The 72,089-nt window shown below is 31.0% G+C and overlaps 3 protein-coding genes and 2 long non-coding RNA genes across 16 annotated transcripts in view; 2 read left to right on the top strand and 3 right to left on the bottom strand.

Annotated features, from left to right (window-relative positions):
• The first annotated feature begins 18,325 nt into the window (after positions 1-18,325).
• On the top strand, positions 18,326-26,916 carry LOC112283236 (uncharacterized). 5 transcript variants are annotated; one of them, XM_073534513.2, is made up of 11 exons: positions 18,326-19,302; positions 19,948-20,473; positions 20,661-21,266; positions 21,591-21,707; positions 21,948-22,148; positions 22,326-22,526; positions 22,923-23,009; positions 23,470-23,586; positions 23,742-23,828; positions 23,978-24,473; positions 24,614-26,916. In XM_073534513.2, the coding sequence occupies exons 2-11, from the start codon at positions 19,970-19,972 to the stop codon at positions 24,988-24,990; spliced, it is 2,793 nt and encodes a 930-aa protein (XP_073390614.1). In that variant the 5' UTR covers positions 18,326-19,302; positions 19,948-19,969; the 3' UTR covers positions 24,991-26,916. The 5 variants fall into 5 exon arrangements, with proteins under 5 accessions (XP_073390614.1, XP_024377467.1, XP_090107228.1 ...); XM_024521699.3 differs by having other exon boundaries at positions 20,661-21,314; XM_090251102.1 differs by having other exon boundaries at positions 19,846-20,473.
• On the bottom strand, positions 20,479-24,709 carry LOC112283237 (uncharacterized). Of its 2 annotated transcripts, none has more exons than XR_002970054.3 (3): positions 24,568-24,709; positions 22,389-24,445; positions 20,479-21,767 (listed from the first exon to the last, which is right to left on the bottom strand). It is a non-coding gene; the product is annotated as an uncharacterized LOC112283237 (long non-coding RNA). The 2 variants fall into 2 exon arrangements; XR_016503265.1 differs by having other exon boundaries at positions 20,479-21,584.
• A 31,976-nt stretch (positions 26,917-58,892) lies between the features above and the next one.
• LOC112283086 (uncharacterized) lies at positions 58,893-61,835 on the bottom strand. Of its 2 annotated transcripts, none has more exons than XM_024521383.3 (3): positions 60,706-61,797; positions 59,911-60,148; positions 58,893-59,608 (listed from the first exon to the last, which is right to left on the bottom strand). In XM_024521383.3, exons 1-3 carry the CDS (start codon positions 60,811-60,813, stop codon positions 59,421-59,423), a joined length of 534 nt encoding a protein of 177 aa, XP_024377151.1. In that variant the 5' UTR covers positions 60,814-61,797; the 3' UTR covers positions 58,893-59,420. The 2 variants fall into 2 exon arrangements, with proteins under 2 accessions (XP_024377151.1, XP_024377150.1); XM_024521382.3 differs by having other exon boundaries at positions 58,934-59,608; positions 60,547-61,835.
• A 1,491-nt stretch (positions 61,836-63,326) lies between these two features.
• On the bottom strand, positions 63,327-70,812 carry LOC112283369 (putative sulfur deprivation response regulator). 6 transcript variants are annotated; one of them, XM_090251100.1, is made up of 13 exons: positions 70,585-70,812; positions 69,477-70,009; positions 69,060-69,277; positions 68,575-68,837; positions 67,995-68,238; positions 67,680-67,849; positions 67,242-67,353; positions 66,820-66,984; positions 66,160-66,285; positions 65,442-65,705; positions 64,996-65,109; positions 64,083-64,767; positions 63,327-63,923 (listed from the first exon to the last, which is right to left on the bottom strand). In XM_090251100.1, exons 2-13 carry the CDS (start codon positions 69,763-69,765, stop codon positions 63,778-63,780), a joined length of 2,796 nt encoding a protein of 931 aa, XP_090107226.1. In that variant the 5' UTR covers positions 69,766-70,009; positions 70,585-70,812; the 3' UTR covers positions 63,327-63,777. The 6 variants fall into 6 exon arrangements, with proteins under 6 accessions (XP_090107226.1, XP_024377734.1, XP_024377736.1 ...); XM_024521966.3 differs by lacking the exon at positions 70,585-70,812 and adding an exon at positions 70,092-70,558 and having other exon boundaries at positions 69,477-69,879; XM_024521968.3 differs by lacking the exon at positions 70,585-70,812 and having other exon boundaries at positions 63,327-63,863; positions 69,477-70,559.
• Positions 67,560-72,089, top strand: part of LOC149989136 (uncharacterized) — a 6,163-nt gene continuing 1,633 nt past the window's right edge. The window contains exon 1 of the long non-coding RNA XR_016503264.1: positions 67,560-67,606. This is a non-coding gene — a long non-coding RNA (uncharacterized LOC149989136). The remainder of the gene's footprint in view (positions 67,607-72,089) is intronic.

Genomic DNA, 72,089 nt, shown 5'->3' with positions numbered 1-72,089 from the left:
GCTCCCAATATTTGAGGTAACTGAATATTAATAAAATTCCCCTTTCTTTTTATTTTCACTGTATACTCGTGTTTCAACACGACAGCGGTCACCCACCGATTGTGAAAGCATTGATTAAAGCTTGTAATGGGAAAGTTAAAGAGTGGCCACGACTTTTGTCATTTACATTATGGACTGATCGAACAACACATAGTTCGGTGACAGGATATATGCCAGTAGAACTTATGACAGGTCAAAAACCAATTATGCCGATTGAAAAAAAGGTACTTACTTGGAGTATGCTACCATGGGAAGATGGATTTACAAGAGAAGAACTTCTGGCTATTAAGATTCAACAATTGGAGCAAAGAACGGAAGATGTCCAGATAGCATTGGGAAGGTTAAAAAGAGCAAGGTTACAAAACAAGGCGCGATTCGATAAGCAACATCGATTGAGACCAAAAGCAATCGAGGAAGGTGACTGGGTACTTGTTTATGACAATAGTCTGGATAATCAACATAGTACTTTGCGGAAATTTTTAAAATGTTGGTTTGGGCCATATGTGGTAACAACAGTTCATGATAATGCGACTTACTCGTTACGGGAGTTAGATGGTACAAAATTTAAAATACCAATTGCAGGGAAGCGAGTAAAAATATTTAAACGAAGACACGCAGAGATGAATATGGAAGACCATAATGAAGGTATAGAAATTCAGCAGCAAGAAGATGAAAGTGATTTGGATAATGAAGGTGACAAAGACGAACAAGACAAAGACGTAGAGGATATATTCTGAATCAAACCGCAATTGGGTAAATTGGCGCATACCGGAGGATGCACAGGTTTAGAGGGGTAGATGTCGTGTTGTAACACGAGTATACAATGAAAATAAAAAGAAAGGAGAATTTTATTAATGATCAGTTACCTCGAATATTGGGAGCAACGACCAACTCCAATGCAAATACTGAGTGGCCAGGTTCAGTCACCCCGTTACAGTCAGCCGGGGCATACTGAAATGATCCGTTCGATTCCAATAACGAGAGTCAGCAGGAAGGGAAAGGACCAATTCACGCGACGGGTGAGCCTGGTTCGAAGAGCCAATTGGATCTAATTTCGAGAATCCAATCCGGGTCCTCTTACCCAATATGAGACTTGTATTGATCGGGCGACTCAATGCAATCTAATTACGGGAAAATCCATGTCTTACTTCGGGTCCTCTTATCCAATATGAGACCTATATTGGTCGGGCAATCCAATGCAGTCTGATTACGGGAAAATCCTGGTCATACTACTAGACTCTTATCCAATATGAGACCTGAATTGGTCGAGCGACTCAATGTGTTCCCGATTATGGGGTTCGATTCTGTTTCAGGTTGTCCTATTCTCTGTTTCAGGGAACGTTGTTTTCAGTAAATAGATCTCTTAAAGGTAAAAATGGAGAAGAAAGCTTTGATGGCGAGAGCCAATTTCGGATCTAAGCTCTGACAGCGGGAGCTAATTCCGGATCCAAGACAGAAGATTAAAGAAATTCATAGGATAAGGTTAGGGGGGGAATAAGTTTTTAGGAATTTTCTTTTTTTTTTAGATCAGAGAGGAGGGGGGGTTTTTTTTTTTTTTGGGATCAGGGAAGAGCTAGCTTCAAGCTCTTAGGAAGGTTACGAGTTTTTTTTCATTGGAGGTTTTTAAAGATCAAGGGGATTGGAGAGGAGCTTCATTCTTCGGGTTAGGGAAGAAAAGACGGAGAATTGGATTTTTCTTCTTCATAGAGTTTTGAGAAGACTGAGGCAATCGTTGCTGAAGTCAGTGTTGTAATGGTGAATCGGGATTTTTAATGAAGTGGATGTGATCACTCCTGACAGTTTTGTGAAATCGAATTACGTCTGTGATTGAAGGATTAAAAGGGTGTCTATAGGATTGAGTATGTGGAGTGAATGAAATTTATTGGGTTAATCTAACAAGACAGTCAGTGGATACAAGATTGTAAGTACAAAGCGGTATCAGAGATTAGAAGATTGGGTTGTTCGGGGTTCTCTGTAACGTCTAGAGACCTACCGGCTGGGGCAAAAGGGACTTCGACAAGCAGTCGAAGGGCATCCGTATAGATTTACGGTGTATTCTTGCAGTCGTTTATATTCCAGTAGTCAAAAACTGATAGACTGCTTGATTATTGGCAAATCTCCATACTACTTTCTACAGCCAGATGCCCAGCGCGTTCTCGAGCAGAAAAGCACATAATACGACAACGGACATACTCATGTAAGCCAGTAATTATATAATATAAATAGGTAGAAGTAAGTAAAAATAAATAAAAGTAAGTTAATTCTATAGTATTTGGTATGAAAGCTTTCTAGAAGCTTTATAGATACTGCTTTGACTTTATAGATGTCTTTAATTGACTTTTTGGATTATAAACGTGGTCAATAAGTTAGCCATGTGCCACACATGTTGTTAGCTTGAAGACCAAGCTAACTATGTGGCCAACACATAGAAAAACTTGCCTTGTAAGTCAAGGCATGTGTCCTACAAAGTCAACACATATTAGAGGTTTATAGAACGTTGCCACATAGCTCCTAGTTAGATAGTATATATAGAGACAAGAATGAAGCCTTCTTCACTCTTGTCAACTCCTTTCTTGCTTCCAGTCTAGTTTCAAGGGTCTCTAGTTTTCTTGGCTTTTGGCAATAGCCATTCTAGTTTCTTTCTTAATATATATATGAAGTTATTTCTATTTTTTCATCTTTTTTTGAGAGAAGTCTCACTTGTTTATTTTTCTTTATCATGTTCTTGTCCTTGACATTTTGTTGTAAGGTCAATCTACTTGCTTCTTTTAATTGCACAACTTCTTCACATAGATTTTGAACTTCTTTCATAAATGTAGGATTAATATTTTTATAATTGATAGTAGTGATGAATGAAATTTCTACTCTAAAAATATTGATAAGTTCATAAAGATGTACAATAATTATAAATCTATTCTTATTTCTACCAAGTATAGCATCCATAATTTTTTCATTTATTTCAAATAACTTAATAAATTCACAAGTCAAATTAGAGGAAGATTATCTCCAACCTTTAATATTAAATAAAAATTTCTACAAAGAAGAATAATTTTCTTTTTTTAAGAAACAATTGATGTTAAAAAATTCAACAATTTTTTAAAAAATGGATAATTAGCAACCTTTAAAATACAACAATAGAAGTATAATAATCTACTTACTTCTAAAATAAGATAAGAACAATAAGTTAGCATTTTTATCAAATTATCAAGGATATGAACTTCAAAGAATTAAAATACTAATACACTCTTGTGTCACTTAAAAAGATTAGAAAATCACTCAAAAATAATATAATATTAAACTAAAATGGCTATTTCCAAAGACAAGAAGATTAGAAAGTCTTGAAATAAGACTAAAGACTAAAAAGGCATTGATAAGAGTGAAAAAGGCTTCACTCTTACCTCCATATATACTCTTAATTATGAGTTATATGGTGATATCTTATAAGACCTCCAAAACATGTTGACTTTACAAGACACGTATCTTAACTTGCAATGAAAGTTTTTTATATGTATGTAATATAATTAGCTTTTTCTATAAGTTATTAATATATGGTTAACTTATTGATCAAGTTTCTATCCTAGCAATCAACTACAAACACATGTAAAATCAAAACAATGTCTATGAAGCTTCTAAAAAACTTCTTGAAAAAATATTATGAAATAAATCTATTTCTACTTACTTCTATTTAATTATATAGGTAAATATCATAATAAATATGTATGTCCGTAATAGAGCCTACACCTATTTTATAGACAAAGACTTTGTCAAAAAATAAAAAATGTCTTTAGTCAAGAAAACTAAATCCATACATGAAGAAGTCATAGATGATTGTTTGTTGTCTTCTAGAGATATTATTCATGAGACTGTTCCTTTAGATATAACAATTAATGATCATATTAGTATAGTAATATTTAATGTCATAAGATCTCCCTCCAATATAATTATTTTAGGATTATAATGGTTAAAAAAATATAATGCATAGATATATTAGATTTTTTATAATTTTAATTTTTCTTATAGTTTAATCTAAAATTTTAATAGTGAAATAGAATCAAATAAGCTTAATACATCCAAATCCTTATTAATAGGTGCAAGAGCTCTTATACATGAGATAAAAGAAGGGCCATCTTTTGCTATATATGCCACATTCATCTCTGATAAAAGAAAGATGACAAGTGGTATTCTTAGCCAATATCAAGTTTTTCAAGATGTTTTTGAAAAAAAAATATAGATATTTTTTTAGAGCATTGATTTTATGATTGTACAATTGATCTACAAAAAAGAGCTCAACCACTATTTGGACCAATCTATAACTTAATGTAAAATGATTTGGCTGTATTAAAAAAGTATGTAGATGAAAACTTGGCTAAGAACTTCATACACCTTTCAAAAACTCTAGTATGAGCTCCTATCTTATTTGTGACGAAAAAAAATGGATCTCTACAGATGTACATAGACTATCAAGGACTTAATAAGATTACTATCAAAAATAGATATTTCCTACTTTTGATTTTAGAACTTTTTGATCAACTCAATCAAGCAAAGATCTATACAAAAATAGATCTGCAAGGAGTATACAACTTGATCTCTATTAAAGAAAGAGATGAATAGAAGATTGTTTTCCAAACTAGGTATGGACATTTAAAATATAATATCATACTTTTTGGACTCACAAATGTACTAGTTGTTTTTCAACATTTCATGAAAATATCTTTTATGATTTTTTTGATGATTTTATTGTGTGTTATTTAGACGATATTTTAATCTACTCTAAAAATATAAAACAACATGAACTTTATGTTCATCATGTGTTACAAAAACTTTAAAATACAAGATTATATGGCAAAATAGAAAAATATGTATTCTACACAATTCAAGGTGAATTTTTAGGATACATCATCTTCAAAAAAAGAGTAATGATGGATCAAAAAAAGACCAAATTATCATGGATTGGAAGATCTCAAAACCAGTTAGAAATGTACAATATTTTTTGAGATTTTTCAATTATTATTAAATCTTCATCAAGATTTTTTTTTAAATTGTGGATTTTTTATATGCTTGACATGTAAAGATAAACTTAAATGGAATAAAGAAATTGAAGCATCTTTTCAAGTTTTAAAGATAACATTTATTTTTGCTCTAATTTTATATCTTTTTGATTTTTTTAAGGTATTTTTCATAGAAACAATTGCATCCAACTTTGTAATAGGTATCATTTTGTTACAAATGAAAGTAGATAATAAGTTCTATTTAGTAGTTTTTTATTCCAAGAAATTTTCAGTAGTTAAAATTTATTATAAATTCTACAACAAAAAACTTCTTATAATTATGGATTCATTTTAAGAATGGTGTCATTATCTAGAAAGAGTTTCTAATCCAATTATTATATGTACAGATCATAAGAATTACAAATACTTCATATTAGTATGTATTTTGAATCATTGCCAAATCCATTGAAATATGTCTTTATTAAGATTTGAATTCAAGTTTACCTAAAAACCTAAAAAATAGCAAGGTTTATTAGATGTTGTTTTTAGACATTCTTATCTTATACCAAAATAAAGAAATGTAGCTTTTGATCAACAAAGAAAAATTCTCTTAAAGTTGGAGCATTTTCATCTTTGAATAATAAAATCAACATCGATTGTTGATTCAACCTTCATCAAGCAAATTTAATTAAATATGTCTTTTAATCTTTTTCTTTAAAATATTAAGAATAATTCTTCTATGTCTCGTGATACTTCTAATTTCAAATTTAAGAACAATCTACTCTACTTTGAGAAGCAATTATATATTCTAAAAGATAAAGTACAATTACGTGTTCTTCAAGCTCATCATGACTTTTTAATAACTAAATATTTTGGATAAAAGAAGACTTTGGAGCTAATATCTAGAGATTTTTGGTAGCCTCAAATGTAGAAGGCAATCAAAAAATTTGTATAATCATGTAATATTTGTTCAAGATCCAAAACTCCTTGTTATTGACCTTATAGACTTCTTCAACCATTACTTATTCTAGAACAACCATGGTCTTTTATTTCTATGGATTTTATCATAGATCTTTTAAGCTCAGGTCTATATGGTTATAGATTTGTAAAAGTAGATTTTTTTATCAAGATAGCATATTGTGTACCATGTATAAGATCAATAACAAATGAAGAAATGGCTTAATTTTTTCTTGACAACATCTATCGCTACTATGGATTGCCTAAGAATATTATATCAAATATGGAAACTCAATTTATATCAAGATTTAAAAAAAATCTTTTTCAAGATATTAAATGTGGATATAAAGCTCTCTTTAAATTTTTATCTTCAAATTAATGGACAAATAGAATAGATGAATGAAATTTTGTAGCGATATTTGAGATGTACCATTAATTATTATGAAGATGATTGGACAACTTTTTTGCTATTATCAAATTTTGCATACAATAATTCAATATATTTTTCTAATCAAAAAATATTATTTTTTATTAATTATGGTTATCATCCATAATTTGATACTTTTGACTTTTTAAAAATTAATAATCATGCGATAGAAGATTTCATAAATCATTTGTCAAAACTACTATGAGTTCTTATGCATGAGACAAATGAAGGGCCATCTTTTGCTATATATACTATGCCCATTGTTGATAGTGAGAAGATATCAAGTGGTATTCTTAGCCAATATCAAGATTTTTAAGATGTTTTTGAGAAGAAAAATACAGATATTCTTTTGGAGCATCGTTCTTATGATTGTACCATCAATCTTCAAGAAGGAAGTTAACCACCATTTGGACCAATCTATAGCCTATCACAAATTAAGTTGGTTGCATTCAAAGAGTATATTGATGAGAATTTCGCTAAGAACTTTATAGGCCATTTTAAATCTTCAGCCAATGCTTCTATCCTATTTGTGAAGAAAAAAGATGGATCTCTATAGATGTATATGGATTATTGAGGACTTTACAAGATCACCATGAAGAATAAGTATCCTCTACTTTTGATTTTAGGACTTTTTGATTAACTAAATGAGCAAAGATCTATACAAAAATAGTTCTATGAGGAGCATATAACCTATTCTCCATTAAAGAAGGAGATGAATGGAAGACTACTTTTTGAACTAGATATGGAAATTTTGAATATAATGTCATGGCTTTTCGGCTTATAAATGTACCAGTTACTTTCCAACATCTAATAAATAATATCTTTTATAAATTTTTTGATGATTTTATTATTTATTATTTGAACAATATTTTAATCTATTTTAAGAATATAGAAGAACATAAAGTTTATATTCATTGAATATTACAAAAATTAAAAGATACAAGATTATATGCAAAGATGGAAAAGTGTGTATTCTACACTACTCAAGTTGACTTTTTGAAATACATCATTTCTAATGAAGGCCTTATGATGGATCTAAAGAAGATCCAAACTATCATAGATTAAAAGATTTCAAGAATAGTGAGAGATATGCAATGCTTTTTGGACTTTTTCAATTATTATCAAATCTTTATCAAAAACTTTTTTCAAGTTGTAGCTCTACTTACATATTTAATTTGTAAAGACAAACTTAAGTGGAATAAAGAAACTGAAGCATTGTTTATTGCTTTAAAGAAGGAATTTAGTTACGCACCAATTTTGTATTGTATTGACTTTTTTAAGACATTCTTTATAGAAATAAATACATCAAACTTTGCCTTGGATGCAATATTATCACAAATGGAAACAGATGACAAACTTCATCTAGTAGCTTTTTATTCTATAAAATTTTTAGCAGCCAAGATTAACTATAAGATCCATGACAAAGAATTTTTTGTAATTATGGATTTATTTAAAGAATGACATCATTATCTAAAAGATACTTCAAGTCTAATCATTATATATATATATATATATATATCACAAGAATCTCAAATTTTTTATGTCGGTACATGTTTTGAATTATTACCAAGCCCATTGGACCATGTCATTATTAAGATTTGATTTCAAGATCACATATCAACATGGAAATTTGATGCATTTATTTCTATAAAGAATGTCTTAAAAAAGTCAACACAATATTATCAACTTTTGAAAAGTCAAAAGCATTAAATCGTAGATCATAATCATAATTGGTAAAGAAAGATATTTTTGAATAGAAAAATATATCAAATTATTGTATACAAACTTTGCTAATGGAAAAAGAATTGTTCAATCATCTTGATGATAGTTGATGGTACACCTCAAATACTACTCTAAGACTTAATTCACCTATTCCGTTTGTCCATCAATTTGAGGATGAAAAGCTAAAGAAAGTATTATATCTACCTTTAAAATATTGAATAGGGTTCTCCAAAATCTTCATACAAATTGAGTCTCCCTATTTAATATACTATCTTTTGACAATCCATGATAGCGATAGATATTATCAATGAAAAGCTTAGTTATTTTTTCACCTCAAATAGATTTTATACATAGTATAAAATGTGCTATTTTTGTGAATAGTTCTACAATTACAAATATAGAGTCATATAAACTTGAACTTAAAAGATCCATAATAAAATCCATAGAAATGGAAGATTATGGTTGTTTAGGTATAGGCAATGTTTGGAGAGGTCCATAGGATCAATAACAAGGAATTTTTGATCTTAAACAAATGTCACATGATTGTACAAAGTTATTTACTGCTTTTTGCATTTGCAGCCACAAAAAATCTTTGAATATAAGCTCTAAAGTCTTGTTGTATTCAAAATGTCTTGTTGCTAGAAAGTCATGATGTGCTTAAAAAATACATAAACTTATTTTTCTTTTTGGAACATATAGGCATCTTTTAAAATAGAAAAAGTTGTTTTTGAATTCAAAACTTGAAATATCATAAAACTTAAAAAAAAGATTCATAATATCATGAATAAGAGGATCAGAGGACATACTTGATTGAATTTTTTTGAAAAAGATCAAATCAATAATCAATGTTGATTTTATTGCTTGAAAATAAAAATACTCTAGCTTCAAGAAGATTGTTCTTTGTTAATCAAAAGATATGTTTTTTTTTCTTTTGGTGTAAAATAAGAGCATCTTTATAGTTTAATATTACATCACCTTTTAGGTGACTTTTTAGTTTTCTTTAGTGACACAAGAGTGTATTAAAGATTTTTTTTCTTCAAGATTCATGTCCTTGACATCAACACATGATGACTACTCCATGTGGAACTTATCTCTAGGAAGGGAGATAATGTCATGGATATACTTCTTTACTCTAATATTTATTTATATGATTAAATAAAAGTAAATAAAGTAAATTTATTTTATAATATTTTTTAGAAAAGCTTCATAAAAGCTTCATAGTCATTACTTTGACTTTATATATATTTATAGTTGATTGATAGGTTAGAAACTTAATTAAAAAATTAATCACTTATGGATAGCTTGTAGAACAAGTTAACTATGTAGTGCACATATAAGAAACTTGTCTTTCAAGTTGAGATATATATCTTACAAAGTCAACATGTTTTGGAGATCCTATAGAACACTGCCACATAGTTCTTAGTTAGATAGTATATATAGATGCAAGTGTAAAGCCTTCTTCTCTCTTCTCAATACTTTTTTAGTTGTTAGTCTTATTTCAAGACTTTTTAATCTTCTTAGCTTTGGCAATAGCCATTCTAATTCAATATATTGCCATCTTTGAATAATTTTTTAGTTTTTTTAAGTGATACAAGGATTTATTGCTATTTTAGTTATTTAAGATTTATATCTTTGATACTATGATAGTGATAGATGTTGCCAAAAAAAAGCTTAGCCATTTCTTCAAAAGTGATAGATTTTATACATGATATGAAATGTGCTATCTTGATAAAATGATCTATTATTATGAATATAGAATTATATGAATCTAAGACTAGAAGATTTGTAATAAAATCCATAAAAATAAAAGACCATGGTTGTTCCAAAATAAGTAATGGCTGAAGAAATTTATAAGATTGATAATAAGGAATTTTTTGATTTTAAATAAATATCACATGATTGTACAAATTCATTAATTTCTTTCTATATTTGAAGCAATCAAAAATAACTTAATATTAGCTCCAAAGTCTTGTTATATCCAAAAATATCTAGTTGTTGGAAAGTCATGACGAGCTTAAAGAATATGTAATTATACTTTGTCTTCTAAAATATATAATTATCTTTAAAAATAGAATATATTATTCTTAAATTCAAATTTAAAAGTATCAAGAGACTTAAAAGATTTATTCTTGATATCATAAATAAGAAGATCAAAGACATATTTGATTGAATTTCCTTAATAAAAGTTGATTTTATTACTCAAAGATGAAGATACTCTACCTTCAAGAGGATTGTTTTTTTTAATCAAAAGTTGTATCTTCTTCTTTTGGTACAAGATAAGAAAATTTTAAAAGGACATCTAATAAATCTTGATGTTTTTCAACTCTATAAATAATCTTAAAATCAAATCTTGATAAACACATTCTCCAACGGGCTTTGCAACAACTCAAAATATGTGCTTACATGAAGTACTTGAGGTTCTTCTGATCCATATACATAATAACTAAACTAGAAGAGACTTCTAAATAATGATACCATTCTTGAAATGAATCCACAATTATAAGTTGCTCTTTATTGTCGATTTTGTAGTTAATTTCAACTGATAAAAATTTCATAAAATAAAAAGCTACTAAATAGAGCTTGTCATCTACTTCTATTTGTGACAAAATGAGACCTATTGTTAAGTTTGATGTAATTATTTCCATGAAGAATACCTTAAAAAAATCAACAAAAAATATAAAATTGGTGTAGAAATAAATGTTATCTTTAAGGCTTCAAAAGATGCTTCAGCTTCTTTCTCCCACTTAAGTTTATCTTTACATATCAAGCATATAAAAAGAGTCACAATTTGATAAAATTTCTTAATAAAGATTTGATAATAATTAATAAATCTCAAAAAACATTATACATTTTTAACTATTTTTGAAATTTTCTAATCCATGATAATTTGGTTTTTTTTTTTTTTTTTTAATCCATCATTAGTCTTTTGTTGAAGATACTATGTCCTAAGAAGTCAATTTGAGTAGTGTGAAATATACATTTTTCTATCTTATCATATAATCTTGTATCTCCAAATGTTTATAATACACGACAAATATAAAGTTCATATTTTTTTATATTCTTAGAGTAGATTAGAATGTTGTTTAAATAACAAATAATAAAAGCATTAAGAAATTCACAAAAAATATCATTTATGAAATATTAAAAAGCAGCTAATAGAATTATGAGTCCAAAAGGCATGACATTATAATCAAAATATTCATACTTAGTTTGAAAAAGTAATCTTCTATTTATCTCCTTCATTGATGCGGACCACATTATACATTCTTTGTAGATTTATCTTTATGCAAATCTTGGCTTGATTGAGTTGGTCAAGAAGTCTTGAAATCAAAGATAGGAGATAATCATTTTTTAATAGCAATCTTCTTAAGTCATTGATAGTTTATGTACATCTGTAGAGATCCATCTTTTTTCTTCACAAATATAATAGGAATTCTTATTGGAGATTTTAAATGGCATATGAAGTTTTTAACCAAGTTCTCATTAATATACTCTTTTAGTACAACCAACTCATTCTATAATAAGTTGTAGATTGATTCAAATACTAGTTGAGCTTTGTCTTGAAGATCAATTGAATAATCATAAGGTCGATACTTTGGAAGAATATCCGTATTCTTTTTTTCAAAAAAATCTTAGAAATCTTGTTATTGGCTTAGAATATTATTTGACATCTTTCCACCATTAGAAATAGATATGGTATATATAGCAAAAGATGGTCATTCTTTTGTGGCATGCATAAAAGCTCTCATATTTACTAGTAAGGATTTATCTATTTGACTAATGGAATTTTGGATTAAACAACTTGAAAAATTAAGTTTATGAAAAATTTAATTTATTTCAAAATTATATATTTTTTTAACTACAATAATCTTAAAATAATTAAATTAGAAAAAAATATTAATACATTAAATAATATTATGCTATTATAATCTTTAATTATTATATTTAAAAAAAATATTTTATAAATAATATCTCTAAAAAATAACAAATGGCCATCTTTGATTTTTATACATACAGATTTAGTTTTCTTAATTAAAGGTATTTCTTAATTTTTGATAAAATCTTTATTTATAAAATAGATTAAAGCTCTTAAATTTAATTATACAAAGACTTTGTAATTTTTAGATTTTAAACATATATCTATTATAAAATAAGATAAGGGATTTGAAAAGAAAATAGAACTTTATTAGGTATTATACATGATTTCAACTGTACAATTCCTATTATAGTTGGAAATTTTATTTTTTGACACATTATCTTCTTTGAAAATCATGCTCCTTATTTTGTGATTGCATTACTTCTTTAAACAATATTGAGTAATATGCTTAGCTTTTCCTTAATATAACCTAATACTTAGCTTTTCCTTAATATAAACCTTCTTGACAATGTCAAATCTTTTTCTACTCTATAAGGATTTAAAACATACCATACTAATTTATATTGATTTTGATTTTGATTTTGATGAATAAGTTTTTAAAAACTTAGGATTTGTTATCATTAATTGACTTATTCTTCTTCAACCAAGTCTTTGCACTTAACATCTTTTAAATAATTAATTATTACATATAATAGCTTAAGTAATAGGTTATTCCAAAGATTTTATTTTTAATATTGTCAACAACAAATCTTTGACGTTATCTTTCAATCCATATTGAAATTAATTGATAAGGACTTTGTTATTCCAATCCATGATGCAAGCAAGGTTTTGGAATTTAGCAACATATATAATGGCTGATTGTAAAGGTAAGAGCTTAGTGTTTGCTACTCTTTCTCAATTATTTTCTCTGAATATGGCCATAAATACTTCTAAGAATGAATTTAAATCATAAGAGAATTATAAAATCTTTTTTCATCAAAAGTAAAAAACAAAAGAGAATACTTCCTAATAGAAATGCACCTATGAATCCAACTTGAGTAAATCATCAAGATATTAAAAAAGATGCAACTCAAGATAGAGCTTGATTTGTTGTAAAAATCCTCAAAATTATGATCTTGTTCCATCATACTTCTTAGGCATATTTATCCTTATCTCCATCGTACTTATAGAAGTAGATTTTTTTGGATTTAATTGCCAAATTGATCTACTTGCTTCCTTTAACAATACAACTTCTTAACATAGACTCTAAACTTCTTATATAGGTGTAGGATTAGTGTTTCCATAGTTGGCACTGGTAATGCATAAAATTTCTACCTTTAAAATATTGACAAGTTTTTGAAGATATGCAAAAGTTACAAATCTATTCTCATTTTTGCTAAGTACACCACCTGTGATTTTTTCTTCTGTTTTAAATAACTTAAAAAATATAAAAATTAAACTAGAAGAAGGTAATGTGAAATCTCTAATATCAAATAAAAATTCCATAAAGAGGGATAATTTTCTCTCTTTAAGGAAAAAATCAATATTAAAAAACTAAATAATTTGTTTAAAAGAGGGTAATCTGTAACCTTCAAAATATAATAATAGAAGGCAAAGAATTCTTTCATTTCTAAAATATGACAAGAATGATAAATTAGGACTCTTGTCAAACTATCAAGGACATGAATTTCAAACAAGGAAATCCTCAATACACTCTTGTGTCACTCAAACGAACTAAAAAATCACTCAAAGATGATATAATATTAAACTAGAATGGCTATTACCAAATACAAAAAGACTTGAAAGTCTTGAAACAAGTCTAAAGACTAAAAAGGTATTGATAAGAGTGAAGTAGGCTCCACTTTTGCTTCCATATATACTATCTAACTAAGAACTATGTAGTGATATTTTATAAGACCTCCAAAACGTATTGATTTTATAAAATATATATATATATCTTGACTTAAAAGGTAAGTTTTTTATATAAGCATTGCATAGTTAGCTTATTTTGCAAGCTAATAATATATGATTAACTTATTGACTAATTTTCTAATCTATCAATGAAATATAAACACATGTAGAGTCAAAACAACATCTATGAACTTTTAAGAAGCTTTTGTAGAAAATATTATAAAATTAATTTACTTTTATCTATTTTTACTTAATCATATAAATAACTATTAAAATAAATATATATGTTTGTGATAACATATAATATTATTTTTTGCAAGGGTATATATGCAAGGAGATATCTCCATAATAAAAATAAAGCAACCATCTAGATATTTTGTAAATCACTAAATCAATTGATTAGTTTTTTTAGAAAAAAATGATGTATTTAGAGTGCTTAAAGCCACAATATATGGTAAATAATATAGAAATATTTAGACAAATAGAAAATTAAAATTTTAATTATGGAAATGGAGTCTATAAGTCTTGGAGATAATTATTTTACTTAATTTAGTATTTTTTACTTATTATTGAGTATAAAAATTTATTTATTAAGGTCAATATTTATATTGGCCTTCTATCTATATATATTACTTATTAAAAAAACTATAAATTTTAGTTAGTAGCTAGAAGAAGCATGAGAAAGAATTTCATATCTTTTTAGTTATTTATATACATAGTAGGATTTATAATAGATTTAAATTAATATTATTACTATAAAAAATAAATAAGATAAGAAATTATAGCTTTAAATTAATATTAGAATTATCGAAATATTAAAATAATTTTTTAGAATTTACTTAAAATTTATTTAGAATATTTTAGGAATTTTTAGAGCAATTTCTAAGACTTTGGTAAAAATAAGTTTTATCACTTCAGGAGCCATTATGAAGAAATGGAGCAAGATTTGAAAGCCACACAAGATTCTTAGGCTATTTTTGTATTTTTAATCACCATGAAGAAGTCAAAAATAAAAAAATATTGATTTTACTAATAGAAAATACGATGACCAGCAGCTAATTTAGTCCTTGTAAGAAAGGAGATGCACAAGTCACATATGGGTAGTAGCACCTTGAAAGTAGTTAGAAAGATAAGACTAAGGCCTCATGGCTGCTTTTAGACATCCATATACACTAATTGTGAGCCTTGGTGAAGCTCAAAATCTTTATCTCTTAATCGAGTTATCTTTGAGGTAAAACTTATTAACTTAATTTTTTTATTTATTTACTTATTATTTTTAAACCTTCATAACTTATTTATAGTAACTCGGATTTATATTTTTCTTATATCATTGAAAAAATAAAAATTTATCTTTCTAAAAATATATTTTTTACTTTTATTTTTATTTTTTACTGAATGAAAACTCAATGAACAAACTGTGATTAGCTTTGTAATTTATAATTGCTTAATTGCACTTGTTTCACTTATTTTTTTGTTGTGTTGTGTTGTTTTGTGTTTTTCTTTTTTTTTCTTTTTTTTTTTTTTTCTTATTCTTGCTACTTTCACTTCACACCACTAATTACAAGTAGCTCTTAATTGACACCATCTTGTAATTTGGCTTGAAGAATGAATTTTATACTCACATATTTTCTAAATTTATTGTTTTCATTTGAATTTTTATTTTATTTTATTCAAAGATTTATATAATAGTCATGCAAAATCATATTATGTAGAATGTACTATCAACTCATATACAACACATATATTATAGTTTGATACATAAACCTTTTAGATTTTTAAATCATTTTTTTTAATATCCAAATTTTTAATTTTAATTTACAAAGGTACATAAAAAATGTTAAAATATGTATTTTCTAAGTTTAAAGATTGTAAATACTTATACAATCTAATAGTAATTAAAAATATTAAAAACTCTATTTTAATAATAAATTCTAATTATTGGTGAAGTAATTTGAATAATTTATCTATACTTTAGTATTTAAATTTTCTTATTAATATTTTATTAATCTTAGAAACTAAACATGCATATATAATATTTTATTAATACAATTATATATGATAATAGAAATTAAAGAATATATTTTTTTTTTCAATAATAATCTCAGCCAAATTGTATAGGTTTGTATGCCAATATGATACATATATTGCCTACAACACCAACAATCTACAAAAGTCTCTAATACTATTAAAAATTTTATAATAGTAAATTATTCTATTAAATTTGATTACATTATAAGTTATTTTTTTATAGGTAGAATTGAAACTATAATATAATGTATAAAAAAGATTAAATAGTTTTATGATTTATTATTAAAAAATATTACTTTGTTATTTTTAAATGTAAATAATATTTTTTAAAATTTTAATTTTATCTTATATTTTCAACATATCTATGGTTATTTTTAAAAAATAAGATAGTTTTTAAAAGTTTCTAAATATTTATAAAAGATTTTTAAAACATCGTTATTTTATATTTTTTTAATTTTTTCTATATTTAAAATCAAATATTGATAATAAAACATCAGTTTTAGAAGGTAAATTCTTGGTACAATATGCCTTATCTAAAATATAAATAGGTACAAGTAGATTACATTTGCTACTTTGTGTTTAGTATTTGTAATTTTTATATTCTCAAGAAACTAAACTTTATCCTTTGATATAACTATGTAGTCATTTTTTTGTATATTATTATCACACATTTTTTTTCATATGAAGTATAATAATGAGATATTTATATAAATCATTTTATATTTTATAATAATATCATATTAATAAACTTTAAAAAATATAAATAATAAAAAGATAACAATGATAAAAATAAAAATCTATTTTAGTGGTATAAAATTTTGATGTTAAAAAATTTATTTAAAAATTACAATATTTTTAATATTAGAAATTTTTATCTAAAAAATATATGATTTTTTTAATATTTTATGAATATAAAAATGTAATCTCAAACTAAAAAGAAAAGAAATAAAATAAATCATAAGTATTAGTAGTGTTTTAAACATATTATAGTGTTATATGAAAGTTTAAATTATATATATATATATATATATATATATATATATATATATATATATATATATATATATATATATGTGTGTGTGTGTGTGTGTGTGTATAAATTATTCAAATATTAAATACAACCACATCATATATATGTAAAGAGTAAAGTGAAGAAAATAAAATAATATTTATATATAAATAATAGAATTTCATGGCAAAAAATTCAAAAATTAGAAGCACTTATGTTATAAAAATTCCACACTTTTTTAATTTATTTTTAAATAATACTTTTAGAAGCTAGATTTAATGTACAAATATGCATATACAATATAATTTTTTATTTTAATGATGAAAGATGGAATATTTGAAAACTATCATAATAAGCTAATGTAACTTGTTATTACTTTAGATGATTAAAACCATGAAAGTTGAAAAAAACTATAATTAATGCTTAAAACTTAAAATTTGATTTAATTATTTTTTATTTTTTATTTTTTTATAATCTTTAAAAAATTATATTATACTAGAATACAATTTTTAAAAAATTGAGGCATAATTTCTTATGTATATTTAACTTTAGAAAGTAATGCTACTTTTATCTAATACAAATTCTTATAAGCCCAAAATAGATTAATCAAAACATAATCAACATAGATTTATTATAAAATTCAACCTAAAAAATAACCAAAAAGATTAGATCTTAAAGCAAGACACAATACTACAAAAAAATTAGTAGTTAACTACAACCTTCAAGAATTGCCAAAAGATTTAGTGCCAAAGCTAAAATCCAAACGTACAAGAATTAAATTTTAAAAATAGGCCACAAAACAATGTTATTGCTTCTCAAATAATAACATTGAAGGCATACTTATAGAATAAATACCTCAATTCCAACATCTATAAAAACAACAAAAATGTTCATTTAAAAAAACAACCTATAATATGTCATAGATGCCTTTGTATATGGTGTGATTAAAAGTCTAATTATAAAAAATATATTAATTTCCAATATTTAGTAATAGAATACAAATATTAGTCTATTGTTATACAAAAAAACACCTCTATTGAATATAAATTATCTCCATTGAATATAGAGTACACACCCTATACTTTCCAACACCTCTATTGAATATAGATTATCACCATCGAATGTATACACACCCCATACTTTCCAAGTCCAAAAAAAAAAAAGAAAAAAAAAAAAAAAAAAAAAAAAAAAGGAAAGTGAGAAAAAAATTAAAATTAAAATAACTCTATTCGTTGAAAAATTGCACAGAGCATCGTTGTTGGAGCGTTTAATCCACATTCATCCATTAAGCATTCTTTTCTTCACGTCTTCCTCTCACTCCCACAATTGTTCCAATAAAAACCCGCGTGGAGGGGGGTGCGTCTATTCCATTCCATTTCGAGGGGGTAATGTTGTGGGATTTGCAGGCCTCGTTGCAGATTGGAGGAGGGCGATGGATGAATCGATGAGACTGGCCCTGAATAATAGCACTGCACCCCCTTTTTTAATGTCATCTTCCTTTTTCTTCTTCATTGCAGTTGACCCATTTTGATTCCTGCTTGCCATTCTTGTGATGCCGGCCGTTGCGAGGCTTCCCATCTCTCGGTATGGTGCCCACCGGGCACATGAAGATCCTCGTTGTGACCACCACCTGAGCCAATCTCCCTCCTGCTCATTCACTCAATCATCCTCCCGTTGGCTGCTTTCCATCTGGCCGGATTGTCACTGCCTCTCCGTTGTCCTCGATGCAGTAACTGCCCTCGGGTGGACCCCCCGGATGGTGAGCTTCAACAGCCCAATGTTAGAAGTCCCCGCAGTCCGAAATCCGAGGGCGTTATGAAATGCGCACCTGCTCAGGGCACAGCCCGGAAATCACAGGTTACTGCCGACGATGTTGGATGGATAAGAACCCACTTGCCATTTGAATTTCATCGCGTTTCTGCCTTCGTTGGCAGTAGTTCATCTCTGAGTGTGATTGATCTTGTTGGCGTGCTCTGAAGAGTAGAAGTGGCCTCGTCGTGGACTTGGCAGATGTTTTTTTTGCGTAGGAATGCATGAAGCTTTTGTTGATTGAATGCAGTTTGTGATGAGTGCAAGTGGAGCTGCGCCATGGTGTTAATTGTGGGTGGAATCGCTTCGGAGTTGGTGGCTTCCGAAGTCGAGCGATTTGTAGCTGGCGCAGTTGCAGATTTCAGCTTACTTCCGCTTTGCTCACTCGCTGGGTGTGGGAGCACAGCTTCGGACTTGCGGGAAATGAAGTCGTGGTAGTCGAGCAAGGGCTACGATGATGAAAATCTGAAATCGATGAGCGCCTGGGCGGGCGTGCATCCCATTGCTCCACTTCTTGCTTCAAACACTTCAACTCCACGTGGTCTGAGCGTAACAGGTGAGAGAATCGTCTCCGAAACTGGTGAACTACCAGATCGTCTAATTCCTTGGTTGGTGAATTTCTGGTTTTGAATCCTATGCTCGGCCCAGTCTTCATGCATGCCAAACCACGCTTGCAATTCGATTTCAAGCTAGCTCCACAGTTTCCCATAGTAAGGAAGGAGGGGAATGCCTCAACATTTCTGAAGCTTGAATGGCGCATAAGTGGCATATTTGTAGAAGGATATTAGCTGATGTCAATATCCGGTCTGTGGAATTGGATTACAGAGAGCGTTGTGTAATGTGAGGCTGGGTTGGAAAACGTAGAAATCCAATCCCCAACAACTGTCAGTTATCAGATAAACAATCAACGGGGTTGCTTATATTTGTTTTCAACTCAGTAAGAATCTCTACTTTTTAGAAGCTCTTGATTCCAGTGGTGCAGAAATTGGGCTAGTTCAAGTCTAAGGGATAAAATCGAAAGTTTTTCACCAAAGTAGTCTAAGTTGGATGCGATGAGTGCAGGATTAACCTTAACATGGGGAATTGTTTTGTATTTTAGCCATTCTTCAAGCACCCACAACGTGCATACGTTAGACTGTAGGATATTAGAATCGGGCGGCAGAATGGCAGCATAAGTTAATATCACAACTGGGAGATACAGGTGCTTTGGGGAAGCAGCATCGATGTTACGACGTAAGGAATCCGTAGACAACGCACCGCGGATGAAGATGATGCACTTAATGGTCAATCGAAGGCAGGTGCTGAACAAGAAGACCAGCTTGGTTAAAGAGACCCTCAACGATGGTCTCGTAACGTTTGGTCTCGACAGCCAGGAATCTGACTCCTCGAAATCTAGACACCGACCACGTAGAAACTGCAAATATGCGACGTCAGAGAGTCACTCCTCGTCAAGATTCCATGGCAACGAGGCGGCGAAAGTCACAGCCGATGACCCCACCGGAAAGTTTGCTTACGTATCCCTGGATGGGCGCCTCATTAATGCGGAGCTGGCAACCAGCATATCGAGCATCGGCGGTAAGCTCGGCGACCAGGAAGCGCAAGCCTGGGAAGATTTTGCACCAATACAGCGTGTTTTGATTGTCGCGCTCTCCGCTGCCGCTGCTGCAGAGGCGAAGCATAGGAACAGAGAAGAAATTGATTTGCTATTCAAGGCTGTTGAGAAACGGGTTCGTTCTCTCTGAATATATCTCAATTTCTTCGAATGCTTCCAATCATCTTTTCAAAGTTTCTGGGACCTGTCACTCGACTTATGGACACTTCAAATTGTATTCGCTTCTAGGCCAAGCATCTGTTTGACCTTTACATCTTAATGTTGCAATCTAAGAAGATATTGTGATTGGTTCGTGCTCACAGGAAAACGAGCTTATATTACTCCGGCAACAATTCAGTCTGCTTTGCAAGCAAAATCACACTGATACCCTCCAGATTCACCCTGAACCACTTCTGTTACCTGAGAATTTGGTGGTAAGTAGTCCTATATCACCTGCTCGGAGGGGATTACAGACGGTACGGCGCAGCCTCAATGGGGACAACATAAACTTGAGTCTTGACTTGAAGGAGGATTGGATCTCAACAGAGGTTGCAATGATGACGCCCTGCGTGGTGGGTTCTGAGTTTAGAGGTTGTGAGGATGATGCTCGCCGGCTGTCTCGAGACAATCTTGTAAATAAGGACGTAGTGTTCGTTGAGAGCACACCTTGTAAAGGAAAAGCATCCACTCGTTTCTCAGTGGGCGATGAAGCGTGGGCCGAGGAGGAAGCTAAATGGTACGTTAATCCCATGGTGGAAACCACCCATGACTTCTACAACATTTCCACGCCTGAGCGGTGCAATTCCATGTACTCCATCTGCAATCCGGCGAGGCAAGGGTCCTTCGAGTGGAAGGTTTTGAGGTCATCGTTTGCAAGCAGGGGGACGGAAATTGCAAATCGGAGTAACCCGCTCGTGAATTCCCCAAAGGCATGTATGCACGCTATGGCACCAAGATTTGTTTCGCATCTGCTCACGGTATTGTCAATTGGGAATAATTAGTTAGCTTGATCCCTCAGTTTGGTAGAACAGGCTTGATACCAGAGGTTTTAAACTTAACAATGGTCTTTGTAAAAGGTTGACTCGCGATTTCCATCACCAACCCATGTGTTCAGCTATCTTTCAACAAATATGGTGTCGAGAATGCGTGGGTTGGGTGGGTTTGATTGGTGTTGATAAGTGACCTTGTGCATCAATACAGACATTCGCCTATTGCATGTGTTGTTTAACTTAATTATTTTGTGGTATCTGCAGATGAAATTTAGCAACTCAAGTAATCAACCGAGAGCACAATTAGCCAAGGATGGGGCTGTGGTCAAGGATCACAAAGCAATGCTTGCAGTTTGCGCTGCAGTCGTCATTGATCTCAGGGTAAGGCCGATAAAATAACTCCCTTAAAATCTCAAAATCTGATCATGTGAAGTTTGAACCCTGTACAAGGCTGGAAGTTATTTTGTAACCTTTGATCTTCCGCAATCGTCAATCAACGATCCAGTTAATCGTAGTTGTCAAAATGGCCAGCAAAGTTTTAGTATCACATGATCTTTGAAACTCGGATTCCTTCTCAAGCAGCCTGTTTCACGAACACAATCCTGTACCAATCCTATGCAGAAGCAAATGCTAAAAATTCTAGATGAGGAGACTTCAATGGTCATCGATGCACTGGATCAAAGCGTGGAAGACGCGAAAACTCGTGTTGCATCAATGCATGTAACGTTAAAGAGTTGTTTGAATGCTTCGGTTCCAAAGGCACTAGCAGGGATCAACCTTTCTCCTTCCGAGTTCGACAGCTCTATATTCAGCGAAACTCAGGTACAAACATACTTACGGCTGTGTTTATTCGTGCTTTTGACATTCGTAGATGTTTTAACTACCTATTCTCTTTTCAGAACACTGGCTGCCTAATCCATCTTATGCATCTTTTACCACTCGACAAACCTTCAACTTACGCTTGACCATTGTACGCCATATCGTGTTGATGTTACGCAGGGTGCTTGTAACTGGAATGGCGCATCAAAAACTCAAGAAAGTATTCTAGCTTGGAACGCGTACCTTGGGACAAATTGTGGGCCTGAAATGCCTTCTGCTTATGAAGTAGAGAAGATCCAAAAGAATTCCGCCGAGTACTTGGAAGAGCAATTGTTGAGAGAACTGGACAAAACGGCAGTTGAAGTACATCTCGAGGACCAGGTCATAACAAACTCTTCGCTTGAAAGTTAAGTTGGAAGCTTAATTAAGTGCAACTAGGCTCTGCAGAATGCCGAAATTTTTTGCCGGTAAACTTGTGGAAAGTGTGGACATTGTAATCAAAACGGACCAATGTCCTTGAAATGTTGAAGATAGCTACTTCTTGCGCTCTTGCAACCACTCTGAACATCATTGTTGAGTTATTCGAAACTTGAAGATTATCACAGCCACGAAGGCTCAGAAAATTATTGCATCTCCTTCTTCGACGCTTTCACTTGTGAAAGTGTCATTGAAGATCTAAGCGGTTACATATGTTGGTCTAATTGAACTCGGGAAAAAAATCTATGCCAGATAGGAAGGTACGAGGGGGAGTAAATGTGGTTGCAAATGAACTGACAGGTCAAAAGTCGCGAGGATATTGCCGAGTTGGCAAGGCAGCTCCAGTCGAAGGAGGGGGAAGTTGCAGATCTGAAGAGATGCCAACAGGTTAGCATTATTTCAGCTTATTAGTGCTTTGCAGCCGGCCAGCTATTTGTAACGTATTTTGCCTCGCTCCTTTAGACCAAATTTATGAGCATGACGCGGATACTTCTAGCACAAAAGCTTAGTGTAACAAGTAAGATGGACCAAGAGAATGTTTTATGTCCTATGACAGCTCGAAAGGTTCCTGGATTGTATTCAGAGAGAGAGCAGCAGGCCAAAAGAGTAAAGAAACTTTACTCCGAAGGAAGCGAATCTAAAACCAGAAGTAAGAGTGCGATGGGTAATGAACAAAAGGTACTTTACGACATTTAATAGATGAATGCAACTGTGTGCACCATGCAGGAATCGAGTATGGTTTGGATCATCGGAGTCAATAAGTCTAACGTAAACACAAGTCCAAGTTAGTCAGAGATGATGTTCCAAGCAATTACGGAGTCTTATTTCTTACAAATACTTGTGACAGGCTTTGTTAGGTATCAAAAACAAGGAAATTGAGGAACTGAAAGAGGATAAGGAATGTGGTGCCGAACTTGACAAACAATGTGCGGCTGTCAAATCCGCCAAAGCCGCAAGTGTTGATGTGAGTCAACCGTCATGTTCTCAAGTTCAAAGTCTCCCATGTGTAATCCAGTTTCAGTTTGGATTTGTTTAAGTGGAACCCTGTAACAGCTACACTTGGATTAGGAATGGAGATTTAGCTTCAATGAGCTGAGTTTGTGGGTGTGACATTCCCAGAGGTCGGCTATGCTGGAGGAACTCTGTAGGCAAAAGGACACCTCACTAACTAATCTGAAGCAGGGTATTCTATCCCTAGAGTCAAAGGTAAAATTCTGATTATACAGTCCTGATTACGTTGTACATATGCATCCATAGGAATGTTATTGGACACCTCTGTGTTATGCTTCGGAGACAAAGCTCTGTTAGTGGTATTTTATCTTGGAATCTCACAACACCTTGTTTGGTAACTCCAGGTGCAGAAGTCTCAAGCATATCAACCACCAGCTGTGCCTCGATCTCGACAAAATTCTACACCTTCCACCCCCTCAAACAGTGGATATGGGGCACCTCGGAAAGAAAGACCCACTGCGAACTATGCTTCTTCACCTCCTGGAAGTGACCCTATCCTCGTGCACATAGGAAAATCCATGAGAGAGGTATCAAACTCTGATAGCCTCCACAGAAACCCACCTCACATAGACACTCAAAGACAAGAGGAAATCACAGACGACGCAAGGTCGGAGCAGGAAACCTCTCAGGAATACTCATCTGCACCAGGGTCAACAACCATAGATAATTTCTCCGTTAACTCACTTGCCTCGTCAGAAAATGAGGTTGAGAGCCAAATAGGAAGCGAATACTGCAGCTCGGGTGACTATTCGCGGCACCACAACTCCGAGGATAGGCACTTTACCACGGGAGCTTCTTCTCACAACCGGACGCTTCAATTCAAGAAATTCGCCTCATCAGGTAATTGCACTGACATGTAAAAAAATGCACAGTGGGGATGGGGATAAGGAACGAATTCATTTTAGGGTTGTACTATCGTAAGATGTCAACTTACAGTTGCACAGTCTTCTCATCTTTGCCCTGTTCACGAATGGCACCAGGATTGCGAAGATCAGCTGCAACATCCACCGCGAGTAGTGTTCGTGGCCTCAAACGAGTGCAACCCAGCAGGATTTTCTCATCTGTAACATCAAGATCCCAGCTAGCCTCAGGAAGGATGCACTCCACCATACCTTTGAGCAGAACTCTTTCTTACAAGCCTAAGAAGGCGATGAAAGGCCGTAACAGCCCACAGATTAAGAACTCAAAGACCTTAAGACCAAAGTCTGCAAATATGGCTACGAACTACCGTAGCTCGTCGTCTATAGACATGAGCTTCAAAGCAAACGTTAGTCCTGGTCACATAACTCTTGGATCCTCTGCAGGATCAGTAGACAGCCTAGACAGACTTGCAATCAAACGGAAGCGGTGGATGTGATCGCACCACCGTAGCAGAACACGACTCATGTACATATTCCCCAAGGGGTGTTCCCTGCTTCTCCCTCCGAAGCATCAACAAAATTATCAACACCGTGCACTGAGAATATTTATTCCACAGATGTTGCAAATGCAAGTATTCCATTAAAAAAGATTTTAATTTTGTACTCATTGTTCAACAATATACTAATAATGTAATATAAGGTACTGGAAGGAAGATTTTAGTGTTGCACTAGGTAAAGAGGGATGCAATGTTGACTGAGATATAGAGTTTTTCTTCAAAGATTTAGATTTTTATTAAAAATGTGGATGCAAAATTAGGCATTTTATGGAAGGATTTGATTTGATGATATCTCATTCGTAGTAATTACCATTGAAGGCATACTATATTGATTAAGAATATTAAAGGTTTGTTTCAATTTTTTTGGATTTAGCATTCAAACAATAGGTTATATTTAAGATATCGTAGGGCCCAAGTTAATGGGGATGAATTTTAGATTGACTAAGTTCAATATTTTTTTTGATTATGTAGTAGAGTTTTATAATTGTTAGAAAGCAAATTCATTATGTAGTGAGTTTTGCTTATTATTAACTATGTTGTGAAATTGTTGTGTTGCTTGTCACAATGGAAGAAAATACTTTTAATTGAAGAATTTTAATAGTAAGTTCTATATTTTATTTTTTTGCACTATCTTTTTCATGTTATTCACACTTTATTTTATTTTAAAGATGTGAATAAGACTTATTAAAGGTTGACATCTTCTAATTAGTTTTTATTTTGGAAATATTATGTAGAATAACTGCAGAGATTAATGATAGGGAATTGAAGAAGAATTAATAGATGTATATTACAAAGACCACTCGGTGAGCATTATTTAGAAGTTGGATTATTTTGAATTTGATTAAATGTCTTTAAATCACATCTGAAATATTTATTAAGGATTTGGTATCATTCTAATTTTTTATATTTAGTAGAATGAATTTTGACAAATTTTAAATAAAACTAATGTTTATCTTTGAATTTGTGATTTAGAATAAAGTTACAATACTTGTTAGTATTTCATCATGGCTTATCTTCTAGAATCATTCACAAGATAAGCATCAATGGCTTGGATGCTAGTCAATGGTAAAGATATTTGGAAAGAATATGAAATTTGTGTTAGAAGAATTCAAGTTTTATTAAAGAAAGAAAATCATTTGAACAAAAAACAATGTGCAAATCTATAGAAGAAAATTGATTGTTTTTTTGAAGGTTTTTCAGCAACTAATAATTTACAAAAATAATAAAATACAAGATAGACTTTTATTACATGAATTATTTACTATAGTGAATAAAGTTGAACCATTGATAAAGAATTATAGAGATCAAAATTAGTATCAAGTAGAAATATTCCAATTGAAGAACACATAGAATTTTAGAGAACTTCTTTTAGATTTGAAGTTTTGTTATGATGTAGCAAGTGATGTGCTTAAAAAGAACGATTAAAAAACATTTGACGATACCACACTTATTACTTTTGATGGTTCAACCTTTAATGAAGTGAAAGGTAATAATAAAGATCTATATATGAGATTGGACTTTACAAGTGGAGATGAGAATTTTGAATATTGTAAATTAGCAAAGCATCAATTTCAAAAATTAAAGGATATGCATCATACAAAAGGTGGAGAATTAAATGCCTTCAAGTTGCCATCAAAGATGACAAACATTGAAAGTATGGAATTCATAAGCAAATGATATTTTGGAGAAGTTTAGAAAGTAAAGTAGTGGCAGCTTTTGTGTGCAATAAAAAAATGCATGATAGATTTGATAAGTTGTTTATTAGGAAAGTGGACTTTTTAGCAAGTCTAAGCTATTCCAACTTGATTAAGTATTATTTTTCAATAAAAGATGATAATGGCAATACTGCAAAAAACAAAAATAAAAGTTTATATTTAAAAATGAAGTTGATACAAATAAGCTTGAAAAATATATTCAATATATATATATATATATATATATATATATCATATATATATATCATATATTTTTTTATTAATAGTATGTATCAAATTACAAGAAGAATGTGCTACCTACATGACATGCATATTATACATCAAGATTTGAAGCCTAACAATGTTTTATTTAATATTTTAAAAAAATAAATAATAAATGAGACTATTCAATATAAGTATGTGAAATTAGTTAATTTTGGAATGTCTAAGGTTGATATAGAAAGGAATCCAAAAGCTTCAAATAATAATAATATCTATGGTAGTATTACATATATGTCTCTTTAAGTATTAAAAAACAAATTTGAATCAATGAAATTTTATCTATTTGAAGCAGATGTGTATTCATTTGCAATGGTATGTTTTAAGATTCTTTCAAAAAAAAGATCTATTTTACAATCTTAGCATAAAAAGAAAAATATTAAAAAGAATAATGAGAGATAAAAGACCAAAGTTTCCTTGAAATTGCAATGAATTATCAAAGTTCATTGAAAAGTGTTGGAAATTAAATCCTTTCCAACAGCCAAAATTTGAAAGTATTTGTGATAGATTGATCAATTTGAAGAAATTGTTTTTGATAGGAAGTGATATTGCTTAAATACCACATTTTGATTCACAAAGAAAAAAATTTTATCAAATCATACCACCATAAGAAACTCACAATATGATGCCATTGATAAGATTCTTACAAATAAATATGGTAAATATGCATAGAATTATTTGAATTGATATTAATATTAAATGATTACTAATTTTTGAGTTGTAATATAATGATGATTAGGTATCTTTAAATAAGTGTGAGTTTATAAAATTAGATACAATTTGGAGTTTGATAAATTTATGGTTTGATTTATAAATGTTGGATGAATCACTTAAAGAGGAGTGATTAGATAGAGTACAACATCTTTTATATATTAAACAACTATGTGCTAAAAATATAAAGATAATATGTCTTGGTGTAATGGATGGAATAGATAGGACTACAATAGTAAAGACTATATTCAATGATACAAAGTACACATATGGTGCATAATACTTTATTGAATGAAGTGAAAGTCATAAAGATTGCTTTATAATCTATTATAAAATCTTAAGGGACTTCAAAGAGAAATCAAAACCAAAGGATATAAAAGAAGCTCAAAATAAGTTGAAAGAATTCTTTACAAAGAATAAAATCATTATGATCCATGATAATGTGAAGAATCAAAACAAAATTGAAGTTGTTGTAATTATATATGTATTCTTTGCTAGCAATGGTGGCATATTAATTGTAACAACTCAAAATTAGAAATCAATAGGATATTTTGGTATAAAACTTTGCAAGATAAATGTTGAATAATTTGATGAAGAAATAAATATGAGGTTGTTTATTATTCATTTTTATAGATACAAAGGAACATTGCCTAATGGACTTGTTGAAGTTGGCAATGAAATTATAAAAGCATGCAATGGCCTACTTTTGAGTCTTAAAGTCATGAATGCATTTTTAAGAAGCTAAAAGAAGTTGAGATTTTGGAAGAGAGCTTTACAAAGGTTAAAGAGGGGAAGAGATTTAGATGGAGATAAAAAAAAAAAATAGTAACCATAAGATATAGAATATATTAAGAATAAGCTTTGATAACTTAAAAGCTCAAGAAAAGAATATGTTTTTAGACATATATTATTTATTTGGGAGTGATGTGTATCTTTAAGGTATGTTGAAGGGAAGAAGCTTGTGAATATGGACTAATAATGAAGATAATATTTTAGAAGAAGTTATAGAAATTATATTGAATATATTGATTTATCAATCATTCGTAAAAATAGATAAAGGTGAAAATATAAGAATGCATAATCAATTACAAAATATTAGTCAAACAGTTCTTGAAAGTAAGTTGGAATAGAAAAGTACAAGAATGTGGAACATGAATATAGAGTCATTAAAGTATTTGCAAATAAGGTATGTTCTTGATTCTTATCAAAATAAAATATATAGAAGTAATAATAGAAAAACATGAATTAATATGTAGATATTAGAGATATGGTACTTCTATATCTCAGCGCAATAGTTGAATATTTTGAAGTAGATTTTTATGAGAATTTTTATTTTAATCTTAAGTTATTATAAAAAAATTATATATAATAAGTAAAGTACAAGTGTAGTAATTTTAAAGTGATCATGATTGAATTGTGTTGTTATATAGTTAGAAGGATTATTTTATAATAATCAAAATAACAACATGATTATTGAAACTTGAAGATTTTTTTTTAAGACTTCAAAAATTAAACTTGGATATTAATAGAATTAAATTAAAAGATATTATAAATAATTTGAATAGAATTTTTATATTAGTATAATATTCTATTTATTTAAAATATATATCATTAAAATTTGAAATTTCAAGTAAATATGAAAAAAATTATTAGATAAAGCATTAGAACTATTAGATAAAATAGATATTTTGAAAAGTTTCAAAAAGTTGAATGTTTTAGAATTAAAAAATTGTGGTTTCATCTATATTTTTTAAAATTTATTTTAAAAACTTCTAATATTATTGGAACTTGATTTAGAAGGATATTTCAATATTATAAAGCTACCTTTAGAAATGTAATTTATGACTCCATTGATAAAACTAAATTTGAAAAATTATTCATGATTAAAATTTTATCCAAATCCATAAGAAACCTTATTTCTTTGAATATATTGGATATAAGAAGGTGTCATTAGTTGACACCATTTCCAAAAGAATTAGGCAATCTCACATCTTCCATTACATTGGATATAGGAGGGTGTTGTAAGTTGACATCATTTCCAAAAATATTGAACAACTTCACATCTTTTATTATATTAAAGATGTAGTTAAGCTCAAGGTTGATATCATTGTCAAAAAAATTAAGCAATTTCATATCTTTGTCTACCTTTGATTTAAGATTTTGCTCAAGTTTGGCATCATTATAAATAGAATTAGGTAATTTCACATCTTTGATTATGTTGGATATTCAATATTATTCAAATTTGACATCATTGCTAAAAGATGTACACAACCTCTTATCTTTGGCTACATTGTAAATAGGATAGTATACAAGCTTCTCATTAGTGAAACCTAAATTTTTAAATAGTCTACATTAAGAATTAAATAGGACACTTCAAATTTTAAGTACCTTATATCAAAAATTAGATATAATAGATATTGGTATTGCAGATTATGATTTAATATAAGATAGCACAATCAAACAATGTTCAAAAATGGTCATTGAATCTTGACCAAATTTATAGCAAATTTTTTTGAGCTCAAAATTTTCAAATTTCAAACTAATATATATTGAGTGTTGAACTTCAAACATAAAGTTTAATATCAAGAGGTCTAAAATTTAAATTATAAATAATAAGTTTTATTAATTTTCTTCTTTAGCTTTTTTATTCTTAATTTGAATAATTTTATTGACAAATTATATTTTTGGCCAGCATAATATTTGAAATTAAGATGTAGTAACTATATTTTAACTTTATATTACATCAACTACTACTAAAACAACAACAAATGCAACAATAGTGGACAATGATAATATACCAAGTAACAATAGTTGTCATCTACTTATGCATGCATACATTCATAAATCTAAAATTATTCTCAATTAAAAACTCTATATTAGGAATCTGCTAACCTACTTGAAGTTTCTATGGCATCTTTTATATAATCAAGCCATATGTTATCTACTATTTTAAATTTTCAATTATTTTTTTAAAAAAAATAACTTCATATTTGTACCATCTTTTTATTTTCAAGACACTTAATAATCCATTCTATCCAAACGCATCCTACTTAGGTCTCTTACATACTTTATATTATTATCTCCATTACTTCTACAAATGAAGGTATCACCTAGTACTATTCAAAACATTATGATTATATTTGTCTATTATAATTTTTTATGTCTAACAATACATGTCTAGAAGCTCTACAATACCATGAATTTGAATGGAATAACACACAAAGCTATTAAACTCAATTTATCCAAGAAAAATCTATAAGATATTTTTAACTACAAGTGATTTATGATCTATATTATAATAAATTCAATTCATATTTTTAAAGACATGTTTGTTATATTTCAACTTAAATTCTAAGCCATTTTTAATGACAACTAAGCATATATTTAGTTCAGTAACCTAAAACAACTTTCAATTGAATAAGTCCATAGTTGCTATGAATATATGATGTTATTAATAATAAAATTTAATATTATTTTAATATATTTTTATTAAATAGCTTTTATACTATATTACTTGAGTACAACTGTATTGCTATTGTTAATCTTCTACACAATATCTTATCTAATATCATTTATTTTATAAAATAGGCTAAAAATAGATTATTTAAATAATATTCTATTTTGATCATTCTTTCATCTAAGCTCCATATGAATGAGCTCACAAATGTAAGAAGCTTAGCCACACTTAGCTCACATGTATCTGCAATCAAAATATTTAATAGAATGTCTTATTTTATTAATAGTAGAGATAGTCTTTTACATGAATATTGCCAAAGTTGCAGGTATAATAAGTAATTTTTATGTCACAAGAAGCTTTGGTGCAAGATTCAATCATATATAAAAGAGTGTCAAGTAAGAATAATTATTTAAATTTACATCATATATTATTCTTTTATAATTATTTAAATTTTTAGTGACGGTTTAGGATTTTGTAATATATCTTATTTAATCAATGGTTGTTTCACTAAATCCCATGGATGTGTGCCAATTATAACATGAAATAACTCTTTAAGTTTGTTGTTTGATTTTTCAATGTTGTTTTGCAAGATTTATATCAAATAATTTCTTACAATAAAAAAATATTTTATTTATTGTATTTTAAATGATAAGATGTAATTACTATAATAAATATTTTTGTTATTAATTTGGCCCTTTTTAATTCCAAAGAGCTTTGCATAAATATTAGGTACTTATAAGATGGCAAAGTTTATCTATAAGGATATATTCAATCTAAAGTCAAGTATAAAAAATGGTAAATTTTATTTATTTATTGAAGGATGAAAATTACTAAATGTGGTTTAAACATCAAGTGTATTTTTGAGTATTGTGTCCTTGAATTTACAACATGTAAACAAATTTTGTGATATTTAATTTTTTTTACTAAATATAAAATTAATTTGTAGTTTTATTTTTTTATCATTTTATAAGATTCGTACAACATGCTAAATGATATGTTGATTGTGTCCTTTATATATCAAACATTCTTAAGCATTTTTTGAAGCTCATCAAAGCATGTGAAAAAGAAACACAAAAGATGACTATGCCAAGTATTGTTTTTAGCTCACCTAAAGTCAAATCTATATTGTATAAATATCTAATTGATAAGTTGAAGTTGGCTATTAAGAGTATATAGTTGTTCCTCTTTAATATAAGTTTTTTTCTTCTAAAGGACATGATAAGGTATCTTAAGGTATTTAAGCTATTTTATGTTTTAGCTAATATAATAGTAAAAATCATTCAAAAAATTTGCCAAAATGAATGGATTTAAGTTGCCATTTTGATGAAAAATAGAATAGAGCATATTTTACTAATAAGTTTAGATTTAGAGATAATATTTTTTTTTTAAGTTTTATATTAATTAAATTAATTGAAAGTATTTACAAAGTTGAAATTGTAATTTTCAATAAGAAAGTATTACATAAGAGAGAATTGTTGCTAAGGAATTTGAATGCATTGTTTTGAAGAAGAAAAAATATGAGTGCAAACACATATTGGTTGGCTTTTCTTATATATGAGAGGTTTAATTTCTAAAGACAAAAGTTAGTAGGTAGTTCATCAAGAGCATATTATGAGGACATAGAAAGCTTAAAACAAATGAAATAGTTGAAAAGAGGTTTCTTTGCTATTATATTCAAAAAAATGTGGTTAGAAGCTGAAGTTGCTAAGAAGACACTCTATGCACCAAGTTTTCTAGATTGTAAGAAGAAAGTGTCAATCTTAGAATAACTATCTTATCCAAATAATGTATCTTTGCTTTATAATGCTAAAGATAAGAGGGAGTATTACATAGTCATAGAGTTGATGGATGGTTATTTTTTTAGATTTATTGCAAAAGATCATAGCAAAAGATAAGATGCTTGATTATGAATTTGACATATTAGAAACAATTGATCTCGTGCTTCAAGTTGGAGGGCACATAGATTACTTATATAATTTAAAGTTTACTCATTAGAACTTAAATTCCATGATCATTCTTGTGAAATATATATATATATATATATATATATATATATATATATATATATATATCAAAATTAAAAATATATAGGTAAAAATTATAAATTTTTTACTATCAAAAAATAACTTAATAAATAAATATAATTTACAATAATCAAACTATTAGTATGGGATCATTATGATGGATGGCTCTCAAAGTGATAAAATTATATATAAATGAAGGACAAGAATGAGTTTTAAATGATGGTATATTTATAAAGTATATTTTTAGCACTAATATGTATAATTTTGTCATAGTATATTATGAAATTTTGATTGAAGAAATACCTTTTTATGCAACTAAATGAAATAAAAAAAAAAAAATTATTAAAAGGTGATTGTTGTAGTATAATAAAATATTATCTTCATTTGTTAAAGCAATTAATAATGAGATACTGAACCAAATAAGCAAGTAAAAGATCATAACTTAATAAAATACATGATAAATTATAAAATATAAAATGTCATGTACATATGTTATAACATCATATTAATTTATTGATGAATCTTACTAAGGTTGAACATAAGCTTTAATTTCATTTATTTTTTATTTAAAATAGTTGAAACTTCTATATAATCTTTATTTAATTTATTATTTAATAATATTTGGCTTAAAAACTTCAAGGTATTGATGATTGATTGATTAATCATTTAAAGCATCTTTATAATGGAATATGGATAAGATATTTTTGTTATTGATATATAGACATAGGTAGTTGAAGCCATATTTGAGAAGTTTCTAGAAGTTTTTAGAAGTTTCTAGAATTTAAGCTAAGTTGGTGGTTTATGTGGGATCTACTATGGAACATTTTAGAAATGACTTAGAGTAGTTATTTAACTAAAGCCTACCATTGGAAATATTCCAAAAATTCAAAAATAATTAGATAAAGTATAAATAAGACTAATTATGGCTATTTGGAATTCCAATCAATCTATGTTGTATTACATTATGATGGAATTTATATTACTATGGATTGGAAGGATCTTAGATCTTAGAGATAATTCACTCTTGTTTCATTGGTGTCAAAGCAAGTGTTAATGTATTCTTTGGTAATATGTTGATAGCCACCCTTTAGTTGCAGGTCAATTGATGTAGTTATATTAAGTATTGTTTTGGAGCTACCATGAGCTACTTTTTAGAAGTCAACTAGAACAAGAGAAGGCATCATAGTAGTAGAGTTCAATAAAGAAATTGCAATATATGAGATATGGCAAAGAAATTCCAGATGAAGATTCAAATACAATATTTTTTAAACTAGATATCTACTTTGCAAAGATAAATGAAAGCGTTTAGGATAAAAGAATCGATATTTATTAGGCTGAAATTAAATAAATCCAATACATACTCTAAGACTTCAAGGTAAGAAGATATATATTAATGGCTCTTCAACATTCAAAAATACTTTCAACTATTAGCAAACACCATCAAAGGAATTATGTATGCCACCAACTATTTGAAAGGTACAGCAATCATTTTGTGGCAACATCAAGCTCAAAGCTATGGAGCTCAAGGTAGATTTTTTGACTAAGAAGAATTTGAGACCAAGTTTAGGAGTCAATTTCAACCCATCAATGTAGAGAAGATAGTATGTAATCAATAAACTAATCTTATACAATGTAGATTAGTACAAAATTATATCTTCTGATTCAAGTTTCTATATCTCTAAATTTAAAATTTTTGAGAGGCAAAGATGATGGATCAGTTTATATGAAGGTTGAAATCTATGGTCTAATAAAAGGTGGAATTATAGGATCTACAAATATTTGACAAAGTAATTATGATTGCAAAGAAGGTTGATGCTATAGATTTCAAAAACCATAGAGTATGACCTATAGCATGAAGTCTTCTGCTGCTATTCAATACTATGGTGCAACAACCAATACCAATGAAAATTGATGCCTTGTAAGGATCATTGACACTGTAGAGATGACAAATATTAGTGTAGAAATAATTATATTTCTATTGTTGACAAAATCAAGCCACCAGATTGGAGGTTCTTCAAAATATCAAAATTTAGGTATCAATTAATTAAAGCGAGTTTATAATCTTGAGACTTACTAAGTCTCGATTGGGATTATCAACCAATTTAGAATTAAAACCAAGGTCATCAAAAGTTGGAGTATATTTCTAATACATGACCAAAAGAATGTATAAAATGAGACATGTGAAGAAAAATTCTTGAGGTTGAATAACACATATGCCTTGAGAAAGAAGTTAGGATAATAAAGCCCAAATATGATGTTATCCTTGATATGCCATAGCTAGAGATAGAAAATAAGTAAGTTGATTGGTTAGCAACAACAATCTCCTTTAAAGATGGTGGATATAAGATAATTCTTTGTACCTCTACATCAAATGAGGTAGAAAAATGATCTGCAGCTAAGACTTGCTTGTAGGAATAATCTTTATGAAGAAGCAAATATAGCATAAACAACTAGTGTATATGATTGTTTCAAATCTTGCCTCAATAGTAAAAAAGACACTCAAAAGAATAGAATTAGTAGAACAACTCATATATGAATATTGGAATGTCTTTTCAAACCAACTTACCTAATGGTGTACCACCTGATTGAAGTGCCTCCTTCCAAATAGAACTATTGTCTAGAGCCAAATCTAAAAATCTACCAATTTATTACCAACACCAAATGAACTTGAAGAACTACCAAAGATATTAGATGAATTCTTAGAAAAGGGCCTCATTTCAAAAAGTACATCACCATGGAGAGCACCTATACTCTTTGCATCCAAAAAAGATAGTGAACTTCAGCTTTGCATTGACTTTTAATGGATCAATAAGTAAACTGTCAAGAATCCATATCAACTTCCATGCATAGATGATCTTCTTGACTAACTTTAAGGTACAACCATCTTTAGCAAATTAGACCTTAAAAATGTCTATTGAAAAATACCTATTACAAGAGAGGATATAAAAAAGATAATCTTTTATATCCACTATAGATATTTTGAATGGCTTATTTTATCTTTTAATCTTATCAATGTTCTAGCCTCCTTCATAGGTCACATCAATAAATTATTTTAGAACCTTTTGAAAATGTATGTAATTGTCTTCATCAATGATATCCTATTTCATAGTAAATCTTTTGAAGATTATGAGCAATATCTATAAAAAATATTGCATCGGCTATAAGATAGTCACTTTTATTATAAGCATTCAAAGTATGAACTTTGGAAGTTAAAGGTCTCATTTTTAGAGCATATTATGTCCTCCAAATGTGTGTTTATAAAATAGGATAAGATAAAAGCAATTAAAGATTGATCAGCATCCAAAGATGTTCTGAAGTCTGTTCATTCTTAGGCCTTATTGGATATTATTGTCATTTTGTTTGAAAATTTGCATAAATTGTTGCCTCATTCACAAGCTTATTAAAGAAAGATTCGTCATTTCAATGGAAATTAGACCAAAAAAGAGCCTTTCATAAGTTGAAGGAAGTACTCATTACTACTCCAATATTGTAATTATATAATCTCAACCTTCTTTGTATAATTGATATTGATGCTTCTAACTTTGCTATTGGCATGGTTCTTCAATAAGATTTTAGTAGGGGCCTTCAATCTGTGGCATATGAATTACGTAAGCTCAAAAGGATATAGTGCAATTACTTTGCATGTCATTGAAAAAAATTAATAATTACACATGTTATAAAAGTGTGGCAACACTATCCATTAAGGAAGCCAGTGACTATTTGGACTCACTGTTATTTCTTTCTATATGATTTACATTTAAAAAATATAAAATAACATCATGATTATTTAAAAAAAAAAAAATTGTAGTTCTTTGATATTCAAATTAAATACAAGCAAGGATAATAATACACCGTACCGAACATCTTATGGTACAGACTAGACTTCATCTCAAATTGAAAGATAAAATAGAAGTCGCTACTACTAGTAGTATTATTTCAAATCTAACCAAAAGAGGAGAATAGAAAGAAGTTATATATTGGGATGGTTATTTGAAGATGATTACTAATCAACTGAAGGTTAATAATGTATAATATTAAGATAACTGTCTTAGTGGTAGCTTGTCCTATTTCAATAAGCAAATTTATGAACTTGATAATGCTATACTTTAGATTCGCATATTTCAAGACAGACATGATATTTTAATATCTGGACATCTAAGGCATGAGAAGTCTCTAAACGGATCTCTAGAACATGATTTTAGAGAGGTTTGGATTATGATATTTAAAATTTTGTGCACTCCTATAAGTCTCAAGGACATGAATCTTAAAGAAAGGAAATCCTCAATACACTCTTCTATCACTGAAGAGAACTAAAAAATCTCTCAAAAAGTAATGTAATATTAACTAGAATGGCTATTGCTAAAAAAAAAAAGACTAGAAAGTCTTGAAACAAGACTAAGACTAGAAAGGTGTTGACAAGAGTGAAGAAGGCTTTATTCTTGCCTCCATATATACTATATAATTAAGAACTACATGGCGATGTCCTATAGAACCTCCAACATGTATTGACTTTATTAGCGACATGTCTTATCTTGCAAGGCAAGTTATTTATATATGCACCACATAGTTGGCTTGTTCCACAAGTTACTATACAAGAATAACTAGTTCCACAAGCTACCAATACATGGTTAGCTTTTTAGCCAATTTTCTAACCTACAAACACATCTAAATTCAAAATCACGTCTATGAAGCTTCTAGGAAGCTATTCTGTAAGACTTTATAAAATTATTCTATTTTACCTACTTCTACTTAATTATATAAATAATTATTGAGGTAAATATATATGTTTATGATATTACTCTCCTCTCCCTCCCTTCTAGGAACAAGTTCCATGAGGAGCGATCTTCATATGTTGAATAAGTCCAAGATGTGACGAATTGCATTTGTTACATACTCCGATCTTTGCTCTCTTTAAAGATGGTTGATAGGTCCTTTCAACCATCTATAGTGACCCATACTAGGACAAAAAGACCACCCTTTTATTTGGTCATTGTTCAGGCCTTTATAACTTTCTTCAAATAAAACATTTGGAACACCATCAAGAGTTGTTTCTACCTCTAATAAAATCACTAAACATCGAGAGTCTCTTCCAAGGTTGTGATACCAAACACGTTGTATCTTACCATCTATTCGAAGAAAGTCATGTCGTTCATGAGGATCTTCATCTTGATTCTATCATCTTGAAGGTTGTGACAATTACAATGTCTCGTTTGATAAGTCCACAAATGAAAGTTCTTAAGTTGAATCTGCTAGTTGTTGGTGCTCCATCTCATCACAAATACAAAAAAGCTACAATGAAAGATAGAAGGTAGAATATTATTTTCTTTTGATCTTGTTTCTTTTATATCAAAGGTTTGTTATTCTTCATCTTGGTTTTAATGGATGTCGTTGATGAAAGACTTCAACTTTCTTTGCCACATTTATAAGATTCTTTGATGGCTCTCATGTACGTTCACTAATATTATATCCGTACCAATGAACAAGATATTTCAACCTATTTCAGTACCACCTTGAGTCTAAAACTTCTTCCACCTCAAACTCTTGGTTATTATCTACTTCTATAGGAAGAGGTGGTATTTGTCTTCTTCCCAAGATTTTCACTGTCTTATATGGCTCCAAAAGAAATACGTGAAATATAGGGTGGATCTTTATAGACTCTAGTAGATGTAATCGATAGGCAACAGGATTGATTTATTCACAAATAGAAAAAGGTCCCAGCCTACAATAATCTAATTTATCACAAGGACGAATAGTCTTGATTTTATCACAAAGTAACCATACTTTATCATCCATATTATATTGTAGTTGCTCCATGCGATAGGCATCCGTGTTGGTCTTTTATCATTCTTGAGCTTCCTTTAATTATATCTTCATTATTGTATGTAGCTTTGATAAGCGATTTACTAAATCTTTTGTCATAGGATTATCAACTTTTGAAAAGTCAAAAGTATCAAGACATAGATGATAACCATAATTGGTAAAAAAAGATGTTTGTTGAGTGGAAGAATGTATCGAATTATTATATGCAAACTCTACCAATGGTAAAAGAGTTGTCCAATCATCTTAATGATAGTTGATGATACATCTCAAATACTGCTCCAAAACTTGATTTACCCGTTCCATTTCTCCATCAATTTGAGGATGAAAAGTTGGAGAAAGCTTTATATCCACCTTTAAAATCTTGAATAGGATTCTTCAAAATCTTAATACAAATAGAGTCCCTCTATCTGATATAATATCCTTTGGTAATCCATGATAGCTATAGATATTGTCAACAAAAAGCTTAGTTGTTTCTTCACCTGCGATAGATTTTATACATGGTATAAAATATACCATCTTGGTAAAATAATCTATTATTACGAATATAGAGTCATAAGAACTTGAGATTGGAAGATCCATGATGAAATCTATAGAAAAAAAATACCATGGTTGTTTTGAAATGGATAACGGCTGAAGAAGTCCGTAAGGTCGATGACAAGGAGTTTTTGATCTTGAGCAAACATCACAAGATTGTACAAAATCTTCGAGTACCTTCCACATTTGCAGCCACTAAAAATCCTTAGATATTAGTTTCAAAGTTTTATTGTATCCAAAGTGTCCTGCTATTAGAAAGTCATGACAAGCTTGAAGAACATGTAATTGAGCTTCATCTTCTAAAACATATAGGCATCTTTCAAAATATAATAGATTATTCTTGAATTTAAACTTAGAAGTATCATGAGACTTAGAGGAAGTATCCTTGATATCCTGAACAAGAGAATCAAAAGACATGCTTGATTTAATTTGCTTCACAAATATTGAATCAATAGTCAATGTTGATTTTATAGCTTGGAGATGAAAATGCTCGGGCTTTAAGACAATTGATCTTTATTAATCAAAAGATACATCTCTTTTTTTTGGTACAAGATAAGAACATCTAGAAAGAGCATCTGATAGACCTTGATGTTTTTTGAGTAGATAAGTGATCTTGAAATTGAATTTATGTAAAAACATGCTCCAACGGGCTTGATGACAATTCAAGACTCGTACTGAGATGAAGTACTCAAGGTTCTTATGGTTTGTATAGACGATAACTAGACTTGAGGTACCTTCTAGATAATGACACCATTCTTAAAATGAATCCATGATTGCAAAGAGTTCTTTGTCATTGATCTCATAATTAATCTTGGCTGTTGAAAATTTCTTCAAATAGAAAGCTATTGGGTGGAGTTTGTCATTTGTTTCCATTTGTGATAAGACGGCACCTATAGCAAAATCTGACGCATCTATTTCCATAAAATATGCCTTAGAGAATTCAACGCAATATAAGATTGGTACAAAAATAAATTCCTTCTTTAAAGCATCAAATGATGCTTCTGCTTCTTTATTCAACTCAAGTTTGTCTTTACAAGTCAAACGTGTAAGTGGAGTTGCAACTTGAGAAAAATTCTTGATGAAAATAAGATAGTAATTAGCAAAGCTCAAAAAACATTACACATCTCATACTGTTCTTGGAATCTTTCAATCTATGATAGTTTGAACCTTCTTAGGATCCATCACAAGGCCTTCGTTGGAAATGATGTACCCTAAAAAGTGAACTTGAATAGTGTGGAATACACACTTTCTCAACTTGACATATAATCTTACATCTCTAAGTTTCTGTAATACGCAACAAACATGAAGCTCATATTCTTCTATGTATCACGGACACAGAAATACAGGCTCAAGATCTAACAAGAAGTTCAAGAAGAACTGGCAAAAATTAGATTAATCGGATGAATATAAGAACAATACCAGAGAGGTGAGCTAGAGCTCAAGAAGATGTATTCTCGAGACTGAAGAACTCTTCAGCCTCGATTCTAATATATACTCCTATTTAGGAAGCTTCTCAAGCAACTTCTATCAATTAAAAAGCTTCTAGAAGGTTCTAGATACTTACTTCTATAAGATTCTAGAAACTTGTCTCTAGAAGGTTCTAAGGACTATATCTCTAACATCTTCTATCAACTAAGAAGCTTCTAGAAGGTTCGAGAGACTTACTTCTAGAAGGTTCTAGAAACTTGTCTCTAGAAGGTTCTAAGGACTAGGTCCTTAACATCACCTCTTCCTTTAGCTTTGAGGTCTCTGAGAAGCAATGTTGTTGTGAATCAGTACCAACTCAAGAAAATGAAGACTTGTCGCATAACGTCTGCTATGAACTCCAATTATTGTTCATGAGGCAAGTGGTTCATTGGCCCTTGAAGCCAATGGTAGTGGCCCACGCCTTCAATTTTTGACCAAGCATGAACTTTCGTGTCTTCATTGTGAAATTATCTTACAAACATGCCTTCTGGCTGACCATCGTAAGCAGACTCGATCTCAAATACAATCACTAGTGATCGGTTACTCGGTATCCTCCATCGTCGTCATGGTATAGGCGATTCTTCATCTCGAGGTTGCCTTCGTGAGCTAGTCGGTTGAGATAATCTGACTAGCATAGTATCTATCTCTTGGCTATCCATATCAGAAGACCAAACTATGGCTACTGAAAAAATTCTACTTTATCTTGGAGAAAATAACTACATCAACTACGAATTTTAATGGTGCTCTCTCCCTTTCTTATATTCTTGGGTGAGCAAGCTTCAGAAAAAAGTTGTCGTTGAATCAGCTTAGGTTTATGAAGATGATGTTGATGCTGCATCGTAAGTATTGTTCTAAGATTTGGTTCACCCGTTCCGTTTGGCTGTCAGTTTGAGGATGAAAAGCCGAAGAAAGTTTGATATCCACCTTCAGTATCTCAAAGAGAGATCTCCAAAACTTTGACACGAATTGGGTTCCTCGATCTAATACGATATCATCTGGTAGTCCATGATATCGATACACATTATCAAGAAAGAGCCTTGTTGTGACTTCATTGGACGATGTCTTCTTGCAAATGACAAAGTGCGCCATCTTTGTAAGCCGATCTACCACGACAAAGTTACTGTCAAATGAGTTCGATGATGGCAGGTCCATAATGAAGTCCATAGAAACTGAAGACCATGGTCGACGTGGAATCGGCAATGGCTGTAGAAGTCCACAAAGGTGATGTCAAGGATTCTTGGATCTTGAACAAATGTCACAGGAGAAGATAAAATCTTCCACATCATTCCACATTTGGGGCCACCAAAAATCTCGAGAAATAAGCTTCAAGGTCTTGTTGAATCCAAAATATCCCGCAGCTGGAAAATCGTGGCGAGATTGAAGAACTCCGAGTCGTGCTAGTCCTTTTGGAATATACAACCGCTCTTCAAAGTATAAAAGATCTCCCTCCACCTTAAACTTGTCGTCATTGGCATGCTGCTTGATATCAATGGCTACCAAATCTTCAATGGTTACGGCATGTACCTGGTTCAGGAAGTCACTATCAATTGGCATAATAGTAGCGCAAAGTCGAAATTACTCTGGCTTCAACAACGTCGTATATTGTTGATCAAACGTTGCTTCTCCAGCCTTTGGTACAAGATAAGATCTCCTTGATAAGATATCAGATAGTCCTTGTTGCTTTCTAGGTTGATAAAAGATAACAAAATTGAACCTAGATAGTGACATACTCTATCGAGCTTGACGTTGATTTAGAATTCGAGCTGACATGAAATACTCCAAATTCTTGTGATCCGTGTATATGGTCACTGGGTGTACAGCTCCTTCAAGAAAGTGATGCCATTCTTGGAAAAAATCTACTATAGCAAGAAGTTCCTTATCGTGGATCTCATAATTGATTTCAGCAATAGAGAACTTTCAAGAATAGAATGCAACCAGATAGAGCTTCTTGTCTTCTTCCGTTTGTGAAAGTACAACTTCCAAAGTAAAATCCGAAGCATCAATTTTTAAATAGAAGGCCTTTGTAAAGTCTAGATATACCAAGATTGGAGTCGTAGTAAATGCGGTCTTCAAGTCTTGAAATGCCTTCTCTGCTAGAGGCCCCCATTCCAGCTTATCCTTGTATGTCAATCGAGTGAGAGGAGCAACAACTTGAGAGTAATTCTTGATGAAGATCCGATAGAAGTTAGCAAAACCAAGAAAGCATTGTACGTCTCTAACCGTCTTCAGAACCTTCCAGGACACGATTGCTTCTACTTTCTTGGGATCCATCTTCAAGCCTTTCGTAGTCGCAACGAATCCCAAAAACTCCATCTCTATTTAGTGAAATAAACACTTCTCTAATTTGGCATATAGTCTTCACTCGCGTAGTTTCTCCAAGTCCAAACGAACGTGTTTTTCATATTCTTCCTCGTTTTTGGAGAATATCAAAATATCATCCAAATAGATGACAACAAAATCATCAAGGTGCTCCCAAAAAATGTCATTTATCATATGTTGGAAGACCGCTGGAGCATTGGTAAGACCAAAGGGTATGACATTATACTCAAAATAGCCATACCTTGTATGAAATACTGTCTTCCACTCGTCTCCTTCCTTGATTCGTACAAGGTTGTAAGCTCCCCTTAGATCAATTTTTGTAAAGATCCTTGCACGTCCAAGTTGTTCTAAGAGACCAAAAATCAAAGGTAACGGATAACAATTCTTCTTTGTTATCTTGTTGAGGCCTCGATAGTCCACGCACATCCGCAACGAGCCATCTTTCTTCTTCACAAATAAGATGGGTGCTCCAGTTGATGATTTTGAATGACAGATGAAGTTCTTGGCTAGATTCTCGTTGATGTACTTCCGCAACTCCGCCAACTCCGTCTGCGATAGATTGTAGATTGGGCCAAAAGGTGGTTGTGCTCCTTCCTGTAAGTCTATGGCACAATCATATGGTCGATGTTCCGGTAGCATGTATGCATTCTTCTTTTGAAACACGTCTTTAAAATCTTTATATTGCTCAGGTATACTTGCTGTCGAGATCCTCTCCCCGGTAGTTGGAGCCGCATAAATGACAAACGGTGTGCCTTCCTTGGACGATCTTACAAATGTCCTTGCTCCAATGAATAAGGATTTCTCTATTCGGGATTTTCTACTAGGCTTGGTCTTGGGTGGTTTTGTGGAAAAGTTCATCTTTCACAACCTCCAATCTATGGATGGATTATGCTTTTTCAACCAAGAAAGACCAAGAATAATAGGATTTGATGGAATTCTAATAATATTGAAAATAATATGACTAATATGGCCCTTAAACATCACTTTTATAGGTTCTAATTCATGGGTGACACTATCAAACAATAAAGGTCGCCCATCTATGACCTCAACGTGAACAGGTTTGGATTTTTGTACTAAAAGGATCTTATGACGTATTGCAAATTCTTTGTCTAAGAAACAAGCAGATGCTCCTGAATTTAATAATGCTAAGGTTCTCAATTTCTAAGGGCCAATAAAAAAAAGGATTGTAAAACAAAGGGCAAGTTGAGCAGAAAGAAAGGAACCTAGTTGTTGTTGTGATATTTCATTGTCCAGCCGCACGGTTCCTATTGTGGCTGGGCATCTTCGTTTTCCTGAACAAACATGCCCCTGGTCCTGACAGTGCATCAATTTGTCTTCTTGGGACAGTTTCCAACTTTGTGGCCTTCTTCACCGCAATACAAGCATAGACCTTCTTCCATACGTCACTTTTTTTCTTCTAGAGTAAAGAATTTGATACGTACCACATCAATTTGCATGTCTTCTACCTCTGAATGTGAATTCACACTCCTTACTGACATAGTTGGGACGTGACAAACCGTATGTTGTCTTGAGCATTGGTCTTTGCAACGTTGGAATAGGCAGTTATCGTACTTCACAACTCGGCTAATAGCTTTGTTGAGCGTTTGCGGATCAAGAAGAGTTAACAGTAAATCTTTCACATCATCCCTTAAACCCCAATAGAATTGACTCATCAATGCTTCTTTATCCCAATTGATGTCACATGCTAATTGTCTGAAATCTGATGCATAGATTGATGTAGAGCGCATCCCTTATCATAGTGACCAGATCTTTGTTGTAGCCCATCGAACCTTGTTGTGTTCACCAAATGCTTCCGCAAACACCTCCAAAAAGGTTTCAAAGTTGTTTAGTATGGATGATCGTTTCTCAAACAAAGGAGCAAACCACAATAGAGCTTGCCTTGTAAGTAAGGTTCCAACAAGCCCAACACGTGACTCCTCCATTGGATAGCGTTCGAGCTGTAAAACTGTTATCAATCTAATTTGATTGATGAATCCTCAAAACTTGGAACGAGTACTATTGAACTTGTCCGGAAGGCTAACTCGGGGCTCCTTATGTTGTAGAACCAGTGGTACTTGTCGAGCCTGAAGCAAAGTTACTTCTCCAAGTATAGAAGTTTGAGGCTGGTGCAACCTAGATTGTGCCATCCCAGATGCTCCATCATTATGAAGCCTTGTCACGACTCCTTTAATCTCTGTAGTTCTTTGTAATAACGTAGAGAAGGCATTCATGATAGCATTCAACTTGGACTCCGAACTTTTTGTCATACTAATGTCTTGGCCTCCGGCCATTCTTAGAGAAGGACAGAAATGACTCTACAAGAAGACAATATTGGTTTAGAGGAGGGTACTCCGCAACCTCTAAAATGCCTTAAGAGCTTGAAGAAAAGAGGTAATCCACTCTCTCCAAGAAGAATAAGTCTCCAATATTGTAACAAAAGAAGTATCAGTTTAGAAGAGGGTAATCCGCAACCTCTAAAATGCTAGTACACCTTCAAGCAGAGGGATAATCCACACTCTAATGAAGAAGAAACTAGCTCTGATATCTGAGGTGAGTACAGTCTCGACAAACTATCACGGATACAGAAATATAGGCTCAAGATCTAACAAGAAGTTCAAGAAGAACTGCTAAGAACTAGATTAATCAAATGAATACAAGAACAACACCAGAGAGGTGAGCTAGAGCTCCAAGAGATGTGTTGTCGAGATTGAAGAACTCTTTAGCCTCGATTCCAATATATATTCCTATTTAGGAAGCTTCTCAAGCAACTTCTACTAACTAAGAAGCTTCTAGAAGGTTTCGGAGACTTACTTTTAGAAGGTTCTAGAAACTTGTCTCTAGAAGGTTCTAAGGACTATGTTCCTAACACTCTGCTCTTAGAGTAGATTAGAATGTCATCTAAATAGCAAACAACAAAATCATCTAATAACTCACGAAAGACATCATTCATAAGATGTTGAAAAGCGGCCGCTGTATTCGTGAGTCCAAAAAGCATGACATTATATTCAAAATATCCATACTTAGTTCGAAAAGCAATCTTCCATTCATCTCTTTTTTTGATATAAACTAAGTTATATGTTCCTTGTAGATCTATTTTGATATAGATCTTTGCTTGATTGAGTTGGTCAAGAAGTCATGTAATCAAAGGCAAAGGATACTTATTTTTGATGGTGATCTTGTTGAGTCCTCGATAATCCACACACATTCATAGAGATCCATCTTTCTTCTTCACAAATAAGATAGGAGCCTCGGTTGGAGATTTAGAATGGCGTATGAAGTTCTTTGCCAAATTCTCATCAATATATTCCTTCAATGTAACCAACTCATTTTGCAATAAGCTATAGATTGGTCCGAATGGTAGTTGAGCTCCTTCTTGTAGATCAATTGAAAAATCATAAGGTCAATGCTTGGAGAGAATATCTACATTCTTCTTTTCAAAAACATCTTGAAATTCTTGATATTGCTTAGGAATACCACTTGATGTTGTTTCACCATTAGAAATGGGTGTAGCATATGTAGCAAAAGATGATCCTTCTTTTATAGCATGCATGAAAGCTTTTGCACCTACTACTCAAGGTTTGGATTTACTGGACTTATATACTTCTACTTTGCTAACACAATCTTAGATTATACTATCAGAAAAGTTAAGGTTACTAGAAATCCAATCTATTTGAGGGTTATATTTTTTTAGCCATGATAATTCTAAAATAATTAGATTAGAGAGAGATTTTATTATATTAAATACTACTACGTTGTTATGATCTTTAATTACTATATCTAAAAGAATAGTTTTATAGGTAACATTTCCAAAAGGAAACGAACGACCATCTATGACTTCTACATGTATAGATTTAACTTTCTTCACTAAAGATATTTTTTGATTTTTGGCAAAATCTTCGTCAATAAACATGCTGAGGCTCTTGAATCTAATAAGGCAAAGACTTTTTGATTATTAGGTCCTAAATATACTTCTATTATAAAATAAGATGAGGAATTTGAAGAGAGGATAGGACCTTTACTAGGTGTTGCACATGATTCCAGCCACACAGTCCCTATTGTAGCCGGAGTAACTTGTTTTCCAACGCATTATCTTCTTTGGTAATTGTGCTCCTCATTTTGTAATTGTGTTGCTTCTTTGGATAATATTGAGCAATGTACTTAGCTTCTCCATAATATAAACTTAATCCCTCTTGGCGACATTGAGTCTTTTTCTGCTTCGTGAGAGCTTTAAAATGTATCATATCAATTTGCATTGGTTCCAGCTTTGATGAATATGTTTCAAAAAACTTAAGAACTGTTGCCATTACTTGACTTTTCCTCTTCAACCAAATCTTTAGTTTTGATGCCTTTCAAATAAATGATTGTTGCACACAATGGCTTGACTAATAAATTATTTTAAAGATTCTACTTTTGGCATTGTCAATAACAAACCTTTGATGCTATCTTTCAATCCATATCAAAATTGGTTGATAAGTGCTTTGTTGTTCCAGTCCACGTCGCAAGCAAGATTTTGAAATTTGGCAGCATATGTAGTCGTTGATCATGATTATTGTCGTAAGGATAAAAGCTTGGTCTCTATTATTCATTCTTGATCACTTTCTTTGAATGTGGTCGTAAACACTTTTAGGAATGAATTCAAATTATAAAGGAGTCATGAATCTTTTTCCATTAAAAGTACAAACCAAAAGAGAGCACTTCTTAATAGTAGTACGCTTATAAATCTGACTTGAGTAAATCCATCACGATATTGGAAAAGATGCAACCTTAGATAGAGCTTGACTTGTTGTAAAATCCTCAAAATTTTGATCTTGTTCCATCAAACTTCTCAGGCATACTAATCCTTGTCCTTGTCATAATTGTAGAAGCAAAACTCTCTGAATTTGGTTGTGACGTTGATCTACTTGCTTCTTTCAACTACACAACTTTTTATTGTAGACTTTGAACTTCTTCTATAGGCATAGGTATCATGATTCTATGATTCATGTTAGAAATACATGAGATTTCCACTCTTAAAGTGTAGACAAGCTCATGAAGATCTGCTAGAGTTATAAATCTATTCTCACTTCCATTGAGAGTAGCATCCATAATCTTTCCTTCCATAAACAACTCAAGTAAATTCAAAAGTTAAATTAGAAGAGAGTAATCTGCAACTTCTAAAAATAAATCCTACAAAGAGGGATAATCCACTCTCTTTAAAGAAAAGATCAGTATTAAAAAATAAGATTTTTTATTTAAAGGTGGATAGTCTGCAACCTTCAAAATACAATAATAGAAGTGGGATAATCCACTCACTTCTAGAACAAGACAGAAATAATATATTAGCTTTCTTATCAAACTGTCAAGGATATGAATTTTGAAGGAAGAAAATCCTCAATATACTCTTCTATCACTGAAGAGAACTAAAAAGTCTCTCAAAAGGTGATGTAATATTAACTAGAATGGCTATTGCTAAAAACAAGAAGACTACAAAGTCTTGAAACAAGACTAAGACTAGAAAGGCATTGATAAGAATGAAGAAGGCTTCACTCTTGCCTACATATATACTATCTAACTAAGAGCTATGTGGCGATATCCTATAGGACCTCCAACATGTATTGACTTTGCTAGCCACATGTCTTATCTTGCAAGGCAAGTTATCTATATGTACACCACATAGTTGGCTTGTTCCACAAGTTGTTATATGGAGATAACTTGTTCTACAAGCTACTAATACATGGTTAACTTTTTTGCCAAGTTTCTAACCTACAAACACATCTAAAGTCAAAACCATGTTTATTAAGCTTCTAAGAAGCTTTTCTAGAAGATTTTGTGAATTTATTCTATTTTACCTACTTCTACTTAATCATATAAGTAACTATTGAGGTAAATATAAATGTTCGTGACAAAAAGTCATGTCAATATAACAAAGCATGCAATGCAGCATCTCCTAGATTATTGCAGCCAATTCGACTACCTGTAGCATATTAAGAATAAGTGACTATTGATTTCATTACGTATTTGCTGGAAATACCTCATAATTATACCATGATTACTATTTTTGTAGACTAACTCTTGAAGCAACTTTACTTGGCTATAGTGTGCTCTAATATTGATGTTCCAACACTTGCACAAATCTTCTTCAATAGTATCTTTTATTACCATGGATTATCTCATGTCATCATTTCAAATCATGATTTATGTAATAGGATATGAATAAGATATTTATATTGTTAATATATGAAAATAGATAGTTGGAACCATATTTGATAACTTATGGAAGTTTTTAGAATTAGAGCTAAATTAGTAGACTATGTAGGATCTACTGTGGAACATTTTAAAAAAAACTTAGGGTGGTGCTCAAGATAGAGCCTACCATAGAATCTTCTAGAAATGGCTTAAGGTAGTTATTTAAGTAGATTTCATCATTTAAGAACATTCTAGAAAGTCTAAGGTCGTAGAATAAAATATAAATAGGACTAGCCACAGTCTATTGAGGCATTTGGTGAGGTATAGCTTCAGATCTTTTCTCTTAGTAAAATTTGGTTTTACATCTTTTTATTCAATTTTATTCTATTTTATTTCTATTTGCTCAATTTTATCTTTTGTGTCCTATTCTATTTAATTCTGTTCAATTTTGTTTTTGTCTATTTTATCTTACTTTGTGATGATGTTTTATATTGTTGTAGATTAGAAAGGTGTTAGATTCTCAAGATAGATTGGTCTTATTTCATTGATATCAAAGCGAATATTAGATTGTGCTTTGGTAGTATGTCAATGGTCATCATCTAGTTTGAGGTGAGTTCTTGAAGTCACATTAGGTATTTCATTGAAGCCACCTTAAGTTATTCTTAAAAATCAATTAGAATGTGAGAAGATATTATAATAATAGAGTCGAGTGGAGAATTATAGCATGAGAGATATGGCAAGCAATCCTAGATAGAGGCTCAAATATAGCACATCTTAGGCCAGATAGATACTTTGTAAAGGCAAATAGAATCATCTAGGACAAAAGAGTCAACATCTCCTAAGTGAAATTGAGTAAGTTTAGTACATACTTTGGAATTTCAAGACAAGAAAATGTATGTCAAGGATTCTTCAACATGCAATAATACTTCCAATTATCTAGAGCAAATACCACTGAAAGAATTATGTATGCAGCAAGTTAGTTGAGAGATGTAACAGCCATTTGGTGGTGACATTAAATTCAAACCTTTGGAGATCAAGATGGATTTTGTGATTGAGAGGAGTTTTAGACTGAATTTAAGAATCAATTTTGGACCATCAATGTAGAGAAGATAGCATGCAATTAATTAGCGAATCTTATACAATCTAGATTGGTACAAGATTATGTCTCCTGATTCAAGTCTCTATGTCTTTAAATTGGCAATGTTTCAGAGGTAGAGATGATGGATTGATTTCTATGAGATTTGAAATTTGGCATCCAACAAGAGGTGGAATTAAAGGATCCACAAACATTTGAAGAAGCAATTAGAATTGCAGAGAGGGTCAATGTTATAGATTTTAGAAATTGTAGAGCACGATCTACAACACAAAGTTTTATGTCCCTAAGATAATCAAGAGAAGTAGTGTATATCTTGCAAATGACCAAGAGAACGTATTGAAAGAGACACGTGAAGAAAAAACCTTAAGGTTGATTGATACTTACATCTTAAGAGAGAAGTTTAAAATAACAAAGCTAAGATATGATATTATCATTGGTATACCATGGCTAGAGGTGGAAAATAAAGAAGTTGATTGTATAGCAAAGACAATCTCTGCATTGAGTAAAGGTGACTCTTTGTACCTTTGCATCTTGTGAAGAAAAAAAATAATCTTTAATTAAAAAATTATCCATAAGTATGATCTTTATGGAAAAGTAAATACAACATAAACAACTGATATATATGGTGGTTCCAAATCTTACATTAGTAGTAGAAAAGACAACTGAAAGACTAGAAGGGGCAAAGCAACTCATATGAGAATATTGAGATGTCTTTCCAACCAACCTATCTAATGTCATGTCTCTTGATTGAGGTGCCCCCTTTCAAATAGAACTATTACCTAGAACCAAACCAATAAATCAGCCAATTTATCACCTAACACCAAATAAACTTGAAGAGCTATAAAAGACATTCAATAAACTCTTAGAGAAGGGCCTCATTTAAAAAAGCACAATATCATAGAGAGCACGTGTACTTTTTGCATCTAAGAAGGATGTGAACTTTGGCTTTGCATCGACTATCAAGGCCTCAATAAGCAGACCATAAAAAATGCATATCTACTTCCATGTATAGATGATCTTATTGATTAAGTTCAAGGTGCAATCATCTTTAGCATATTGGATCTTTGAAGTGACTATTAGCAAATATCTATCATAAGAGAGGATATAGAAAAGATGTCATTTTATACGTGCTATAGATATTTTGAATAATTTGTTTTATTTTTTGGCCTCTCCAATACTCCAGCTTCTTTCATGGATCACATCAATAGATTGTTTTAGAACTTTTTGGACAAGTATGTAGTTATTTTCATTAATGATATCCTCATATATAGTAAAAATTTTGAGGAGCATAAGCAACTCCTATGAGAAGTACTGTGTCAGCTACAAGATAATCACTACTATTGCAAGCAATCAAAATGTGAACTTTGGAAGTCAAAACTCACTTTTTTAGAACATGTATCCTCCAAAGACATGCATATGGAATAAGATAAGCTAAAAGCAATGGAGGATTAGCCAATTTTCAAGGATGTTTTTAAAATCTGTTCATTTTTATGTCTTGTTGGATACTATCATCGTTTTATTTGATGATTTGCATACATTCTTGCTTCATTGACAAACCTATTGGAAAAAGATACTACATTTAAATTGAAACTGGAGCAGCAAAGTACCTTTGATAGGTTGAAAGAGGCCATCATTACTGCTTTAATATTGCAACCGTATAATTCTAATTTTTCTTGTGTACTTAACATTGATGCTTCCAACTTTGCTATTTGAGTGATCCTTCATTAAGACTTTGATAGGAATCTTTAATCTATGGTGTATAAATCATGCAAGTTCAAAACGATAGAGTGTAATTACTTTGTATATGATTGAGAGCAATTAGCAATTGTACACACCACAAAGATGTGGTGATACTATTTATTGAAGAAGTTCATAGTTGTTTAGACTATCCATCAACCATTACTATATAATTTGCATCTGAAAAATATGAAAATATAATATTTTTGTTATGAAGAATAATTATAGCTTTTTAATATCTAGCTTGAGTACAAGCAAAGATGACAACATATTGTACCTGATAGCTTATTGCAAAGACTAGATTTGAAGGCCAAATTGAGAGATAAGATAAAAATCACTACCATTAATAGTGTCATTTCAAATCTAACAAAGAGACAAAATGAAAGAAAGCTATGGATTGGGATGCTTAATTCAAGATGGTTAGTAATCAATTGAAGGTGTGCAATATATAGTATCAAGTTTACAGTCTTAGTAATGGCTTGTTCTATTTCAAGAAGTAGATTTATGTACCTGACAATATTATACTTTGAACATACATATTTTAACAAAGACATGAAATCTTAATATCTAAACATCTAGAGGAAGAGAAGATTCTAGAATGGATCTCAAGGATATGATTTTGGACAAGTTTAGATCATGATGTTTGAGCTTTTGTGTCCTCTTGCAAGTCATGTCAAAGTAATAAAACATACAACACAACATCTCTCGGATTATTGCAGCCAATTCCACTATCTATGGTACTTTGGAAGTATGTGGCTATGGATCTCATTACATCTTTGCTACATATGCCTCATAATCACATTGCGATTGCCATCTTTATAAATTGACTCTTAAAGCATCTTTACTTAGCTGCAATATGCTTGGATATTAATGCCAAAGTGCTCACATGGATCTTCTTTGATATTATCTTTCATTATGATGGATTACCTTGTATCATTATTTTACATCGAGATCCACGCTTTACAAGAAGTTTTTGACAAGCCTTATTTAAGCTACTAAGTACATAACTTGCTATATCTACAGCCTTCTATTTCCACATAGATGGACAAACAAAACATGCAAATTGGACCTTGGAAGATATGTTGTGGACATTTATGGTAGTTCATTATAATGATTGATATGAATATTTGACACCTTTGGAGTTTGCTTACAATGGTAGTATTTAAGTAACTATCAGTCATTCACCATTTATCTTTAATATTGATTAATATTCAATTACACCAACAATTCTTCATCGTTCTATTGATACTAACAACTAAAAATGGAAGAGTTTATACAAGGACTTACAATGGTCTTACAAGAGGCACGACTTTGCCTTTTTGTTACACAAAATTGACAGAAGTAATATGCAATTAACCACTGGCAATATAAGATCTTTCGAGATGAAGATCAGGTATTACTCTCCAATGCCAATTTGCCACTTGCTTCAATAATCCATATCCATAAACTAGCACTTTAGTGGCTTAGACCTTTTTCCATTTCTGCAATGATTTTTGATGTCATATATTGCTTGGAGCTTTCACCATATATTTAAGTCCATCTAATCTTCCATGTTTTGTAACTAAAAGAATTTCATGCCAAGCCAAAGCACTTTCTAGATCAACACCAACTACCACCACCACTACCAATTGTAATTGATGACCAACAAGAATATGAAGTAGACAGCATTTTGGAGCATTGCTACCTTTGCCATAGCAATGGATGTCTATAACTTCAGTACAAAATTCTTTAGAAAGGTTATCCAATCTACAATGCAACATAAAAATCTGCACAGAATTTTATCCATTGCAAAGACATAATTTGGAGATACCATTGGGAGCACAACGAATACATTCTACATTAGTAGAGGAAATTAATTGTAATAGGATATAGATAAGATATTTATGTTATTAAAACATAGAGATAGATAGTTGGAATCATGTTTGAGAAGTTATGGAAGTTTCTAGAATTGTGGCTAGATTAGCGAACTAAGTAGGATCCATTGTAGAACATTCTAAAATGAGCTTAGGATATTTATTTATGTAAGGTCCACCATAGAACCTTCTAAAAAGGGCTTAGGATAATTATTTAAGTAGAGTCTATTATCTAAGAATATTCTAGAAAGTCTAAGGTTGTAGAACAAAGTATAAATGAGATTGGCAAAGGCCTTTTGGGACTTTTGGTCAAGTATGGCTTCAAACCTTTTCTCTTAGAAAAATTTGGTTTTGTATCTTTTTGTTTAATTTTGTTCTGTTTTATTTCTGTTTGCTCATATTTGTCTTTTGTTTCTTATTATGTTTAATTTTATTCAATTTTTTTTGGTCCATTTTGTCCTACTTTATAATGAGATTTTATGTTGTTGTGAATTAGAAGGGTCTTAGACTCTTGAAATAGGTTGTTCTTCTTTCAATTCATGCTTCATAAGAAATTTTTGGCAAGCTTTGTTTAAGCTATTGGATACACAACTTGCCATGTCTATGGCCTTCTATCTTCAAATAGATGGACAAATAGAGCGTGGAAATTGGACCGGATTTAGGATTACAAGCATTTGTAACAATTCATCAAAATGATTGGGATGAATATTTGATGCCCTTAGACTATTTACAATGATAGTATTCAAGCAAGTATCAATCATTCACCATTCTTCATTAACACTAGTCAGTATTTAATTATGCCAACAACTTTCTATCATCTCATTGACACGAACAACTTGACAACAAAGGAATTTATACAATGGCCTTGCAAGAGGCATGTTACTACTTCTTTATTGCATAGAATTGACAAAAGAAAATGTAGATAACTACCGACAATACAAGACCTTTCGAAAAGATCATCAGGTGTTACTCTCCAATACCAACTTTCTACTTGCTACATCAATCCAAATTTGTAAGTTGACATCTTTGTGGCTTGGACCTTTCTGCATTTCTATAATGATTTCTAATATTGCATACTCCCTTAAGCTTTTGCCACATATTCAAGTCCATCTTATCTTTCATATTTTACAACTTAAGAAGTTTTATATTAAGCTAAGGTGCTTTTTGGACCAACATCAACCACCATTGTTACTACCAGTTGTGATTGATGACTAACAAGAGTATAAAGTAGATAGCATTTTAGAGCATCACTATCTTTGCCATGACAATAAATACCCAGAATTTTAGTACAAAATCCTTTGAAAAGTTTATTCCATGCACAATGCAACGTAGAAAGCTGTAGAGAACCTCATTCATTGTTGAGAAATAATTTGGAGTTACTATTGGAAGCAAAATGAAGATGTTCGACATTAATAGAAGAGAATTAACTATAACAAGATATAGATAAGATATTGGTATTATCAATTCATAAAAATAGGTAATTAGAGCCATATTTCAATAGTTTCTAAAAGTTTTTAGAAGTTTTCAGAATTGGTTTTAGGTTGGTGGTTTATATGGGATCTACCATAGAATATTTTAAAAAAAGCTTAGGATAGTTATCAAGATGAGGCCTAGTATTAGGGACATTTTAAAAAGTTCTAAGATAGTTGGATAAAGTATAAATAAGACTAGCCAAGGCCATTTGGATAGTAAATCTAGTATGGCTTTGATCTCTTTCTCTTAGTAAAGTTTGGTTTTGCATATTTTTGTTTAATTTGATTTTATTCTCTTTTTCTCTATTCAGCCTTTTATATTCTATTTTATTTGGTTTTATTCAGTTTTGTTTTGGTCTATGTTGTCCTATGTTGTGACGGAATTTATATTGCTATGGATTGGAAGGGTCTTAGATTTTAGAGATAATTCAATCTTGCTTCAAACTCTTTTGAATCAAATATTTTATTTTATCTATTATTATTAGATATAAAAAAATATTCACTTGCAAAGATAGATGTTTTAATAAAGCATAAAAAATGGATGATTATCATAGACATATATATTTACTCTGATAATTATTTAGATAACATGAATAGATAGAAGTAAATAAAAGTAGATAAACTTCACAATATCTTATTCAAAAGCTTCTTAGAAGCTTTATAGATATAAATTTGTCTTTATACATATCTATAGGTGATTAAAATATTAAAAACTTGGCTAACAAGTTGGCCACATGTTGCACATATTGGCCATTTGTGGTACAAATTGGACATGTGGTACACATATTAGAAGCTTCTTTAGCAAATTAGACATATGTCTTATAAGTTGGACATATGTTGGAGGTTCTATATAATATTGATACATAATTCTTAGTTAGATAGTATATATAGAGGGAACAGTTAGGTATTTTTCACTCTTATCAACTCTTTTCTTACTTTCAATTTAGTTTCAAGAGTTTTTAGTTTCTTAGTCTTTGGCAATAGTCATTCAAATTTCTTCTTAAATATACATCTTTTTTTATTTCATTTTTGTTATCTCTCTTTAAAAAATACCTTATTTTATTATTTATATTCTTTGAATTCTTTGCCTCAACAATGATATTAGAAGACAATATCTTTCATAGCACGTTAGAAGATGGATTAAAGATGGTGGTGAAGTTGAAAGTTTTCATTTATTTTTAAAAAAGTATAAATTTGATCCCATGCTTAAAAAATGAATCATATTTTTATTATTTTATTATCATTATTATTATTATTATTATATATTTTATTTTTTATTTTATTTTTTAATTTAAATAATGAATAAGAATTTAAAATAAAAATTACAATTTACTTCTATAATGTATTTATAAATATATTATTATAATTTAAATATAATTTTACAATTTGGTGACATTGAGGTTTTTATGTGCTGTAAACTACATTTATATTTTTTAAACTTTAAAAATTATCAATATCTTTATTATTAAAAATTATACTAATTAAATTTTAAAAATGTTATAAAACATTAAATGAATTTTCTTCACTCTAGATAGATATTTAACTGTTCTTGAACATTCTATGTAAACAAAGTACTTGTAGAAGTTTTTTAAACATAAAAAAATATTATAGAAGTATTATACAACTTTAGTGCTAAGTCCACAAGTTTTTTGGTTCTTTAAAAGTTTTTGCATATCTATCTAATATATATATATATATATATATATATACATACATAGATACATACATACACATATAAAGGCAAGACTAACATCATCTTCAATCTTCTCAATTTTTTTTTTTTTTTTTTTTTTGTAATCTTGTCTTGATTAAAGACTCTCTCATTTCTATGTACTTATTAATATCTATTCTAACATCTTCATATTTTAGAAATATATATATATACATATAAACTTATTTGTTTTTCTTTTGCTATACATGATTATATTGTCTTCAGATATATCTGCATAAATTCTTGTCAATATTTTATATTGATGCTTTTGTTAGCAACTATAAAATCTTGTAGAAAAAACATTTATGTGCATGAACAATCTTTATATTACATAATATAATCATTTATATAAATGATTGATGTTAATTTGGTTATTAATATTGTTTTGATTGTTATATTGGTTTAGGGTTAAAATATAGTTCTGGCATCTTCTCAGATTGTTGTGTAGCTAAATAGATAATTGTGTAGAAATTACTTAGTATTATAATTATATATATATATATATATATATACATGATTTTATTATATTTTAATCAATCGAAATATTAATAATGTATTTTAAGACTAAATACAATATTTGTACTATGATTCAGTACAATGACCATTTTTAAAATGTAAAACTTAAATATTGATGATACTAGCAGAAAATGATAATGTAATCAATGAAAGTTATCATAATCAAAGAATGGTTCAAATATTATTAACATCTTCTATTCTTATATTTTGATTGAAGTGATTTGAAGAAATTACAAGATTCTTAAATTCCCTATTTTATTTTCCAGTACAAAAATTATCAACATAAAATTGGGATTTTTTTTTCACATTATTAGGAAATTATATTTAAGATACTTCACAAATGTGTGTACTGACTTCTAACAAGCTATGGATTTATTTGTGTTCTTTTTTATTAAAAAAACACGTTTCAACTTCCCCCATTTTTAGTATATGGCATATCCTATATTACATGCATAGAAATTTGTCTTTGGAAGAGTGACATATTGTCCGTCCTTTATCATTTATTTTTCATCTGCCCAAAGTTTTTCACACTTGGACGAAATGTGAACCCGTGGGCCACCTTGAGTTGAGCCGGGCAGGCCACCACACGCTGCCCGAGGCATAAATTTGGAAACGCGTGATCTTAAACTGGAGGCCAGCTGGATTCCTCGTGGCAGAACGATGCGACCCACGTGGAATATCCCCTCCCTTCGAAACATGAATGTCCGCCTCGTAATCTGTTATTTCAACCACACGTGTACATTCATTGGATGAATATCGTGGATGAGTCCAATGCGTGAAGCTTACCACCTCCTAATTAGCCGACATTTTCTTGACCTCGCCTTCTGTTCTCAGGGTTTGATTTCCGTCAACGCGAGGTATCATGCAGCGGCTTCGTCATCTAATTGTGGTTCAATGATATTTCATTCTATCCTTGCAGACAGACTCCATTCTAAGATGTTTCCACACCGAGAGGTTTGCAGAGGTCGTTGTGGAGGGATACTGAGATGGTTGAGATGTAGACTCACTTCGGCGAACCGCCTCCTGAGTTTGATACACTGGAACGAATTCTCAATTAGGCAGTATCCATGAACAATAGAATCGACGTACGATGCAGTCTCGGAGACTCATCACATGAATAATCTACTTATTTGTTCTCTGTGTGGCTGTAGAAGCTGTGAATTACAACTTCTGTCAAAAAAAAATGATCTACATGAACATCAAGCTCGATGATGAATGAGTATAGCCCTACGGTCGCTATTGTTGCTACAAAATAGGCAGCAGCTAGTCCATGATACAACGTGAGGTGATTTGAATGGTTCCTACACGTAGTGTTCTACTCCGCTATCTATTGATTATATGGTGCTCAGTTCAACTACGGGTATTATCAACTTTTTTGCCTTTTAATGTGGTTATGTACAAGCAGCATAGTATCGACTACAGCCCGACGAAGATAAAGATAACTCTCCTGGTTTCGTGCAGACCTTGCACGACTACACTGTTAACTGTGTAATGTTGGAGGCGTAATTCTTATGGTTAATCCATCGCTATTTTCTGTGCCTTGAACAGAGGCAGAGAGGACTTGAACGTGACCCAGACGCGTTGTAGCTCCTGTGTAGCTGGAGAAGAGGACAGAGAAGAACCAGCTAAAAACACCAAATGCCGTCCAAGCTGAAAAGCTTTCCTTAGCCCTTGCCAGACGATCCAAGCGATTGCTGCCCACCCTATACCACGAAGAAACAAGCTTGTTCAGCTGTGGTCAAGCTACAAACAGCCACCACTCACATCAAGGCTAGAATATAGTTTGAGAAAGAAAGAGAGTTGCCAAGATGGTGCTTTAAAGAGACGACAATCTTATGAAAGTCAACTCCACTTTGAAGTCATTTCTACCACATAAGAAATAAAACGGGAGAAAGTCATTTTTCTAAAGGGCCTATTTGATCACAGCAACATGATTTTCACGACACACAAATGAGACGTTGCATCTGGACCACACAAAGTCCCACATGAAAAGCATGATTCTCACCAGAGAGAATGATGACTGCCCAAACGCTAAAAAATGCAATCGAGCCTATCGTGAGACCGCCAAAGCCGAGCGCTCCCACGTAAAAGACAGTGATGGATGAGAAGAAAAACGCCATGATAAAACCAACTGTAGAAACGGTCACCAAGAAACTTGCAAGAGCAGCATTAAGGGTAGATGAGATAAAAAGAAGTGCCACTGCCACCATTCCCGTCAGTGCTAATAAAGAGGCTAAGGCCACCTGCACACAGAAATTGCAATTAAAACGTCAGAAGATTGCCCGTCGTTTAAGTGTTTTCTAAAATGTGGGTGTTACCACGGTCATGTAGAATTCCCATGTTTCTGCATACTGCAAATGAGGGCTCTTGAATATCCAATGCACGGGAATGGTTTTTCGCATAAAGTGGCCAGCTATATCACATGATACAAGATAAAGTTCTTTCACAATATTTCAAAAGTGGAATCACTTTCCCGTGATACACTTCTTTTCTAGACGGCATTCATTATTTCGAAACCTTAGATGTTGGCGAGAGGCTTAAAATGGAGCTAAATGAATAAAATTGGTACACCATATGGCTTAGAACAATCTACAGAAAGATAAAGAACTCTTTGTATTCCTTGATAAGAGATTGGACTTACTACAGCGATCAGGAGTCCTCTCCAAGGTCGTCCCTGACGCGTCCAACTGACAGCGTCAGCCAACGTGAAGTGGTTAACGTTCGAAGGTAACTTGTGCAGACGCACGACAGTGCGCAGTCTTGCAATAATAGAGACCGGCTTGGTATTGATATTTCCTACCCAATCGTGTAAGACTTTCTGAAGTGCAACTTCTGTGTCTTCCATTCGTTTCTGAGGCTCTTCAGATGGAACTGGTCCTGCTGCAAAATTTTCTTCATACTCCGCCATCCGTTCGTCGTGTGATGATGGTCCTGGGCAGTCCTGATTGGATTGATTCCGAGAAGAGATCAAGTTGAAACCGGAGGAGTGGAGCGGATCAATAAAATGGATCGTGAAAAACGAATGTCGCTAGGGTTGCGATGAAACTTATCAATAGATGTCGGCTGTGCACCCTGAGAACGTCAACTAGGCCTAATAAAAGTTAGGAATATATTTTGACGGTCGTTTTCCCCTCGATATACCCAATTCTCTGATGCAATGTGAAAAAATAAATGCAGTCACGCCAATGAGCCACTCCTCTCAACTCCAACCAGGCGGACAACACAGTTAGAGCGGGCGTAAAGATTCTGCTTCCCAAGAGAAATAAAAATCCATCTATCGACCTCGAACACAAATCAAGGATCTTTTGTCACCACCATAATAACCGCAGAAACTGTGGATCTAAAATGGAGATCGCCACATATTCACATCTGGCACCTTCTCACCCCAACCCCACCCAACTCAATCACAGACTCCACTACACTAGGTCCTCGGCACCACAACCACCAAACCCAACACCCCCACTCGCAGCAATCACACACTCTCCACCCAGCTCAAGCTCTCTTTCCTCCCCGCTCTCTCTCTCTGTCTCTCTCACACACACACACTTGCTATCCCTCACATTCATCACCACCTTAACACTCGAGCGACCTGCCCATCACGTACTCCTCCACGCAACATCGAAAACGACGAGACAAGCCACAAAATCCAGAAGCTAAACACGAAATCCCCTTGGTGGTACCCCACATCAGCGAACGCAGCAGTCAACCTCAACAGACTTCCCTCGAAGAAGAGCCCACCAGGGCATTCGACGCGTCTGCGGCGGCGCGGAAGGGCGGAGAACGCAAGAAACCATCCAAGCCACCCCCACCCACCATGCATGCAAACGACGGTCTGGGCATTTGTCTGCCCTCCCTCACGCACGGATGACGATGCTGCCCCACAACACAGAACCCCGAGTGTGAGTGACACAGAGAGAAAGAGTGACAGAGCAAGTGTGGAATCCCATGCTGAACGACGACGCCGGCGACGACTACCACGAGGAGGACGAGCTCGGGCGGGTGCGGCGACTGACGAATGGGACCCAACCATAGGCCCCCACATTCCCTGTTGGTACTTCTCATCCGCATTTTTACTTTCTGGCGGTTTGTTTTTTGGGCGGGGTTTCGAGACGAGCTACCCTGCCCGGACGGGCATCATGGAATTAGGGCATGTCACGGTGATACGTTACGACGTCTTTATGGAGGTTGTTTTCTGGTAGTATGATTTTTAATATTAGTTTTTTTTTTTTTGTTTTTTTTTTTTAGTTTTGCTTAGAGTGAGTGTGTCCATGTAATGTGTGTATGGTTGGATCCAGCAATTCACAGCACCACGTCTTAATGAGGAGGGGGGGCGGATGCTATTATGGGCCTTTTTCTGTCCCCCTCCACGAGGAGTTACTTTCTGATTTCTAGGGTTTCTCCTACTTTATGGATTTTTTATATGGAACCAGAAGAAGGTCCCCCCCCCCTCCCCCCCCCCCATTAAGAGAAGGGTGCTGTATATTGCTGGAGGTATGGGCTGGGTTATTGTCGTAGGGGGTCACTTTTTTATGATACAAGTGAGAGGACCTGGGAATATCTTTTGACAATTTTCTGTCTTTTGTTAGTTGGAAAAGATTGCAACGTACATCATGTCTGTAAATGTCGGTAATGGGTATATACGTATTTATTATTTTGCATTGAAAATGATTCTTTGAGAGGGGATGACTTGACTTGACAAATTGTTAGTCAACCATGCATAACAGTGCTAGAGTGCACCAAACTAGGGAGTTTGGTGCTTGGTTGGTTATGCAAAACTATGTAATATGTTCTTACATAATGATTTAAATTTAACATGCTTAAGTGTTTTTGTGTGCAATTTAATTTCTTATATTTATTTATGATGGAATGAAGTAATATGTATGTATGTATGTATTTGTTTGTTTGTTCTTTCTTCTTTTTGTAATAATTCTTGACTATTTCAAACATCTATTGGTTCAAATATGTATTGGTTTAAATGTTTAGAATTTCTTACCTATATTCAAAATAGCTTTATGTATTTAATTAAAACAGAGTCTATTTAATTATTTTTTTCATTAGTGATAATTAACTTAAGTTTGAAACCAATCATTTTGAACTGTTTCATCAATAGTTAATAGTTTAAATAGTAAAATAAGATGCAACAAGATAATTTGCCTACCAAAGAAAGAAAGAAAAAAATAACATTAAATAGAATCATCAAATGTCATGAATAAAACCGTTATGCATTATATATTGATGTCATTATAAAATTTACATTTATGTTCATATGCATATTCTCAATTTTAAAATATGTAGATTAATATAGTAAATGAATTCATAATGTGTATAATTAAAAAAATAAAACTGAACATCTGATTAATGCCAAATTTTAAAATTCTTGTGAACATGTAATATATATATATATATATATATATATATATAGTTCATCAATATTTAGAAATAAATATTTCACAATATTTTATAGAAATATTTATGCCTAAAATTTATAAATAATGTATTAATTCTTTTAGAAGTTAGTTTATGGTGATTGGCTCATATCTAACTGTAAATGATAAAACATTTGTTAACATATACTAAATTCCAAAAAAGAATGAAAGAAAAAGAACAACATTTCGCTTAGAATTAAATCATATACCTACATATGGTACAAAAAATAGCTTGTTTCAAAGAGCCTCACTTAATAAATCAGTATCCAATTCTAGTTGTGCAAAACATCTTCTTAAAGAAAATTTTAACACCATTTTTCAATGTTTTAGAAAATTCGATCAAAATATTTATATCAAAGATGTATCACGATGTTTTGTATCAGGATGAAGACGATAACATATGTTTAGCTTAAATTGGCTGAAGATCTCATTTTTTATATTCTCTTTTATTGAAAATGACCATAATTCTTTTGATAATGTTGTGATGATCTTTTACTTATATTGATTTGATCATAAGATTGATGTTGCTTTCCTTCATATGCAATACCGTCAACTAAATCACTATCTAACAAAATTATTGATCCTTTCATATCTAATTCATTTTAAGTTTTGGTTAGTTTGGTGTTTTAAAATGACAATTATAATAAAATAATAAATATGTAAAATATCAGGACATTTTGTTTTAAATTCAAGCAAATTACATTTTTTAATAATTTTATAACTTTGTTTTAGGGATAAAAATATAATGTACCTCCAATTCCATGTTGACATGGGCTGGGATGAACACCAATACCATCATAAACATTTTCCATTTGCGAGCTTTCATTAGATGTCAAATTCATTGAAAAAGGCATCTTAGAACCATTTCTAGTTTGAATATCCAACAAAGATTCATCAAAAATACCATTTTTGTTTAAATCAACATTAGTTTGGAAATTTGAAGCTGCAAAGTTCAATTCATTATCTTCTTCCAAAGGTATTGTTGTGAGCTCTAAGTTGTGAATTTGGGTATTTTCTAAAGCTTCAAATGGAGGTGAATTCCATGCTAATGAGGCATAATCTGGTGGAGGTCGAAACAAATCTGTTGAGAGCATTGACATGAGGTCTTTTTGTTTCTGCACTTGTGAATTGTTTACAGGCAATGGAAACAGATCATTTGTTGTGGAGAGTTGTGCAAAGTGAGGATCATTGGTTTGAGAATTTCTTTGATATTGAGGTTTCAAAAGATCAACATTCTTGAGGTTTGACTGAACTTGCAATTTGTTTTTGTCTACTGAAACATCAACATTAGCCATGTTTTGTCTATCATAAGTGTTGCTACTTTCAGCTTTCTCTGATGCATGCATAGTGTTTTGAATTTCAAGCAAAGCCAATGCAGGTTGATTGTTTAAATTATCACTTGATGCCAAAGGTTTTGCTTTAGGCATATTACAATCCTTCATTACCACATGACCAATACATGGTTTCAACTTTATATATATATATATATATATATATGTATATATATACACTGTTTTGACTTTGTATTTTATTAGAGGATATAAACAACATTTCTATCATTAGAATATTGGTCTTAACAAATATTTCTTTAAGAAATCAGTCTGTAAATTAATTATAGTAATTACTGGTTTTAATTGTTTACAATTCATTATAATGTAACTTACTAAGCCTGCCAAGAGTGGAGTCAATCCTACAGTAATTGGAATGAGAACCAACCACCATGCCCACCAATGGTCAATAGTCACAGTCACACCAACTGTTACAATTAATAGCCAAATCTGAAACACATTACAATTGCTCACAGTTTTTTATTATCTTGTAACGTGTGTGGTAAAAAATCACACACATTTCAAAATTTATTTATATATATATATATATATATATATACAGAACTTCAAATACTTCCATACAATTCATTGTTGAAACTTTTTCCCAGATAATTTTGTAAGTAAGCTATTCCATGATGTAAATACTTTAATAAAAGGAGTACTCAATCAGTTGTGTATTTTACAGCAATTACAACAAATCAAAATTGTAACTCCAACTTATTGGTAGTGTACAGTTAACATGCATTTTGACTTCAAAATTATCGTGTTTATAAAAAGTTTACTTGTAGTAATCCACCATATTTCAAATAATCAACAAATTTGTATCCACCAATGGAATACACCATGATATTTGTTGAGCATCCTGTGGGTGTCATGAACCCGGCTGATGATGCCATCATAAGTGTGAATGCAAAGGGCTTGAAATCAAGGTTTTGTTGCTGGGCTGCAGCTAATGCCACTGGGAACATTATGGTTACCGCAGCATTGTTTGTAATTGCCAATGAGAAAACAGTTGTTGCAATGTATGTGCATGTAATGAGCCCAAACTGCAAGAAAATGGAACAAACAAAACAAACAAACTTTAAAGAAACCACCCACTTTAAAAAAAACATGCAAACATTTGCAAAATCCACTTCTAGCATGCATAATTCAATTTCTTTTTTCATTATAGATTCCTCCCATCATAAAATGTGTTGTGATTTTCAACAACCATAAACAACATTTCATCAAAAAGTTCATTAGGTTATTAAAGATTCATTAAAAACAAAAATTTAAAATTAAAAATTAAATCAACAATATTGCCTGATTAATTATGCTGTCTTCCTATGTCTCATGAAACTGATGTTGTGCAAAATCCATCAAAGTCAAATTTAAAGAGGTTTAAAAAAAAAGTAACTAATGGCAAAGGTTGAAAAGATCTAGTAGGATTATCTATGAAAATGGAGTGTTTGCACAGAGCAATACTAACATGAATTAAACACGGCTGATTGAACTGCTTACAACAGTTTTTCCTGCAAGCCCCATGAGGACTTTGGCCACAAGATCAGCTGCCCCACTTTGCACCATTGCTTCTGAAATCCCAAAAGCAGCTGATATCATGATAAGCACTGGCATTTCCAATGCATCCTACACATAGCATGTGTGTCTGTATGAATATATATATATATATATATATATATATACATATAACAATAATAATAATACTAAGTCAATCAATGGCATATTCTATATATGATATTGAGAATTAAAAATGATAGATAGTTTGGTGTAAAATCTATTTAAGATAAAGTTAGTTGCTAATTAATTTAGGGGAATGTTAATAGACCCATGTTTTTACCAAATACATCCACCCTTAATGAAGAATATGGCAATCATGAGGAATGTGATTAGTTTTAATTGGTTGCAAATCCAATAGTGGAGAAATGAATGTAAAGGTCATTTATTTATTTATTTATTTATTTATGTTCATGATGGTTGGAATGGGTTGATTTTGTAAAAACTTGGGTCTATTTAACACTCTCCTTAATTTATTGTTTTATTTATGTCTAATGCATGTTGTTTGAAAATTGAAACAATGCATCATGTGTAAAGTTGCAATGAGGGCTAAAGAGGGAGAATAATTTAAAGATTTTTCTCAATATGAAATTACAAATGTTGTACCATTGCATCTTGTGGTGTTAAACATCTACAAATTAATAGACCAGCGCAAGCAAATAAGGCAGCTGTTATAAGCTCCACTCCAAGAGCACTTCCAACAACCATTGCTGCAACAATAACTGTTGCTATCCCAGCTTTTTGGCGCTGTATTGGAACAAATCCTGGGAGCTTTAAAAAATAAAATGACAACAATATTATGGATTATCACATGTATACAATATGCTTTTAAATGAATAAAATACTTTGAAGATTTTATTTATTTATTTTGTAATGAATTAGGCATAGAATTTTGAATTCTGTTTCTGATGGATTAGTTTTTATTTCATCTTGTGTCTAGACCATGAGTTTTAAAACTGTAAAACCACATGAATCAGTATTATCACATTTTTGGGTTTTGAACTCATTGAACAAGAAATGGGTGGTACCTTGGAAACAAGAGCAAACGTAGAATTATTTCTGTGTTTTTCAACAAATTCTGGACCATCTGCTACCATCAATAAACAATCTCCAGCAGCAAGCTCTAATTTTCCAATAGGACTATACATAAATAAAATTATCTCAATCATACAATACACATTATCATGCAAGTTAAATTTATAAAATAAAAGTAATGAATTTTCAAAGCACACTACATTCTTAGTGTTTTGATCAAATACATCATCATTAATATTCTTGAATTATTGTTGTTTTTGAAAATAATAAATTACAACCAATTAATGATTAGATAGCTTTCAATTTCTCTAACATTTTTTTTTTTTTTTTTTTTTTTTTTTTTTTTTGGTTTTTTTTGGTTTTTTTTTTAAAAGAAGCAAACATTGTTGTTAAAATTTTCAATTGTAATTAAAAGATATGGGGGTTCTCACCAATTAATTAACTGTGCATGGCGATGAATGGCAACAATGGCAGCCTTGTAATGAGTCCGAAATTGGAGCTCAGCAACACGTTTGCAGACCATTGGAGATCCTGCTGCTATCACGGCCTCCACAAGACATTGCCTTACATTTAATCTATTCAAATCAACTTGTTCATGACCCTACAAAATCAAAATGCAAAAAACTCAAATCATAGACCCTTTCAACATCAAGCATGGAATAGATTGCATCAGTTACAAAGTTTCAGATATATATATATATATATATATATATTTATATTTTAATAAAATGTTTTGGATGGATTACCTCATCTTCAGAAAGTGCTAAACCATCAAGTTGGGTCAAAGACAAGATGGAGTCAAGAACACCAATGAATTGCAGATGATCTTTAGCACGCATTTGAAAGTTTCCAGATGGATTTTGATATGATTCATCATCTCGCCGGATTTGCAACAAAGTCAGCCCTGGTTGCCTATTTAGACCTGCTTGTTCAATAGTCTTTTTACACAATGATGAAGTTGCCTTTATAACAAGCACGATGCTGTATTCTCTGAAACCATTGAGTACAATGTGAATATGGTTATTATACACACAGTGCCACATGTGTTTCCAAAATCATGCTGGAAACTTGTATCTCTGAAAGTAATATTGCCCAAAGATAATAAACTACTGCATTCTTCTCTAAAATAGTATTGAAATAAATCCACACCGAACATAACTTAAATATTGCATAAAACTTGTTTAAATTATTCCTTATATATATATATATATATATATATATCATCTCTTTTGGGAATGAGGCAATTGAAAAAAGAAGTAAATATGTAACATATCCTACACCTTTGGTTTACAATATGTGCATATTTTGAGCATTGAATTTGAGTACCTTGCAGTAAAGGTAGTGATTAGTGTGGATAATCTGCTTGGAAGTAATTTTTCTGAAAGGGCAAAGATGTAAAGCAAGCCAGCAACAGTTACAGGAACACCCACCACACCAATCTCAAAGATGTTTACTTTTAGGTCGGGAACTTTTCTCGCGGCCATTGATAATACTACGAGGTTGGTGCTTGATCCTATAAGAGTCATAGTACCGCCTAACAATGCCGCAAAACTTAGTGGCAATAAGAGTTTTGACGGAGCCATATTAACCTGGAAGCAAATCCATGTTCATTGTTCAAAAACATTCTTGAAGTAATTCAACATCATTTTTATGTAAATAAGCTTTTAAAATATTTTAAGGTCTTCTGATTAGAATATTACACTGATTTCTTTAATAAAAGAGTTATTATTATTATTTTTTGCAATAGATAAAAAAAAATGTATCTATATATTTTTTAGGATTTGGGTTCAAAGCTATAACAAAATTTAGACCTTTTTTGAGTATTCCACAATGGGTGGTATCATCATTGCTACCAATGGAATATTGGCAAGAAATGCACTGAACAAAGCCACTGGGACAGTGAATTTTACAAGCACCCATACAATACTATTTTTTGTCTTTGTTATATGTTGGCCTGGTTTTATGATATCTTTTTTTGTACTAAATAACATTGATGAAACATATTCCAAACCTCCAGATTGTTCAATACCTAATTTGTTTTAAACATACATTTTCATATATAAATATAAATATATATATATATATATATATATATGCAAGCACATGTTAATCAGGAGGTAAATATTTCTTTAGCAATAAAGGAAAAATAAATTGATGTTAAAAATACAGCCAAAAGTACAAGATATACTAAGTCTAAATTACTACCTATTTGATGTGTTAAACAGTACCTTTGGCAACAATGAATAAAATTGCCACTGCAAGCATAGCTTCATCAGCAAATCCATGAAAAGCTTCTTCTATGGTTAAAATTTCAAGTGGAATGAATATAATTAATATTCCCATCATTATCATATACGGAGGTGCCAACTCGGCCACCAAAGAAATCAACATCAATGCAACCAAACCTATTGTGGTCCATCCTTGCCATTGAACTTGTGAAACATTCATACTTGAAGACGGAATCCTATCATCTATGCTTGTAATATTTAATTGACTTATATTCTTTACATTTGTCATTATTCTTGGATGTCAATATTGTTTTATAATCTTGTGTTTGCTTTTTCACTGATTCTCACATTCCACGCTGACAGAATGTCAAGCTATTCAAATACTTTATTGCATGATATGGTTCTGAAAATTATCACATTAATACAATTCTTTCAGGGTCTGTATAATAAATTTCAGGGTATCACTCTGATTACAGGCAATTGTTTAAATTCTTTTTCAAATATAAAGATTGAAGTTCCAATCAATCATAAATCTGCACAATAGTTGTTACATTAATAATTCAAACTGAAAACAAAATATAAAGATTAAACCTAATTTGTTGGACAGATTCTTACGAGATCAAGATACTTTCTGAATATTTAAGAATTTAAAAGGAACACAAAAAAACTTAAATTTGAAATGACATTCTAAAAAAAGAAATGCAATCATATTGAGTATGACTTCAAAATTTTAAGTGGTAGATGAGAACTGAGATTCTATAAAATTTAAATAAATTTCACAATTACAGAAACTAATTAATTTATGAAAGTGTTTTTTCATTAGTTGTATAAAACTATATTATTCATTTTATTTTTTATTTTAAAAATCATATATGTGTATAAATATATATATATATGATTTTTTAGAATGGTTTTTTATTCTTTAAATAAATATTCTTATTTTCTACAATATATTTATAAATAAGAAATTTAACATTATTATATATTTTGTATTAAAAGCAATGGTATCTATTTGTATGTATTTATTTGAAGTATGATCTACCTATAGATACATCTATCTTAAATTAAATAATTTTATTAATAATAAAATGATTTAAAAAAAATTAACCTCTTTGTGTGTGTTTTTGTTTTAGTTTTTTTGTACATAACTGTATTTCTTCTATTTCATTGTGGAACTTTCATTGATTTGATTTAATTATAATTTAATTGAATCCAAAATTGCACTTAATAAAGATTGGAAATTTAACTTGATTGCAAAAGCAATAAAGATTTAATTGATTGTTAATTTATGATTAATTATAGCAGTATAGTTAAAAAAAATTATGCACAAGATTTTGGCAAATAACTTTTTAAAAAAAAATCTATGGAGTGTGCAGAAAAAAGAATTGATGAAGTTATTAGAAGAAGAATTTATTTTGCATTCCTATGAATATGAATAGATGATTTTAGTGTCTCTAATAGGAAAAAAATAATTTTTTATATTATTTGTATATTCATTTATATAGTTTGTTCTTTTGATTGATGGAATAATATTTCTACCATACATTATGGAATATGATAGACTCACTTACTAAAAGCTAAGTTTTACAAAAATTTCCAATAAAGCACTTAATTGTGTCTTGCATTGTATTTGAATCTACAACACCTAAAATCCACATGAAGTCTTGAAGGTGCATCAATAAAATTTGTCAATAAAAATACATATTTATGTATTTTTTTTATAATTGTAATTAAAAAAAGTCACATTTATGGCAAAGTTTGAAGCACATACATATTTTGGACTAAAAGAAATTTTAGTTGTAGAAGTATAATATTAAACAAGTCACCTTTTATTACTTTTTTCTAATTTCAAATAAATAAGTTATTAAAAATAAGATATTAGCTATTCAATTATAATAATTAATTTTAAAAATATAATAATAGTATAATTTTGAGTTATAACAAAGCTATTGAATGAAAAAAATTGATTATTTATAGGAGATCTTAATTAAAAATATTGTAAAATATTACCTCAAAATTATAGATAGTAGTGAAAGAGGTAATAAATTTAGTAAGTACTAATGCTACCTCTTTGCAAAGTAAACTTCTACTTATTTTGTATCACCATAAATAAAACAAGCTTAAATAGCTAAAAAACATATAGACCACTTTAAAAAGAAGTTAAGAATAGTTTGTAGGATAAATTATTAAAAGAAATAAAGAATTGATATTTAAAGAAGACCGGTTGTAAATCAAGGTCGAAATCAAATCTTGAGGCTCAAAACTATGTACTTACAATAATTTTGAAGTTCTTGGATTGATTGAATAAGTGAATTGGAGAGCAAGCTACAAAGAAGTTCTTTGGAAGTTGATTTTAAGTGATTTGAGTTTGTAATGCCTTTATAAAAGCTTTGTAAAGTCAGGATTGTTTTGGAAGTGACTTTAGATTTTGAAAAATATAAAGAATATTTACTTAAAAGAATTATGTGAGATTAATAGATAATCTTTAGATATAATTTTGTAATTAATTAATTATTTTTGCATTAAATATGTGTCATAAATTTGAACTTGATCAAATGGTTTATTTGAAGTATATTAAAATTAAAAATATCAATGTCTTGAAAATTGAAGTTT

Source organism: Physcomitrium patens, chromosome 6, assembly GCF_059467195.1.
Source record: "Physcomitrium patens ecotype Gransden chromosome 6, ASM5946719v1, whole genome shotgun sequence".
Classification (NCBI taxonomy): domain Eukaryota; kingdom Viridiplantae; phylum Streptophyta; class Bryopsida; order Funariales; family Funariaceae; genus Physcomitrium; species Physcomitrium patens.
Note: the sequence above shows the minus strand (reverse complement) of the source record. Positions and strands in the feature narration are given on the sequence as shown.

Bases quoted from the DNA above. Each gene is read 5' to 3' on its own strand.
- LOC112283236 (XM_024521699.3), top strand. From the start codon at position 19,970: ATGTTACGACGTAAGGAATCCGTAGACAACGCACCGCGGATGAAGATG. The intron at 20,474-20,660 runs GTTCGTTCTCTC...TCGTGCTCACAG, and splicing joins TCAAGGCTGTTGAGAAACGG to GAAAACGAGCTTATATTACT. The intron at 21,315-21,590 runs GTATTGTCAATT...TGGTATCTGCAG, and splicing joins TTGTTTCGCATCTGCTCACG to ATGAAATTTAGCAACTCAAG.
- LOC112283086 (XM_024521382.3), bottom strand. From the start codon at position 60,813: ATGGCGGAGTATGAAGAAAATTTTGCAGCAGGACCAGTTCCATCTGAA. The intron at 60,149-60,546 runs GTAAGTCCAATC...TTCTGTGTGCAG, and splicing joins GAGGACTCCTGATCGCTGTA to GTGGCCTTAGCCTCTTTATT. The intron at 59,609-59,910 runs GTGAGAATCATG...TTCGTGGTATAG, and splicing joins GGCAGTCATCATTCTCTCTG to GGTGGGCAGCAATCGCTTGG.
- LOC112283369 (XM_090251100.1), bottom strand. From the start codon at position 69,765: ATGACAAATGTAAAGAATATAAGTCAATTAAATATTACAAGCATAGAT. The intron at 68,838-69,059 runs GTCTAAATTTTG...ATTTGCTTCCAG, and splicing joins TTGTGGAATACTCAAAAAAG to GTTAATATGGCTCCGTCAAA. The intron at 68,239-68,574 runs GTACTCAAATTC...CAATGGTTTCAG, and splicing joins ATCACTACCTTTACTGCAAG to AGAATACAGCATCGTGCTTG.